The following is a 70,186-nucleotide window of genomic DNA, read 5'->3' on the forward strand; positions in this document are numbered from 1 at the left end:
GAAGAGTATACGAGATTTAAGAACGTCTGTTAGAAGAACTGTAAGTCTTTAAATGACGATCCCGGCCATGGTGGCTCAAAACCCATTACAGTCGTTCCTATGAAAGTTCACAGGCCAACCTGCGTATCTGTCTGTGGGAACTGTACACCCAATCATCACCAACACCACATGCATCGTACAGGAACTCGGCTGGGAGTTATTGCCACATCCCCCGTACAGTTCTGAGCTCACCACAAGAGATTTCCACATTAAAGGAGTTCCTGGGAGGCCAGCGTTTCAGACATAAATCAGACAGACAGTCTGATCATGCTGCTTATTCTTGTGGGCAAAAGTTTATTGGAAAGAAGAACCTGGAAAACAAACTGTAGAGGGAAGAGTGTGAAAGTTTGTACCAGTGGTTATGCTGTAGTCTACAGGTTGATTGATTCCAGTGTCTCCGTCTTGAGCTTTTATGTTGTCTGGCGTGATTGTTGTAAAGAGTCCAGCCTGAAAGCAGAGTTCAGAGTTTTTTTTTTGCAAACTTGATACAGAACACAAAGTAGTGCATCCAGACATCCTGTACTAATAAGAATTTAAATTAGTTTTTTTTTTAATCAGGTTTTCTTTAACAATCATTTTTTTTTGTCACATGACATCCTACGTATAAATGAAAAAATGTTTTGTCTGTACATTGGTCAGAACTAGCTCTTTTAATAAAATCTTTTCATTTGATACACTGGAGGACCCATAACCAGTCCCGAAAAAATTCTGTCTGTATGTCTGTATGTCTGTCCAGACAGATTTTGTCACAGCATCACGCAAAACTGACTGAACAGAATTTAATGAAACGTTTGCAGTCATTAGATATCTGCCCGAAGTTTAACCTGCGTCATACGTGACATCTAAATGTTGAGTAAAAGCGATGTTATGAACAGTTATGTGCCGGATTTAATAATCTACTTTAAAATAAGCTACTTGCTTAATGTGAACAAGCACCTGCACCAATAGATATTAATTGTTAAAGCTAAACTAAATATTTTCTAGTTTTTTTAAGACAAATTTCATCTTTATCCAATTTACTTTTTAAATTTTTCGCCTGTTTGATAAATTATGTTTCTATATTTTCTCATTTTTTCCAGTACCCAATTTTGATTCACCACTTTCTGTTTTGTATCAAACACATTTTGATGTTTTATTAACCCCTTCATGTTTATTTTCAAACAGAATGTGCAGCCCTGCCTCTGGAGTTTAGTAAATCACCGTCATACCAGATTCTCAGGAATGGATGCCTCATACAGTGCGTGATCGAAATACGGGTTCAGGTTGTCAATGTCTTCCACGTTGATGACAACATTGGTGGTGTCATACAGGTTCCCCGCATCCTACAGAGAACAGAAAGAGTCAGCTGTCCAAATCCAAACCTGTGTCATTTTTGTACTTAAAAGAACTCAAGAACTTAAGAGAAATCAATAAAAACAATATAATAAAAAGAGAAACACACAAAGGTCATGCCCAAGTAAAGATGGATTTGATTTGTAGATGGATTTGTCTATAATCTTGTCTAAAATAAAGACGGACAAATCATGTCTCAGGTAAAGAAAGATGAGTCTATAGGCATGTCTAAAATAAATTCAGATGAGTCCATGATCATGTCTCAAGAAAAGACAGATGAGTCCATGGTCATGTCTCAAGTAAAGACAGATGAGTCCATGGTCATGTCTCAAGTAAAGACAGATGAGTCCATGGTCATGTCTAATCTTAAGTAAAGTCAAAAGAGTCTATGGTCATGTCTAAAATAAATATAGATAAGTCTATGGTCATGTCTCAAGTAAAGACAGATGAGTCCATGATCGTGTCTTAAATAAATACAGGATGAGTCCATTGTCTTGTCTCACGTAAAGACAGATGAGCCCATCGTCTTGTCTTATGTAAAGACAGATGAGTTCATGGTCATGTCACAAGTAAAGACAGATGAGTCCATGTTCATGTCACAAGTAAAGACAAAAGATTCTATGGTCATGTCTTAAATAAATACGAATGAGTCTATGGTCATGTTTCAAGTAAAGACAGATAAATCTTTGGTCATGTCTCTCGTAAAGACAAATGAGTCCATGGTCATGTCTCAAGTAAAGACAGATGAGTCCATGGTCATGTGTCAAGTAAAGACAGATGAGTCCATGGTCATGTGTCAAGTAAAGACAGATGAGTCTATGGTCATGTCTTAAGTAAAGACAGATGAGTCCATGGTCATGTGTCAAGTAAAGACAGATGAGTCTATGGTCATGTCTCAAGTAAAGACAGATGAGTCCATGGTCATGTCTCAAGTAAAGAAAGATGAGTCCATGATCATGTCTCAAGTAAAGACAGATGAGTCCATGGTCATGTGTCAAGTAAAGACAGATGAGTCCATGGTCATGTGTCAAGTAAAGACAGATGAGTCCATGGTCATGTGTAAAGTAAAGACAGATGAGTCCATGGTCATGTGTCAAGTAAAGACAGATGAGTCTTTGGTCATGTCTCAAGTAAAGACAGATGAGTCTATGGTCATGTCTCAAGTAAAGACAGATGAGTCTATGGTCATGTCTCAAGTAAAGACAGATGAGTCTATGGTCATGTCTCAAGTAAAGACAGATGAGTCTATGGTCATGTCTCAAGTAAAGACAGATGAGTCTATGGTCATGTCTCAAGTAAAGACAGATGAGTCTATGGTCATGTCTCAAGTAAAGACAGATGAGTCCATGGTCATGTGTCAAGTAAAGACAGATGAGTCCATGGTCATGTGTAAAGTAAAGACAGATGAGTCCATGGTCATGTGTCAAGTAAAGACAGATGAGTCTTTGGTCATGTCTCAAGTAAAGACAGATGAGTCTATGGTCATGTCTCAAGTAAAGACGGATGAGTCTTTGGTCATGTCTCAAGTAAAGACAGATAAGTCTATGGTCATGTCTCAAGTAAAGACAGATGGGTCTATGGTCATGTCTCAAGTAAAGACAGATGAGTCTTCGGTCATGTCTCATCTTAAGTAAAGACAAAAGAGTTTATGGTCATGTCTAAAATAAATATGGATTATTGACTCATCTGTCTTTAATTATTATTTATTATTATTACTTAACTTTAGTGAAACATGTCAGGTTTTATTACTGAACCTCATGACAAACCATAGCTACAGTATACAGTACAATAATACGAGCGAACAATCCTGTGTTGCTTTGGGAATATTTTCATATAAACCTGTACACATGATTTGAATTGTTATCATGGGGTCATGGTGTACTTTATCTGACTTAAACCTTCCAGTCACAGCTACTGACAGACACTTTGTTTGTCATATGGCGTAGATAATAACGTTATATGGTTCACATGGTTAATATTTACCACTGCTTTCACAGTGAAGTTGTAGATGTTGGCAATGTTGTAGTTCAGTCGCCTGCGTATTCTGATTGTCCCATCGTTCCGGATCTCTAAATCGTCTGGCGCTGGTGGCTGGACAGAAGACCAACAACGCATAGTCCATATTTGATCACAGGAATGGTTGGTTTAATCAGGCTTTTTATAAGTAACAAATAAAGCACGACGAGGCCGTGTAATGCGTTATCCCAAAATTGATTATTTTTGTTTTGTTTTTTCCCCCAAATACAGTGACTGTATAAGCCTTTGACATTCATGGCATTACCGTTATCGGAACTCACCAGTATGGAATAAGTCACTATGCTGTTTTCTGGTGAGACATCAGCATCGACTGCTTGCACCGTCAACACCTGGAAATTCACTGGTTCCATCTAAACAGAAAAAAAAGTATTCCTTATATCTCTGACCATTAATCCAGTTTAATTAACAGTAAACAACACCTTGTTGAGATACAGTAGGAATGAAACGGTAACGATAAAACTATATCATCCGATATGTCACCTCAGACACATCAGTTGTGTAGAGTTGCTTTTCAAACACTGGTGCGTTGTCATTGATGTCCAAAACATCCAGGGTCCGAGTGTGCTTCACCTATAATAAAAAATAATAAGCCGTTTCAATACCACATTTTCTAAAACATCAATATTACTTGATAATTTTAATGTATATATACGTAATGAATGCACACTTACTGCTGTGTTGGTGCAGGCGACTGCATAGTACAGAGTTCCACCAGACTAGAGGGAGAAAAGAGCGTTTAAATCTCTCTGTGTTTGTACAGTGGACTGAGTAAAAGAAAGAGAAACTTAATAATAAATTGTCTAAAGTGGTCAATAAACAATCAATAAAAAAAAATCACGTGTCACAATTTGCCATTGCATTTAAAACTGTGTAATTTATTTTTTATTAATCATCAAAAAAAAGGTTTCTAGGCCAAACAATTTAATTGGTTGCTAAGCAACATAACCAGTATAGATTAGGCCCTGACCATGAACAGTACAACGGCTTAATAATTACAATCGCTGTTTTCAATATGATGAAATACAATGTTCAATAATTATTTAAGCCATATCACATGAAAGGGAGTTCTGATATTCAGCACTAAGCTGATGACTGTCAATTAGTGTAATTAACGAGAATAAAAGTAGATTTAGATTCATACTGGTTCTATGTAGCCAAAATGTGAACAGAATAAAACATGGATGAGATGGACAGTTCTGAAAAGGCTTACAAGATTTACTTTACTTCTTCCAAAATAGAATATCATCTCTGTTAACTTATGCATTCCAGGGTTGAATCCCCCCCCCCCCCCCCAAAAAAAAAAGTAGAAAGCTAGGGTGTACGATCCCTTGTTCCACACACCAAGTAGTGTCCTTGATCAGGGTTTAGATAGGGATTTGGGATTCAGCCTTGTGTTAAAAGCTATTTAGCTTATTTAGGTTCAGATACCAGAAACCGATACAGCCAGGTATAATAAAATTAAAAAGCATTACGGTTTGTTTATACAACAGAAGTAAATTAGTAGTTGGATCCAAGATGGCTGCGCGGCGGTAGCACGCAGCGGCCGCTCCGGAGCCAATACGGTGCTCGCACTGTCACTTTGTTGTTGCTCTTGTTTGCACATTTGCACGTGCACTTTATGATGTCTATAAAACCTGTGGTTATACTTAGCTAGTTAGTTTTTGTTAATTTATGTTGTAATTTATGTTAGGTCTCTCTGTCCTGTCTCTGCTAGCCAGCTAACTAGGCCTCTTGGTTAGCTAGTTTAGTGTTTTTGTTAATTTATGTTGTAAATGTATGTTGCATGTAGCACCTTGGTCCTGGAGGAACGTTATTTCGTTTCACTGTGTACTAACTGTATATGGTTGTAATGACAATAAAGCCAACTTGAACTTGAACTTGAACTAAATGGTGTGTGAGAGGAGACCTCGCTCAGAGCCTCAGCATCCAGAGTCTGCTTGGTTCTGACGGTAGCACTGGTTTCTCCGGGAATGTAGACCAGCTCCACAAAGTCCATGCTCGAGGGGAAGATGTACACCTCCAGCTGCAGTCGATCCCCAGAGCCGATGTTAGTCAGGATCTCCACATCTCCTGTGGGCCGAATCACACCGATCTCATATCAGAATATCGTACAGGCATATTTTCAAGCCTTCCTGCTGTTTCCACTTTCCACATGAGTGATGCCTTAAATTAGCATCATAGGCTATCAGCAGTTTCTTTTAACCTGCTTAAACATTATTATAAATTCAGTCCAAAGCTAGCTAGTTACTTAATTGCTTAAACCGAAGACACTAGGCCTGCTAACTACATGAAGCACATTTTCATAAAGATATATATATATATATATATATATATATTTTTTTTTTTTTTCTCTCTCAGTAGAACAGTATATATTATTCTTGCTAAGCTCTTAATTTAGGGGTCCAAGCACCAACATCGTGTGAACTTTTTTTTTTTTTTCCTCAGGCATTGTGTGGATCCAAATGATTGCTGTTTGAATTAAGTAAGATATAAATGAATGGACAAGGCAAACATTTACCAAGCTAGCTATGATGCAACAACCGATCAATGTATCGTTGGCTACAAATAGCCTGATTTCATCATTAAATTCTCTTCATTTGATAAGAAAACACAGTAAGGTCATTGACATTGCTAATTCCATCTTAGCAAATAAAATATGGGACATCTTCTTAAGTAAAAATTACCTTAGACCTACATACTGTACGTATTCAGAATTTTCTAATAATTTCTTAATGTGAGAATGCAAAAATGATTATTTACCATAGTTTTAGACGGATTATATTAATTGTTAAATGAACAATAAACAAACTAAAAATGTTCTAATGCCAAATTGTTTAGCTTTTTTTCTAAGACTAAATGGTTAAAATTAATTTATGTCTAAAAATAGCCTTTATTATTTTTAAATAAGAATACAGTATTGTAGATAAATCTGATGAGATTTAAGATATTTTCACTTGCTTAAATGTAATGTTTTTTTTTTTTTTTTGCAATCACAGAGCAGTATCAGGATTAAAATGGAATTGATGATGAAATATAGTCGTTATATCATAGACGTGTTCATTCAGTCGAGATGAAGCTAAACGCTGTGTGTTGATGTAACCAGGGAACGACTCAGTGTTCATGCTGTTAGTCTGATGAATTTATCGATGAGATTTGGATTTCATGCTGCCAAACAAGGGAAACCAAAGCGCTCTAAAGATACTTTGTGTTTATAAATTAATAAACAGACATATATTATTATTTTACCTTCATAGCCCTCTTGAGTAGAGCCCACTTTCTTGCTACTTCCAGATGCACAGTCGATCGCTGAAGAACCTGAGGGGGCACAGAGTCGACACATTATTCTCTGATCTCTATTATATTTACTGTACATTCATCTTCTGCTTCAAATAGGAAAGGCAGAGAGAGATAGAGAGAGAGAAGAAAATAGTTTACATTTCAGAATTTTAAAATCATTTATTATGAAAAAATTTACAATCTATTATGATGATTTACAACATTTCTATTGGTACTTATGCATTTTATACTGTAGCTCTTTCAACTTTTTGACAAAAGTGCGTCTGCAGAATTCCAGGTTTATAGTGTAACCCTTGTCCTAATACTTTATCTTTTCTGTTATAGCAACAAAATAAATATTTTTTTTCTGTAAGGAGATGTACATTTCGTATATTTTACACTGAAGCTCATTGATTGAGGTGTTGGACTATGATTCTGATGGTACCAGGTTTAAACCACATGACCACCAAGTTGTCCTTGTTGGGCCCATGAGCAAAACCCTCAGCTGCTTAGATGTATAATGAGATAAAAATGTATATCATTTCAGATAAGGGTGTCTGGCAATTGCCGAAAATATGTCTGCTCATTGGCACTGATAACACTAGGATGCTTGAAGGCTTGAAAGTTGTGAGCGCTTAATTACAGTCAGAATTTAAGCGGTGACTGGAAAGACGGTTTCCTTGGTTTCTGGTTTCACTGTTGGCGTGGTGCTATAGTGATTAGCATTGTCACCTCGCACCTCCAGGTTCTGGGTTCGATTCCCTACAGAGGTTCCTAGATGGATGGATGGATGGATGGAACATGTTTCGTGGATTAGATTAAATGTCTCTATTGATTGTATGAAATCTGTTCTTCAGTAAATAAGATTTGTATTTCTTGAAAAATTGCTGTGGTGTAAGAGGAACAAAACTCCTTTGTGTTTGAGTTTCCTCCCTTTCTCTTCCCTTGCTGCTGTGTGGTACTGCTATTGTTTTTGTATATTGAACTTGAACATTTTTTTTTAGAGCTCTAAAGGTAATGATGCAAAATGTAAAGTGGACCTATGATGCAAAATTCACATTTGAGTCATGTAAGAGAGACTCCCTGCTTTTTTTTTCACCCTTTTACCATTTTTGTATTGGTTGGTGTAAGTTTTCCCTATAATGTGACCTCAGATAAGAAAATCCCCGACATGTTAATTAACTTTGCTGTTTCGGGGATGGGCGTGGCTCAGAAGTATTTCATTTACATACAGTAGACACTGAAACCGCATATTTGGTAGAGGAGTGAAACAGAGGGAGATTGTGGTATAATAAAAAATCCAGTATCTGAGGACTATTTAACACACTTTTGGGAAACTCTGAGGCCTGTGTTAATTACGTAAAAAAATAGTAAAATATGGAATTGTTTAAAACACCCTACATACACCTTTTTATGTGTCTGAAAGTTATATATTGAGGGTAAATATCTGTTATCATTTTTTATATTTTCCAGCAGAACGGTTGCCTAGAAGCGTGTATTTCCGTATTTGTTCCTAGACGTTGTGTTGCTGTGGTGGAAGACGGATGTCGTCTGCGTCCGGATTGAAAATCCATCTCCTGGTTAAAAATCAAACCCAGTGACTGGTAGAGGTTAGCACGCTTTTCTCTGAGACTGTGTTTATTCTTCTACACAATCCCAGTCAATATGAATTGATCTTAAAGTCACAGACTCAGGTTTATGGTTTAATGTGAATAAAGAGAACTTTTTATAACCTCTTTACTTATTTAATTTAACTATTATTCATGAAATGTTACTCAATCAAATCCATATCTAATAAAACAACTTAACTATAGAAAGAATAATAATAACGTACACGGTATTTGATCAGGTTGTGTAGTAGCAGGATTCGCTTAATATTTTGGTAACTTACCGATAGCGGCCTGTGTGACGTGAACACACACACAGACCAGAGTGAGGACGGAGCAGAGTGCGTTCATATCGTCCCCCGGAGTGTCTCCTCTGTCTCAGGATGTGATAAGTGAACCTCACACGAGATGAGATGTGAAGAAAAGGGACAGAAAGAACTCACACACACACACACACACACATACACACACATACACCCCTCCCTCTGTATCTTTATCTATTTCTCTTAGTACACTGCTCGCCATAAACAGTAATGACTCTCCGTCAGGGTCAAAGGTCTGTAAAAACGACAACTTTACAGTAGGACCGAGGGTGCGTGTGTGATTTAGTGAATAGAAACGTATAGTCATGCTAGTAATAAACACTGGATTGGTTGTCAAAGATGATTGTTTCCCGGTGTTATTTGTGCTTTCTTATACCATTAAAATATTTTTAATGTAATGTAATATAATATAGCATTAAAAACAACAACAACAACAACAATAGAGCTGTTTTAAAGTAGTGAATGGAGAATTTAAACATCAGGATAACAGAGACAGGATGTGATCCTCGCCCTTACATCAGTGATAGGTGATTACACAGACGTGATCTCATTAGAGCTGATATTTTTAGCACACAAAAGCTACACCCAACACTGGTTGTGTATCTGTTAAATAGTTTTTGCTCGTCCTTGTGTTACTATGCGTTCTTCTACCCTAAGCTTCATCATAGTGCTATTTATAGATATTAGATTGGTCTGAGGTCTTCTGACTGGGCCCAGTCCCGAGTCTCACCACTTTATAGGGGTTTCCTTCCTGTTACTCATCAGTCTTTCATTTTGATAAAAAAAGAAAGAAAAAAAGTACGAGGTGGTATCAAAAAGTTTGGAGACTAGTTTTATAACACGCCACCAGACGGCAGCACAAGGCTGCACACACACACACACACACACACACACACACAGGACTGACCTTCATAAGTCAGTGTGCCAAAATACATCGCCATGTGTACATCCGGAGCTGTGCGACTGGTGCTGTTCTAATCATGTGTAATTTTGTTATGGAGAGAAAGTTAGAACAAAGAGTCAAAGAAATTCTGCATGAAACTGAGACTTTCGACATGATTTGGCGAGTCTGCGGCGATGGGTGACATGTTTTAAGAGTAAAAGAACATCACTGGACGATGACGGGGGATCAGGAAGAGTAGAAATCACTGAAAGAAAAGAACGAGGAGGGGGAAGTGAAGCAGGAGAATGTTGGGGAAAAGGGAGGAGGAGAAAGAAGGGAGGAAGAGTGAAGATAATGAAGTGAATGAGAGGTAGAGGAGGAAAAGAAGGAGAACTAGAGGAAAGAATTGGAGGAAAAAGTGGGGGAGCGAGGAGGACAAGGAAGAGAAAGAAATTTAAATTCTACTGGGGTGAAAAAACAAATCGTCTAAAGTAACAGAGAAAGTGAGAGAGGAAAAATATGGCAAGAAAGAGAGAGAGAGAGCGAAAGAAAGAAAGAAAGATGAACAGGGAAAAATAATAAATGATAAATATAAAGAAGAAAAAAGACAAATAATAGCTAGTGATAAAAAAGTGAAGGAGGAAAAATTCTGGAAAGAAAGAAAGAAAGAAAGAAAGATGAACAGGGAATGACCAAATAGATAGATATAAAGGAGAAAAAAATAAAAGATAAAGAAATAATAAAAAAAATAGTGTTAAAAGTAAAAGAAAAAGAAAGAAGGAAAGAACGAACAGAAAAATAAACAAAAAAATGAACAAACGGATAGATATAAATAAGAAAAAAAAGTAAAAAGAGAAGAAGAAATATTAAAGAAAAATGAATAGGGAAACAAATAGATAGATAGAAATAGGAAAAATTATAGTGTTAAAAGTAAAAGAGAAAAAATTATGGAAAGGAAAACAATAAGAAGAAGGAGAACAAGAGGAAAGAAGATGACTCACTCATCTTCTATACCGCTTTATTCTGTATTCAGGGTCACGGGGACCTGGAGCCTATCCCAGGAGACTTAGGGCACGAGGCGGGGTACACCCTGGACAGGGTGCCAATCCATTGCAAGGCACACACACATATACACTCACACACTACGGGCAATTTGGGAACGCCAAATTGATTAATAAACCTAACCTACATGTATTTGGACTGTGGGAGAAAACCAGAGTACCCAGAGGAAACCCACCGAGCACGAGGAGAACATGCCAAACTCCATCTCCATGCACACAGAGACTGGAATCGAGCCTGGCTGGGAATCAAACCCGGACCCTGGAGGTGCAAGGCGACAGTTGTAACCACTACACCACCGTGCCCGTCCATGGATTTTGATGCTGTATGAAAATTTTAATCTTGTGTAGTCCGATGATTACACACACTAGATCTGCACTAATGCTGATATTTGTATCACATCCTGTACATCCATGACATGTTACATAAAGCTTTAACACCTTTATGCCTGTGGTGCGTTGGGAAGGAACGAGGCGTGAAGCCATTAGAGCATTACTGATTACTGTAACGTACTGTAAAAATAATCATCAAAATAATAAAGCAAATGTATTTATCATATTTTATAGCTATGAGACTATAAAGGCTTTATAATTGATTATGGCCCAGTCGAGGTGTTACACACACTCTGAGAGATGTAATAGCTGAAGTGTTTATGATCATCTTAATACAGTGACGTTGTTTCTGACGCTATTACTTATTACTGCAACACATTTTTTCCTCTGATATTAAATTATCATCATAGTAGACCTTGGTCGTCCATAAAACACAGAAGGAAAGGTGTGTGCTGTCAGTGTGTGACTATTACACAAGAACAGGTTTTTAATGTAGCATGTATTTGTTTGTAATGTAGTTTATATTTATGATATGATCATGAAAGGACTGACTTTGAGCTGGAACAGAAAGAGATTTATTCTGTTTTCAGGTAAAAATGAATTTATTTAGTAAAAAGTAAAGTCATGCTACAAATCATTTAATGATGTAATAAAAACATTAGTATTCTGATGACGATGAGAGAGAGAGAGAGAGAGAGAGAGAGAAAGAGAGAGAGAGTAACAAAGTGATTCGGGAGATTCAGTCTCATGCGCATTTAATCATCTCTCATCAGGTTTATTACAGTTATATTGTTATAAGATTAACATGTGACAAATGATCTGCGTCAGGAGGCGGGGCACTGATAACAGGCAGGAGTGTGAATAAACAATTAACATATGAGGCAGGATTCATACAGTCGGTGGTTGTGTGAACTCAAATCATCATAATAATGAAAAGAAAGAAAGAAAGAAGAACAGGAAAAAGAAATAAATAGACATAAAGAAGAAAAAAGAAAAAGAAGAGAAAAGGGAAAAATAATAGAAAGAAAGAAAAAGAAAGAAAGGCAATATATATATATATATAAAGAAAATAAATCAGAAAATAAAAAGATGGATAGATACTGTATAAAGAAGAATAAAAAATACAAGATATAGATAAAACAAAGTTAAGGAGGAAAAATTATGGAAAGAATTAAAGAAAGAAATAAGAAAGCAAGGAATATTAAAGAAAAATAAACAGGTAAAAAGAAAAAAGATAGATATAAAAAAGAAAATAGAAAAATAAGAGACAGAGGTAAAAAACGGAGAACGTTAAAGAGGCAAATATAATGGAAGGAAAGAAAGAAAGATAGAAAGAAAGAGAAGAAAAATGCATATGAAACATTATAGATAGATTTAAGTAAAGAAAATCAAAATAAGAGCTAAAAATAAAAGATAAATAAGACAAAAATAATGGACAAGCAAAAACAGAGACAAAGAAAAAGAGTAAATAAATTTAAAGGAAGTATGAAGGGATGCAAAGAAGAAAAGGAAAAAGAAAAAAGGGAGATAAAGAGTTAGAAAAATACAAGAAAATAGCAGCAAATATAAAAACATTTTTTGAGGGAATATGAAAACAGAGGACAGAAAATGAAAAGAAAGAAGAGAGAAAAAGAAAAGAGGAGAAAAGGAGAAAGGTAAATAAATGGAGAAAAGGGAGATGAAGAGATGCAGTGGAGGAGAAGTGAAGAAAGAGAAGGAGGAGGAAAGAAGAAAAGGAACACGTGAAAGAGAAAAAGAAAGAAAGGGAGAATTTATAACAAGCGTCCAGCTTTAGGGGGCGTGTCCAATCACCACGCGGCGAACTATGACGTAACCACGCTCCGATCACCTGACCTTGCGGGAGAGTCACATGACTCTCCGGTGGGAAGCCAACATGGCGGACGCGGAGGCTGTGAAGGCGCTGAGCGGGTTACTGGGCGGAATCGCGCAGAGGGTTTATTACGGGAACTCGGAGATCACGGAGGAGCTGCTGAAGGATGAGCTGTACCCCGGTGTACCTCACGAGGAGTTCCGGGCTCTGTACGACAAAATGAAGGGGCTACTGAAGGTAGAAAGTCAGGGGGAAGCTAACGGGGTTAGCAGTGTGTGCTAAACTACAGAGGTCTGGGTTTGGAATGACGAGATGAACTGAAGCTAGTGAGGACCGTTAAAGACTAGTCCAACACCAAAACACTCCGCGCGCGCACGCGCGCACGCGCGCACGCACGCACAATAAATACATTTCCTCTGATTTAATGTATTTTTAATAACAAAAATGAAAAATAGAATATTAAAATAATTAAAGTGTAATTTACAAGATTCAGATGTAAAAAAGATACCCAATTAACTATCCACAGTTAACAGAACAAAGAATTAATATAAGATAAACAGTGTAAGCTAAGTAACAAGCAAAAATATGTAAATAAATAAATAACAATAGACAGAGTAAAACTAGCAAACAAATAAGTAATTTTTAAAAAAGGGGGAAAAATAAATAGCAGGGGGGGAAAAAATCAGTGTTCCATTTATTAAATCTGAATTTCGAGACAATAACAGAGAAGATTTGTGTTTTTTTCTAGTAGATTTAAAGAGTTTAAAAGGTTTTGTACTTCACAGAGAAATGGCGATATTTCAGAAAGTTATTTATTAAAATTTACATTTATAAATGTAGAACTTTTATTAAAATATAAAAGTTGGTAATGTATTCAAGTGACAAGTTACTATGGAAGAAAAAGATTATAAAATTGTCATTTAATGGGAAGTGATAAAATTCATGAATAATAAATAATTTTCATAATAAAATAATCTTTTACCTAAAAAAAAGATGAGAAATTAGATTTTTTGCTGGTTTCAGAATGTACATAGATGTCCACATATTTTGCAGTTATGGCATTAACAGGATAAATACAGTGTAATTCCTGTGATTGAATAATTTTCCCACCAGATGTTAAGAATGACGTCATTGACTCTCATTACATTTATTATTTCTTCCATCTTTGGTGAGCACCTTTTGCATGAACATATCCGGGGAACACTGGGAGCGAGGTGGGAATACACTCTGGATGAGTAGCAGGCAATTTTTCCACCTTCCTTACTGATGATGTTTTTGTGATGAGACGCAGTGAGAACATAGTAGTGAGAACGCAGTAACTCGAGTTCAGGGTTGAACCAGGAACCCTGCCTCTGCGGACATTGTCTTTCATGATTTTCCGGTAGAGCGCAGAATTCATTGTTCCATTAACTATAGCAAGTTATTATCTACTGTTTACGTACAGTTATAGCAGTGTATACACAAGTGAGTTTAAAAGAAAACACCATTAGCCTCTAGATGGCAGTGTTTATTCTTCTTTAATTCCTCTAGCGTCCCTGTGGCCTAAATTACAGTGCATTGGAAACGTATCTGCCCCCTCCTGATTAGGGCCCAAGCACTATCACAACAGCCCAATGACGTCATGGTGTGTCAAGGGCTCTCTTGTTTTCTCAAGGATGATACATTTTTTTTAAGCATCCAGTGGTTTTGGGGTCTTAAGATGCTCAATAATTCATGAAAATCATCAGACAGGTTGGAATCTGCTGCCATTAGGACGCCTGAGTGGCTGGGCTCTGGGCGTGGCACGGGGCCCTCACATGAGATTGTGCTGCATGGCTCATACAGACTTGCATGTATATGTTATAAACAGGTTTAATCTTTAGAGCTCATTGAGCTAAACAACTTTCGCAATGCGTGTCATGGGCTCAGCTCGACAGGAAGTCGGTTTTTAGGTATTGGGTCGTTAGCAAAATGCACCCGATGGAATTACATATGATCTCAAGACATTGAGGATGCAAAATTGCAGAGGGATTTTTAATATATTAATTCAATATATAGTTTAATTACTTCCTGTGTGACATCACATTGAGTGGCATCATGTTGAGTGACATCATAGTGTGATGCTTCTTTTTTTCCCCCTGCATCTAGGACTTTTTGGAGGTCTTAAAGTAAAAAAATATAAAGTCTCCCTTTATAAAATTGTCATAATATTATTGGTACAGTGGGGCAAAAAAGTATTTAGTCAGCCACCAATTGTGCAAGTTCTCCCACTTAAAAAGATGAGAGACGCCTGTAATTTTTATCATAGGTATACATTAATTATGAGAGACAAAATAAGAAATTAAACACATTCTTATTTGCAAAGTTAGAGTCATATATTGGAGTCATATTGGAGTCTGAACTTTTACTAGGCCACTCCAAAACTTTTATTATTTTTGTTAATTTATTTATTTTTTCAGGTTTTTGAGATACCCAGACACTAGTGTGTATTCTGTTGCAAAACCACTTCAATAAGTTTACTTGAGCTTCAGGTCACAAACTGATAGCTGGATATTCTCCTTCAAGATTTTTCTAGTAGAGCGCAGAATTTATGCCACACACCCACCACCGTGTTTGACTGTTAGTATGATGTTCTTTTTATGAAACACTGTATTAGTTTTATGCCAGATTTCATGGGACGCAGACCTTCCAAAAAGTTCCACTTTTTTGCCTGTAGACATATTTGAAGACCACATGGATTATTTTGTTTCAGTACTAGTCATGATGAAATAATATCTTATATTTTTTTATTCTTAATCTCTCTTATAAACCCCTCTCTCTTCGTCTTCTTCTTGGTCTTGTGCTCAGTCTGTAGCCGTGGCAGATATGGACCAGGCCCAGCTGGAGGCGTTTCTGACCGCTCAGACGCGTAAGCATGGTGGCGGCGGGATGACCTCGGAGCAGGCGGCGGCTTTGACGCGTTTCTGGAAGGGACACCGCGCTCGTGTGCGAGAGAGCCTGCTGGCACAGAGCCGCTGGGAGCCTGCGCTGAGGGGGTTGAGCTGGAGGGTGGACCTGCAGACTGCTACCAGCAGGGGGCAGACGTCCAACAGTCCCGTGGCTCTGGTAGAGCTTGAACTGGGACGAAATGGCCAGGTGAGAGTAGAAAAAAAATCGCCCCAACATGAGGCTGAGTTACTGCTGCCACATCAACGCTCGTGATTTGAGGGTCGTGACAACAAACCGACAAAATCGATAACTAAACATAGTTGGTCATGAGCGGTAGAACATAATTTGTCAAGTCATAAAAACACATTTAACTGAAATGGAGAAGCAGAGAGAAATCAGTCAGACCTTCTGCACAGTATGGGAACACTTTATTTCACACTACACTACTGGTCTTGTGACATACAGAAAGTTATTCCTTCATATGATTTCTCATTTGCTTGTGGAGGAGACACCCGCCGCGTTAACAAATTTCTCCTCTTTGTGTCCTCACTTCCTGATTTGGATGGTCAGTACGTCCTGTGGACTGACACAGCGGTTAGCAGTTTCACAATGATGACTAAGCTCTGTGGTGCAGCTAACATGCTCTGTTGTAAAATCTCAATAATGTATTCATTTCAGTATTTTAGCAAACCACATGTTTGGGTACGTTACCGTACTATGACGCGGTTTGTTACTTTAATGCAAATTGTTTTCGATGGACAGTGCAGCTGGATTGAAAATATTCATAGAAGCGCAACTGAGAGGACTCCATTGATGCATGGGAGTCACTGGAAAGTCAGTGTTAAGCAGTAAGGGGTACTGGCAGCCGCTGTGAGCCAGTTACTCCCAGCGAGATTTAGTTATAGTCATTGGGAGTCACTATATAGTCAGTGTTTCAGTGATGGTTACAGGGAGTCAGTTCGGGGGGGTCACTAGGAGTCGGTGACGCGGTTTTAATGGATGTCACTGGGAGTCCGTGGCAGGGTGGGTTTTTTTTTACTGGGAATCGGTGGCGGGGTTTGGGGGGTCACTGGGAGTCGGTGCCAGGGTGTTTTTTTTTTTTTTCTTTTACTGGGAATTGGTGGCTGGGTTTGGGGGGTAGCTGGGAGCCGGTGGCAGGGTGGGTTTTTTTTTTTTTTTTTTTTTTTACTGGGAATCGGTGGCAGGGTCTGAGGGGTCACTGGGAGTCGGTGGCGGGGTGTGGGGGGGAGTTCACTGGGAGCCAGTTGGAATCAGTTCGGGTCACTGCGGGAAACTGGGAGTCAGTGGGAGCGACAAGTGCTGCATGACCGGTTAAATTCGTGGACTGCTGATCTGCTTGCCCTCTTTCAAAAAGCACCAGCTGCCCCTGGCACTGCTATGAGAAATGTTTGCATGGGACTACATTTTTTAGATTGCTTAGGAAAACACATGCAGGAAGTTTACTCACGACTCAGACCACTACTGTTTCCTCTTGGCTGCTTTTGCATCACAACATTCACCTCAGAATGAGTACACTTCCTGTGCAAGATGGTCTAGCTTAATTTTCTGTTCCAGGGAGTAGGGTGGTAGAGAGAGTTGAATAAGACTTTTTTTTGACTTTTTCTTTTTTTTCTTACCTGCTGAGACCTCCCTGCCCCCCATTTCCTTCCAGCTGCTGTGGTTTAACTAGTCTAGTGAGCATTAACAAAGACTGATTTGATAATTTATTCTCTCACTTCCTCTTCTCTTCTGCTTAGGCATCATTTAGGATTTGCTTGTACTTGTGGAGTATATTTGTAAATAAAATAGAGCCTTGACCTTGACCCATGACCCTGTCGCTGGTTCAGCAATACCTGACCACTCCAGACTGAGAATAAACATCCCACAAGAGCTGCAGGTTTGGAGTTGCCCTGACCCAGTCGGCTAGCTGTTACAATTTGGCCCTTGCCACAGTAGGTACAGTTACGATATCTCATTACAGTGTCACCTGGAAGTGGGTGGGATATATATTAGACAGCAAGTGAACCCATTAATTTCTGAAGTTAATGTGTTGGAAACGGAGAAAATGGGCAAACGTAAGTATTTGTGCGACTTTGACCACGGCCAAACTGTAATGGCTAGACGACCGGGTCAGAGCAAGTCCAATACCGCAGCTCTTGTGGGACAGTCCTTAGGAAGGAAAACCCGGTGAATATAGAAGAGTATAATACAGTCGGTCTCATTTAGAGGTGTCCTTCTTATTTGTAGATATTATGGTAAAATCATTTAGTTCATTGGGAAATGCTAATGTACTTAACTTTTTCGGAAACTCAGTAAAGCAAAATCGTTAGTGGTCTGTACAGTTCCTCTTTTATTTTCACACATCTTGGTGCTCCTTCCGGTGTAGCAGGGCCTTTCTATTTAATATATATATACAGTGAAACCTCGGATTACGAGCTTAATTCGTTCAGGAAGTGGGCTCGTATTCCAAAACACTCGTATCAAATTTAATTTTCCCATAGGAAATAATGGAAACTTAAATTATTCGTTCTACAGCCCAAAAAAATAAATACATAAATATAATTAATACAAAATATAAAGTAAAAATAAAACAAATTAACCTGTACTTTACCTTAAAAAAATGTAAAATTAAACCCCGACAGATAAGGGTTTTCGTTTGTGCATGCAGAGTGTATGTGTGTAAAATGTGCGCGCGCACACACACACATTAACGGATAGACCGTTTTTAAAACCATTTAAAAATTAGCAAGGAACATTCCTAGTCACACTCACGTGAGCGCATACTAACAGGATCACTGCTGTAAGTAAAACAACAACAACAAAAAACAAATTAAACAGCTCCTCACCTTTGAAAACAATCGCGACAGAGAGAAGTTTGTGTGTTTATTTGGCAACCTGAGAGGAGGGGGGATGAAGGGGGGCTCGCTCGCGTTTACGGCCCCCCTTCTCTCAGGTTGCCAAACAAACACACAAACTCGCTGCCTTACACAGACACAAACGCGCACGCAAAAACCCTGCAGGCACTAAGACCCAGCAGGGGAGACGATAGGTCTCGGCTTTACAGCTCCCCTTCTCTCAGGTTGCCAAATAAACACACAAACTCTTCTCTGTCGCGGCTGTTTTCAAAGGTGAGGAGCTGTTTAATTTTTGTTGTTGTTCTTGTTGTTGTTGTTTTACTTACAGCAGTGATCCCGTTAGTATGCACTCACGCGAGTGTGACTAGCGCTGTTCCTTGCTAATTTTTAAACGGTTTTAAAAACGGTCTCTCCGTTAATGTGTGTGTGTGTGTGCGCGCACACGCACATCTCTCTCACACACACACACACACACACACAGCGCGTGTGTGTATTCACCCAGCAGGAGAGACGATTACCTACAATTCTGCTGCAAGAGAGAGAAAAACCGTTGGCTCACTTGTGATGACGTAACGCTCGTTGTTAAAACAAGAAGCGCATGCGTGAAACATGATACTCGGTGCTCGTTAACTAAGACAATGCTCGTTTTTCAAGTAAAAATTTATTAAAAATTGTTGCTTGTCTTGCAAAACACTCGTAAACCACGTTACTCGTAATCCGAGGTTCCACTGTATATATATATATATATATATATATATATATATATATATATAAAATTTTTTTACAATATGCTATAAATCCAATATGATATTAAATATAGACTGGCAAAGTCCACCAAGTATCTATGTATAGACTGAAATCTATAACCACTGATGTGAACTACCACAATATACTTACAGTTTAATGTTGAACATCTACAAGCTCATCTGATCATACGGTTTTTCTCTTTTTTTTTCTTCTCACTCTCTCGTTTAAAGTTTTAATAAGACAGTAATTTTACAGTGATATGAACAGCTTCAGTTTCACGAGGAAAACTGTGAAGACATTGTGTATGACTGTGTATCTGACAAATAAAATTTGAATTTGAATTTTGATAAAAGTTCCCAGCATTACAGCGATTCCTGGTAGAGCGAGTTACACACACACACACACACACACACACACACACAAAAAAAATGGCAAGAGATTTCTAGAATGGATTTTAAAATAACAGACACTCCCTGTAGTCTTAATGAGGCTTCAGTCCGATTCTGCTGAGTCACAGCCACAATTTTGATGATCATGCTGATGCTGTTTTGATCCCTTTGCAGCATTTTTCCTCCGTAATGCTGGAGGAGCCATTACAGGAAACTGGGATGCATTAGCAGCATTAGCGCCCATCAAGTATCCAAGTTTTGTTTCCATTTTTTCCTCCCCCCTCCTTATCTGCACATTTAGAATTCTTTTTTTTTTTTTATTATTATTATTATCATCATCGTGATGTCTGTGAGACAACAGACACAGAGCAAAGCTCAGATTGAGTCCTTTTATTTTTTTAAATTAATGAATAGTCTTGTTTCTAGATAGCAGCTTTAGTGCTAAAAAAGGGGATTTGAGTCTAATGCTTCAAAAATAGCTATTTTCTGTTTATAGGGAAAAAAACCCCTCCCTGTTTATAAAATTACTGATGTAACGTTTTAACACGTAATTCCTTACATGTAGATCTATTTAGAGTTGGGGAACACACCTGCTTAATTTTATTTTCTGAACTACAAAATACATGTCGGCCAAATCTGATTTTTAGGCCTGTGTGAACACACAAATGTTTATCAAATCAAATCAGATCTGTATCACTGTCGTACGTGATCCTAGATCATATACTGTGGGTGTATATATATATATATATATATATATATATATTTATATATATATATATATATATATATATATATATATATATATATCTCACACACACAGTATATGGGTCGCCACAGTGGAATACCCAGTCCGCACAACAACTTGGCACAGGTTTTACGCCGGTTGCCCTTCCTGACCCAACCCTCCCATTTATCCGGGCTTGGGACCGGCACTGCATCCAGTGGCTGGGGGGTTTGGGCACTGGCTGGGAATCGAACCTGGGCCTTCCGCATGGCAGGCGAAACACACACACACACACACACATATATGTGTATATATATTATATACAGTATATATAGTGGGGCAAAAAAGTATTTAGTCAGCCATAAAGATCTCGACCACATAGAAATTCTTTGGAGGGAGTTGAAAGTCTGTGTTGCCCAGCGACAGCCCAAAAACATCTACAAGAACGGGCCAAAATACCAGCAACAGTGTGTGAAAACCTTGTGAAGACTTACAGAAAACGTTTGACCTCCGTCATTGCCAACAAAGGGTTTATAACAAAGTATTAAGATGAAATTTTGTTATTGACCAAATACTTATTTTCCACCATAATTTGCAAATAAATTCTTTACAAATCCTACAATGGGATTTTCTGGATTTTTTTTCTTATTATTTTGTCTCTCATAGTTGAGGTATACCTATGAAGAAAATTACCGGCCTCTCTCATGTTTTTAAGTGGGAGAACTTGCACAATTGGTGGCTGACTAAATACTTTTTAGCCCCACTGTGTGTGAGTTTGTGTGTTCAGAATATAGCCTTCAGATCAGAATTTATGTGATCGATTGCCCCAGTTGCATGTGCAGAGTGCTGAAGTCTTCAGTCAGCACCGACAGCGCACAGATTTTATAGCAGTGCTAGCAACAGCTGCTAAAGCTTTCTTCCTTCTTTTTCGAACGCCATACAGCCGACTGACTGCCCGCGGTTCGCCAGAGCGAAATCCCAAGAGTGTTTTTGCAGCTGTTGTTTTAAAATAAACGAGTGATCGCACAAGTTTGACTTGTTTAATCCAGTGGATGTGAGCAAAGGGCGTATAGACGTTCACATACCTGCCACTTCACAGGACGGCCGTGTCAACGTCAGATAAAGTCAGATAAACATTTGTAGTTATGAATGTAAACCGTCATGACGTACAATACTGACAGGACAAAAAAAATTAATCTGAATTAAACAAAGTGGGTTGTAATGTGAACATAGCCAGCGGGTTTTAATTTATGTCTAAGCCTCTGCTTTTAGCCTGACACAAGGACTCCTTACCCTGAAGTCAGGGGTTCAAAAACAGGAAATGTCGACTGTCAAATGTAGGCATGAATTCAAAAGACAATTTGACAACAAAAATAGTGAAGACTTTTATATAGTTGAGAAGATGTGTGTATGTAATAGGAGATGTGCATGTTTTATTATGGCGCTTGATGGGTTTTTGCAAATGCAATTGACAACACCGTTCCTGGAGAAACTGTTCCAGAACACCCGAGCTTTTAGTCTTAAAATAACTACTGACTGCTGCTGTTGTTAAATAAAACCTAATACCGTACATGTTCTTTCATACTTAAAAAATAAATAAATAAATCAATGTTTCCAAATGTCCCAAAATGTTTGACTGGTCCTGTGTCTGTCTGTCTGTCTGTCTATGGATTTCTCTCTCTCTCACTCTCGATCTCTCTCTTAAATTCAGATTTAAAAAATGTTATTTGTCACATACACAGCCATATACAGTGTGATACACAGCGAAATGCTTACATGACTGTTTATGACCTTGAAAGTAAATGCTACAGGTATAGTAAATCTGGAGATGTGTGTGCAGTGACGTTGGTGATGCGGTTATTAATATTAAATTAATATAATGTACATTATACTATTTTTCTTTTCCTGAACTGTGGATACATTTTACTGTGTGTGTGTGTGTGTGTGGGGGGGGGGAGACAGAGAGAGAGAGAGAGAGAGAGATAGATAGATACAAAAGATCGGTCAAAAGTTTGGGATCACTTAGAAATTTTATTGTCTTCCATGGAGAAACACCTGAAATTAGTCTCAATAGAAAATATAGCAAAAGAACAAGGCATGCTGACGTTGTCAAGATTGTGATGAACGTGTTCTTCAAACTTTGCCTTCATCCAAAACAAATACAAAAACAAACACCACCTTTTGCAGCAATTACAGCCTGACAGAGCGCAGTCAATTTCAGCTGTCAATTCTTCAAGATAATCTGTTGATCTCACTCCGTGCTTCCTGGAGCATCTTCCCACAAGATGGATCGGCTTGATGGAGTCTTCCTCCGCACCACACGGTCACGCTGATCCCACAGCAGCTAAACAGGGTTCAGATCCGGAGAGTGTGCTGACCGCTCCATTACATTTAGATTTCACTCAGGAAAACTTTAGTTGTTAAAGTTGTTGTTGAAATTGTTTTTGAATTGCATGAATTTTTTTTTTCTTGGAAAACAAAGAAATTCGCAAGTAGTGGAGATGTATGTAAATATATAGATTAGTACTGTGGGCTAGAACCTTTAGGGTCGATGGTTTGATATGTTTATTTAGTATTCTTTTTATCTTATTATTTTTTAAGTAGACAGAAAAAAAAAAATCTGCTGCTTATTTGAATGTTCAATGGTGGGTAAATGGTTAAAGGAATTGATTAAAGATCTTCAAATGTCAAAAAACTCTCTTTTTCTCTCTGTCTTTCTAAGGACTCGGAGTTTGTTTGCGTGGAGTTTGATGAACTGAAGATTAACCACGTGCTAAAGAAGATGTCAGAAATTCAAGAAAGCATTGACAGCATTGTGCACCACAGCTAGAGCGAGAGGGAAAGTGCAAAATTAGAAACAAAAATCAGAAAATGCATTACTTTACATTGCTTATTTACATTCCATCATGGAGCTGTAAAGAACATTTGTAACGTGAGTAGCGCTTCCTCTGAGACGCTCTGCAGCGGACACCTCTGTTTCTCTTGGTAGCTCGTTCCATTAAGCGTCTCTCATATCTCCTTCAAAGTTCCCGTGTGTGTTTTTGGAGCTTAGATTCTTTTTCTGACATTTGGTTGAATCAAATTGGCATTTATATGAAAAAAAAATTATAATGCATGCAGTTGCTGTGATGTAAATATTTAATACCAGCGTGTGCCAAGAACAAACGAGCAAAAGGCTACAGCTTCCAAAAAACATAAACTCCATCAAATATTTACCAGCAGTGCTGCCTCAGTGAATAGACTGCCGGGCTCCAGTAACACACAGTAACTCTGTGTTCCTTAAGTATTTTGTCAGAAATGAACTGATAAAATAAAGAAAAAAAATGTATGAATAAACAGCGACCTTTACATGTTACTGTAAAAGTGAAAGGAATGTGATACACAATGTGTATGAAATAGTAAATAAAGTGTTAAATACATTTTGAAAATTGCATGTAATAAAGTAAATATATGTAAATATTTATTTTATTATTGCTAAAGGTGGACTGTTTAATTTAGTATTATTCTCCATAAACCATCAGGAGTAAAGGCTAGCTAGCAATGGCTAAGTGCTAAGTCAAAAAGTCATGAAAATAAAAAAAAATAATGAAATTTAAAAAAGTTGCTAACTTTTATTTACTGATGACTTTCTTGTTATAATGGCCTTTGTTTGGTTAAAAAAAGAATGTGATGCACAAGGTGTCCAATTTGAAAGACTTAAAAACTGTTAAATAATTGTTTAGAAATTCATATATGATGAAGTTTACTACTAAAATATAAGTAAAGTTACAAAACCAGGCATGAGCTTACACACCTGCTAACATCGTAGCTAGCTAGCAAACTGAAAGGAAAGAAACGTGATGCAAGTTACACTCCTTTAAAAAAAAAAAAGGCAGTTTGACAAAAACATGTTAAAATGTGTTGGCTCAAGCGGTTATGGCTGTGGGTTACTGATCAGAAGGTTGGGAGTTCAATGTGCCAATTTGCCACTGTTGAGCTCTTCAGGAAAGCTGTGTCCTGGCTGACCCCAGCTTCCTAACTGAGATTTGCAAAAAATTAAATTCACTGGGCTGTAAATTACAAATAATTAAGCTTTTTTTGTGAGAGCTAGTTAGCAAAGACAGACTCTAAGTTTAATGAGAAGCATGTGTATGAATCACGAAATTGCGAAATGAGAAATGAACTTACATGAACAAGTTATAGCTAATCAAAGCTTAACTTGTTAAATATTTGTTGCAAGAAATGGTGTTTAAGAGTATGAGTGTGTGTGTATGTGTGTGTGCCCTGCGATGGATTGCCACCCCCCCACTCTACACTCCTAACACTACTAGATTTGGCTTGCAATAGTATTGTTTTTTTTTACATATGTCTTGGGTAAGGTTATACAATATATCATATATATATATATATATATATATATATATCATATATATATATATATATATATATATATATATATATATATTGTATTTTAGTAACTTATTTTATTATATACCCATATATATATATCATAATTTACATATATCATATTATATAAACTACCATTCATTCTTTTTTTTTTGTGATTTATTTTCTACATTCTACAACAATACTGGGGATTTCAAAACTATAAAATAACACATATGGAATTAGGTAATTACGTAACAACAACAAAAACAACAGTTAGTTGTTATTTTAAGACACAGAGGTCAGCCTTTCTGTAATAGTTCTTGCAAGAACAGTATTGTGCAAAATCCGTCAAGCACCATAATAAAACTGGCTCTCATGAAGACCATCCCAGGAGGGCGAGACCAAAACCTACCTCTGCCACAGACGAGAAGTTCATTTAGAGTTATCAGCCTGAAAAATGACCAATTAACAGCACCTCAGATTAGAGGCGTTATGAAGTCTTTACAGAGCAGAAGTAGCAGAAACATCTCACCATTAACTGTTCAAAGGAGATTAATGCATTTTTTGGATGCCTTCAGCATTCCTTTACAATGTAGAAATAAATAAAAATCAGGAACCATCATGGAGTTAGAAAGTGACCCCAAACTTTTGAACGGTTTGGTACATTATATTATATAATATATCATCATATCATATTATGTTATATTTTGTATAGGTTCAATTCCTAGCCAGGTTCGAATCCCACTCTGTGTGCGTGGAGTTTGCATGTTCTCCCCGTGCATGGTGGGTTTCCTTTGGGTACTCCGGTTTCCTCCCACAAGTCCAAAGACATGCAGATTAGGCTATTATAGTATATCATATATCATTATATTATATCATATATCATTATATTATATTATAAATTACATTTTATCTTATTTTATACAAAATATTTGTGATATATTCCATATCATATTTCACAAATATCATATATATTATTTTACATTATAACATCTATCATATCATATCTATTATATAATATATTATATTATATATAAAATTGTATCTTATTTTATATATATACCATATCATATTTCACATATACACAGTATATATGATACTGTATATATACAGTATATATGTGTATATATTTCATTTTAACATTTATATATATTATATTATATTATATTATAAATAAATTTTATTTTTTATATACCATATCATATTTCACAAATATCATATATATTATTTTACATTATAACATCTATCATATCATATCTATTATATAATATATTATATTATATATTAAATTGTATCTTATCTTATATATATACCATATCATATTTCACATATACACAGTATATATGATACTGAATATATACAGTATATATGTGTATATATTTCATTTTAACATTTATATATATTATATTATATTATAAATAAAATTTATTTTTTATATACCATATTATATTTCACAAATATCATATATATGATACTGTATATATGATAGTGTATATACAGTATATATATATATATATATATATATATATATATATATATATATATACTGTGTATTATATTTCATTATAACATTTATCATATATCTATTCTATTATATTATATTATATTATATTATATTAGACTACTTTCAAATTCTCAGGTATGTCTAAATTGAGCCTTTTATCTGTTACTTCCGCCTACGCGGTGTGGGCGTGACCTAACCTCCCCTAAACCCCGCCCACCCCTGCGTGTAGTCTATTGTGCTGGACTCTACAGTTCGGTGCGGTAGTGCGCGGGGTGCAGGGCGCGTGACGGCTTTAACTCAAGCACGCGTTCATTTCTTAACAATGCGCGCGGTTAGGTTTCCCCGAGCGAACAGGTTCCCCTGGAGGAGAAGTGTGAGCTTTTAAAACCGACCCGCTAAACAGAATGAGGAGAATATTAACTCGGTAAAATAACAATAGTTAATAATGATTTATAGTAATAATAATAATAAATAATAATAATAATAAGAGAGAGAGTGATCCGGGGGAAGAACCCATGATGTTCTGAGGAAGGACGAGACTGGAGACTGGGAGGAGAAAAGAGAAAGGAAAGACTAAGGTGAGTAGGTGATGATTTCACCCTAAACACACTCCACCTGTAAACACACACACATGGGGAGGACATCAGGCTTTGATGGTGCAGCCTGGCGTCATGGCAACATTGTAACTCATGATGTAGAGAGAAAACACACCTGCGGTCCAGGTGAGAGGGAAATCCAGAGCTGATGCTTGTTAGATCTCAGAGCTCGTTAGAGAGAGAAAGAGAGAGAGAGAGTGAATGGAAATCCTCCTCTGTGGAGTATACACACATTCAGCGTCATAAGAGAGGAGTAACAGGTGCATTGTTTAACATCCTCACTCTCACTTATCGTCTATATCCTGTGTACAGTGTCGCGCGGGGGTGTTGCATCCTATCCCAGGAGACCTGGGGCACAAGACGGGGGGCGGGGGATGGGGGGGTGTTGCATCCTATCCCAGGAGACCTAGGGCACACCCTGGACGGGCTGTCAATTTGTCACAGGGTGCACACACACACACACACACGTGACGGGCTAATCTGCATGTCTTTGGACTGCCGGAGGAAATTCACCACGCACAGGCACAGAGGTGGGAATCGAACCTGGACCCTGGTGGCGCAAGGCGCTAAAACACAGCTAAGCCATCGTGCTGCCACTGTTTGACATCCTCTGTTTTCTTATTTCATAAGTGACGATCCCCTGGTCTGTACATTCACAACTGATTGATTGATCGATTGATTGATTGGGTGTCCCACATTTTTGTCCGAGTGCATCAATGCTTTTCATTAGATCTTCCGCATCCTGGGTCGTTAGTCGCTTGTCGGTCTAAGTCTCATGGGATTTTCGCTTTGCATCAGTCACAGAACGTCCTTCTATTTGATTTGTAATTATTATTATGGGCCAAGCATTATAATGTCAGCACGATGACGAGATGACTATAAATAATTAAAGAATTCTTTTGATTGTGTAAAGCTACCTTGTGACAATGACAATTGGTAAAAGAGCTATACAAATAAAATTAAATTGAAATTGAATTGATTTTAAATGGTTGAAGGTCTTAACATACCCAAAAGGCATGGTGCTTGGGCCCGATCATTGTGCTTGCAAATATATTTATTATATTTCCGGATGCACCAGAAAGAAACAGCCAGTTGTGACAAAGCCTTTAACGTGTGCCGTACTCAGTGACTTGCAACTATATTTATTATTTGATTAACCAAATAAAGTGCAGCTCAAAAAAGCATTTTGCAAATTAGTTAAGTTCAGCCTGTATTACACTTGCACATAACTGCACAGTGAAATTCTTTATCCTTTGCTTATCCCATCTTTTTGGTGTTAGAGTGCAGGATCAGTCGTTATACGGCGCCTCAGGAGCAGACAGGGCTAAGGGCCTTGTTCAAGAGCCCAACAGGGGCAACCCGGCGGAGCAGGGGCTCGAACCGCCAACCGTCTCATCAGCAACTCGGAGCCTTAACACACTGAGCCACCACTGTACCTTAAAAAAAAAAACATTTGGTTATTCATAAATGACAAAAAAAAAGAGCATAACTGTTCGTGTGTGTTTGTTCGGAGTCAGGGAGGGAAAGCCTAGCCTGGTCTTTTTTTTTTCAGTTTGTCCTGAGCATGTGACCATTGTCGCTTGCGAAGCGACACACTTGACATCTCCAGGGTCTGGGTTTGATTCTGTGTGCATGGATTTTGCATGTTCTCTACCTTCTTGGTGGGTTTCCTCCTGGTACTCCGGTTTCCTCCCTCATTCCAAAGATACGCAGGTTAGGCTGATTGTCAGTCCCAAATTGCCCGTAGAGTGTAAATGCACGTGTGAATGTTGAACAGAGGTCCTATCACAGTCGTAGAAATGGTGGTCATCATCACTGGCCTCCACGGTCTCTAGTTGGACTACAGAGGTTCCTCGATAGATGGATTGATGGATGGATGGAGCCCACAGTAGCGTCACGTTCCCAGTTCCTTCTTCTTGGTTTACAGGAATGAAACCCGGTGGGGTTCCCTAATGTTGTAGGTTCTCTGCCTTGAGGTTAGACATGTTGTGTCTCCTGAGCTGCTTTTATGCTCATCAGGGTTGAAAAGAACTTGTGATTGGATTTTTTTCTCTTGCTTTATTTGTAGACCTTTGTGTGTGAAAAACCAAAGGAGATCAGCAACAAACATTAAACGATCAAAGTCACTGAGATTGCTTTTCCATTCTTGACTGTTTTCGCATGGTTGCTCTGATGAGCCTTCATGAACTAATGGGAGATTTGCTAAAAGGAACACCTGAACATTTATTATTTTTTGAATTGGGGACATAATTGATTTATGAGTTGATTGTACGAAGGTTGATTTTTACACACCAGACCGTGCAGGATAATATGAGGACCAGCATGGAGGACCAGTTGTGAGCTTGTGGCACTGCAAATCCTATAGACCTGAAGATCCTTCTGTGTGTTTCTTAGGTAGCCTGGGAAAGTCGTGCATTAAGCCTACGTATGCTTTTTTGTATGAGATAACGTGGAGCTAGAACTGTTACCGACATTCAAGGACAATAAAAAGTCTTCCTGATGGGCCGTAAATAAATGGAGTGCAAAGTACAAAGATAAAGGGTTTATAACTGTTGGTATAAATGTACCAGTAAAGTTAAGGCCATCCTGTCTTTTATAGATTAAAAAAAAAAAAACTTTAGTGGAAGATTTAATTTTGGCATCGACATGGTTATTTGCTGTAAACCCCTGTTCAGCAGGGTGCAACAAAACCACCAGAAGTTACAGGATGTATGAAGCAGAAGCAGAACACGGTCTGATTACTTTCTTATCCAGTCTGCGGATTCATGCAGCCTGAGACAGACAGACAGTCATGTCTGGTGATCACAGCCAGGATTTGGTCTCCGTTTGCGCTGATATTTTGTGTGTCAGCATTAATCGAGAAGCCACATCTGAGGATCAAAATAACTTTTGCAGAACAAATGACACAAATGGGAAAGTGACCGACATGACGTTTATTGATAAGTGTTTGGTCTTCAGTGGGACTTACAAAAAGATCTAGAGGAACATGGCATTCCTCGACACTGTTGTTCCATGTCTGTACCATCGACTTTTGCCCCCATATCTAATATGAGCAAGGAGCTTCTTTATGCACTTAAAATATCCTGCACATTTCTGTCAAACACTGACATAAGTGAGACAGTCGCTGTTATTTCAGTCAGCATCACGAGTGTGTTATGTTAGGTCATGCCTGAATAGCGGGCGTCATTACTTGTTGAGCAACAGCAGAAAAAGGGAAATCATTTGCTTAGAAAATGTCTTCAAACCCACGAGCACAAGTGAATTATAAAAACACACACACCAGATATGCATGACTTTTTTTTTTTTTTTAACAGACACAGCCGTAATGTAATGTCGGACATGAACCAGTGAACCGTTTCCTCGTATCACTCCACGATGATCACCTTAGCTCCAATAATGATGATGTCATAAAATGCACATTCACAACAACTTACTGAAGATGGATGATTTTCTTTCTTCTTCTTGTAATCATTATTTTTTACATTTTATACTATAATTTAATAAATAAATAAATACTTTCAATTAAAGCTCAGTTAAAATATAAAGTATGACCGTCCTTTCTGCACTTGGGATTATAATCCCGTGGACGTTGGCTCAAAGCAGCTTTACAGAAATGTATACACTCAGGATGATCATTTTGAAAAGTAGGAAAAGATTTAAAAAGGAAGAAACGTTGACTGAAATGGAAACCCATCTATCTATGGGTGACGACAGAATGACGACAGCGTGACTCTTCAAAAAGTGTCAGACATGGTCAAAAGTGAAGTTGTATACCGGGAAATGTGTTTCAAGTAACATAAAGTTCTCTTTGTTGTTGAGGTTAACAATTATTAACTGATGGAAACTCACAGAACTGTTCATGTGATCATTTCGGCCCCAAAACTATCAGAGCATTGCAGTCTCGACCTGTCATAGTGAAACTATTTGTGGCTTGATGTGCGTACGTGCGTGTGTGTGTGTGTGTGTGCGCGCGCACGAATGCATATACTGTAGAAGGGGGACAATAATAAAATGTATACACATAATCAACTCTTGTTATTGATTGTTATTTATATTTTTAAAACGTGAATTGAATTTAAAGATGTCAGTAGTCGCACAATCGCGATCATGTGACCACCGGAAGAGAGGGGTTTATTTTCCATGTTGAAGTGTTTTCCATGAAACTTTTTGGGCCCCTCTGTCTGTGTGTCTGTCTGTGTGTCTGTCTGTCTGTGTGTCTGTCTGTCTGTCTGTCTGTCTGTCTGTGTGTCTGTCTGTCTGTTAGGGCTGTGCGATATGGACAAAAAAAACCTATCACGATTTTCTTGAACAATATTGTGATTTCGATTTTAATCTGTGTAATTCGACACACAGACATGTTTTACAGTGTAAATGTGAAACACTTTTCCAAAGGAAAACAAATAGATCTTCATCAAAGACCTGTAACATGTCTCTAAAACAGACATAAGGCAAAAAAAATCCCCTAGTAAAGCTGTAAAAAATGTCTCTAGAATAGACCTACGGCAAAAAGTGTGTGTGTGTTAGGGCTGTAGCTGACTTAAAGTATCAAAAAAACTAAAGGACTATTAGGAACACCATACTAATACGGTGTTTGACCCCCTTTCGCCTTCAGAACTGCCGTAATTCTACATGGCATTGATTTAACAAGGTGCTGAAAGCATTCTTTAGAAATGTTGGCCCATATTGATAGGATAGCATCTTGCAGTTGATGGAGATTTGTGGGATGCACATCCAGGGCACGAAGCTTCCGTTCCACCACATCCCAAAGATGCTCTATTGGGCTGAGATCTGGTGACTGTGGGGGCCGTTTTAGTACAGTGAACTCATTGTCATGTTCAAGAAACCAATTTGAAATGATTGGAGCTTTGTGACATGGTGCATTATCCTGCTGGAAGTAGCCATTAGAGGATGGGTACATGGTGGTCATAAAGGGATGGACATGGTCAGAAACAATGCTCAGGTTGCCCGTGGCATTTAAACGATGCCCAGTTGGCACTAAGGGGCCTAAAGTGTGCCAAGAAAACATCCCCCACACCATTACACCACCACCACCAGCCTGCACAGTGGTAACAAGGCATGATGGATCCATGTTCTCATTCTGTTTACGCCAAATTCTGACTCTACCATTTGAATGTCTCAACAGAAATCGAGACTCATCAGACCAGGCAACATTTTTCCAGTCTTCAACTGTGCAATTTTGGTGAGCTTGTGCAAATTGTAGCCTCTTTTTTCTATTTGTAGTGGAGATGAGTGGTACCCGGTGGGGTCTTCTGCTGTTGTAGCCCATCCGCCTCAAGGTTGTGCGTGTTGTGGCTTCACAAATGCTTTGCTGCATACCTCGGTTGTAACGAGTGGTTATTTCAGTCAAAGTTGCTCTTTTATCAGCTTGAATCATTTGGCCCATTCTTCTCTGACCTCTAGCATCAACAAGGCATTTTCGCCCACAGGACTGCCGCATACTGGATGTTTTTCCATTTTCACACCATTCTTTGTAAACCCTAGAAATAGTTGTGCGTGAAAATCCCAGTAACTGAGCAGATTGTGAAATACTCAGACCGGCCCGTCTGGCACCAACAACCATGCCACGATCAAGATGGCTTAAGTCACCTTTCTTTCCCATTCTGACATTCAGTTTGGAGTTCAGGAGTTTGGCTCGACCAGGACCACACCCCTAAATGCATTGAAGCAACTGCCATGTGATTGGTTGATTAGATAATTGCATTAATGGGAAATTAAACAGGTGTTCCTAATAATCCTTAAGTGAGTGTAAATTCATAGGTTTATGATTTACAAATTACATCAAACAAATTTGATTATAAAATAATCAATATAAAAAAGTCATGTTGTACAAGGTAAAAATATATAAACTATATATATTTTTATATACATGTATTTTTTTATATTGCTTGTTTTATAATAAAAATCGTTTTGTTATTTTCATCATAAACAATATTCATTTAGTGTAAACATCTTTGTATTACATGACAAACCCCTGCAAAATATATGTGAGAATTATTATTACATGTCTTTATTTTCTATTCATTAATTTTCTATTAATTTGTCACGTGCCTAGGGTTAATTATAATAGTATTAATATATTTGATGATAATAATTTCCAGTTTTCAACTCCTGGGATTTGCATAAAAATGGAAAAGAGCGAGTGTGACAAAGTTACCAGAAGAACTCATATTCTCCAGCAGGCTCAGTAAAACCTAACAGCTGTTTTTCTTATAAAACTGCACAAATCTGTGTCTAAAACTCCTGATTTAAAGCAACGAGTTTTCACTCCAAATATTGACTGTTTATTTTATTACTCTTTATAGAAGTTTCCTTTATGCAGAAATGTTTTTAAAAGCATCTTATGCTTATGACATATTTTTGTACGTGCCTAAGACTTTTACACAGAACTATAAGTAAAACAGTTGTTAGGTTTTACTGATCTTGCTGGAGAATGAGTTCTTCTGGTAACTTTGTCACACTCGCTCTTTTCTATTTTTATGCAAATCCCAGGAGCGTACGTTAGGTTTTTTGTTTCCATCTGAAAACTGGTCTGTCTTGTACTATCTTTTTTTCTTTGCAGCCATCCATATATTCTCATGTAATGTTATTTATTTATTTTTAACTAAATGATTTTGCACATAATTATGCAGACATGATAAACCTATATAACAAAATTGATACAGCATATAATATGGTGCCTAAGACTTTTGCACAGCATTGTGTATGTATATGTGTGTGTATATACAGTGTGTGTGTGTATGTATGTTTGTATATATATATATATATATATGTGTATATATGTGTGTGTGTGTTGAATGTGTACATATTTGTGTGTGCACACATGTATACATGATGTATGTGTGTGTGCACATATATAATGTAAGTGTGTATTAATATATACACACACATACATATGTTCCTGGATACGACCGCACCTCAGCCAGGGTCATTTCCTGACGTACCACTTTCTCGTACTTATAGCTAAATTTTCATTTTCATTCAACTTTCTTAAAACACTGTAAGGCCATGGAAACAACATTTCGCTGATATGTCTTGGCGTTATTTCACTCTTTGTCAAAGATAACAGATAACCTTATCTGATCGTTTTATAAGCTGTCCTTAAAGGTTACTCAGGAAATGAATGTAAAATGCGGTAACAGAAAATCTCGTATTTCAGTAATGTCATATTTAGTGATTAACGAAGACACAAAGTGTAAAAACACATCAGCAGAGGAGTCATTTCAGCATGTAGCCGATCTCAAGCTGTACCCTTGATGTTGATGAATATGTCCAGCCAGTTGTAAAGGGGGGACTAGAATACCCAATATCAAAAGTGAAAGGAAAGAAGGAGAAAATATGTTATAGGTCTGATTTAAACAGAATGAAAGACTTAAAAGGGAACTACAGGGAGCAAAGCACAAGACAAGAAAGATGCAGAGAATTTTTTTCTTTTCTTTTTATCTCTCAGCAAAAATAACAAACTGCAAAAACTTTACAAATGCAAAAGAGCAAGCAGTCATTCTTGATTTTGAAGTTACATTTATAGTTTGAACTTAATTAGCCTTTGACTGTAAACGCAGGACTTCTATATGGTGTAAGTGATTTATGTCAGTTGCAGTAATTAGAGATGAGCAAAGTACACAATTCCTGTACATGTAAACTTTTCTGATGTAAAGTCTGAACTTTCCCATGCTGCTATGCCCAAGCAAACATTTTTTCCACACATTCATTTTACAGCTTGACAGTGCAGTAACAAAGATTATAACTCGGGTTTAACCCTGTTGTGTAATCACATTTACACCGGAATGTAATTTCCAAGAATTTTTTTTTGTGGACTGAATTTGTAACCATCTGTTAGAGTGCAACCCTATGACCTTTATAAATGCTCTACAAAGTTGTCTGGTAATATTTAAGGAATCATTGGTCCTTTTAGCTTTGTTTGTCAGTATTTGAGAAAAATAATCTCTCTTTCTCTCTCTCTCTCTCTCTCTCTCTCTCTCTCTATATATATATATATATATATATATATATATATATATATATATATGTATGTATGTATGTATGTACGTATATATAGAAAAAGTGACATTCATATATTCCTATCAATTAATTTACCGATTTGAAATGTATACCAACACAGATTCTATTATATGTGGGTAATATATACAGTATATATAACCAACAATATAAATAACAAATTGTTGTTTACACTTCTTAACATATTCAACACATTCAATGTTTAAAATAGAAAAAAAAAAGAATAAATATGATAAGATTTACATAACACTAAAATTAATGGAAAATTGTAATGTTTAAAAAAAACATTATTTGAAAAGTAATGGAATTACAAATTTCCTTTTCATGCTGTTTTTAAAGCATATTTTTACTTTATATACACTTGGTTATACTATGTGACATTTTCAGGCACATTCAATGTTTAAAATAGTATAAATATAAGATTTACATCAAATCAGCATTAAGGGAGAATTTAATCAACTTCATGCATGTATTAAAATATAAAACATGTATTATATTATATTATATTAAAATTTAATTACTAATTTCCATTGCATCCTGTTCTTATTTAAAATTTTTGCAAAGTTCCAAATCATGATATTTTTAAGGCATATTTTTACTATTATATACTGTATATACCCTGTATCTACAATTAATATTATTATTTATTTATTTATTTATTTATTTACTTTTGCTCACCTAACCAACTCTTCTATCAACTGCAGAAACCATTTTTATATTATTTGCAACCGGTCACATCTATCTGTTCCTGTATTTTCTATCTCATGTAAAATATACAAAACTTTGTTTGATCAATAATTTAAAAAAATCCTGCCAGTATGATGTTAAAGTAAAGAAATGTTTCTGTATTATATAGTTAAGAATTTGGATTTCACATTGACACATACAAGGCAGTGCAGAGTACTTCTCTGTGGGTTGTGTGTGGCTAAAATGACCTTTATGCTTTTCTTTGTATCTGAGTCAGAGTTTGAGACACTGCATGCAAACCTGTAATTGGTATCATGAGGAAGCAAGAATCAAGGACGCATGACACCGCTCTGCTGTGAGATATAGGCAATGAGGCAGAGAGAGAGAGAGAGAGAGAGAGAGAGACAGGAAAGACGTAGCATGTCCGAGAGGAAGAAAGCCGGACGATAAACAAAATGTCAACACCAAGGCCGTGGGCAGAAGGGTGATTACATAGAAAATGCAAGTTAATGAGGTAATGGCACAATCGGTTTAAAGAGAAGAAGGAAGATCTGATATGCAGCCGGTCGTGCTGTTGCCGCTGTGGCCCGAGCTCAGACTCAAGTGGAGAATCTCCTGCCCGCCCATGGAGCTCAGTGTCGGGCCACCCTGCTCCCAATCCAGATGTGAGTAAGACCAGTCGTGGAAGGACTGAATCACTGATCATGTCCTCCATTCTGAGCTCTAATTGCATTTTCGTGGCCATGATAACCACAATAATCCCTTTTTTTTTAAACAAAGAATTTGGGATTTGGTATTATGGTGGTCTTTTGTAGAGACAGAAGTAAATCTAATTAATCTACTCAGCTGGTCAGAATTTATATCTTTACGTTTCATACATTGGAGGGCCAGTCTAGTTCTTGGTTGTCTGTCTGTATGTCTGTCCAGCCAGATTTTGTCACAGGATCACGCAAACCTGGCGTGACAAAATCTAAGGGAACTTTGCTAAGTCCTTGGGTATTTGTCTGAAGTTAATCCTGTGCAATAAATGAAAATAAAATGTTAAGTAAAGGTTATAAGCAGTTATGGGCCAGAAAAGGAACCACAAATTTTGTCGTGGTACTGTGGGCCTGTCTTAAATCGACCGCTGGACAGAATTTAATGAAACTTTTGCAGTGCTGAGATATACAGTATCTGCCTGACGTCTAAACTGCACCAGAAATAAAATCAAACGATCAAGACACATTAAAGCTGATCAGAGTATTTTTAACTCTTTTCCTGTAAATGACGGGTACTTCAGCTAGTGTATTCTGTATACAGTTATTTATATCTATATATAGTTTATTTTTTATCAATTTACAAATTACAAAATGAGTAAACAGAAGAAAAATCAAATCAATATTTGCTGTGACTACCTTTACTGTCTCCAAGCCAGCATCAGTTCTTTCACTTGCAGTAAATTAGGGATTTTGTAGGATCAGAATCACGTGCATGATTAACCCATCATATCAAGCAAGAGCGAACGATCATCAATTTTATATGTAAGCTGAAATACAATCATAAACTGAAACTGAAACGGGCTATAAACTGGGTAAACAGCCAAACTCTTATGAGGTGGTTTAAAAAAGTTTCGAGATTAGCGTGGCACAGATCCTGTTGCTTTCGCCGTATGTCGTTTCTCACACGCCTTAAAACGTGGCAATTAGAAAGTCCTGTTGACGGTTTGTGCCGGGCGGTTGAGTTCTTGAAGCACAATGCCACGAATGTTGAAAACGACAATAAGTATGCACTTGGTCAAGCTGTGGACCTGCCTCGGTGGTGGAAGGTGGAACTATAAGAAACAACATTTAATATTCATGTACAATTCAGGGTTTTCATTAGTATAGTATGGTTTAAACTTTGAAAAATGGATCTAGAAAACTCAGCAAGGGCCTTGGTGGCTCAGTGGTATGTTCACATCAAAAGGCCCGGGTTCGATTTCCACCCAATGCCCAAACCCCTGCCACTGGATGCAGTGCCGGTCCCAAGCCCAGTTAAATGGGAGGGTTGCTCCAGGAAGGGCATCCGGTGTAAAACCTGCTGTATGTGTATCAGCAGCGGAAGACCGACAAAATTCTAGAAAATCAGCAGCACTTATAATTGACACGATAAGCGTCAGCAGACACATTTTGCATTGTTTATCTGAGGCCATAAAAGAGTTGTAATGTAAATCTTATTAGAAATTGAGCTGTAAATTGTACAGACTCGAGGGACTGCACAGATACTGGGCTTATGCTGTCGGCAAGACATGAAAACTATCATTTAATCTAGAACGACTTACTGTAAGCAAGTGCATTGTCCAAGAAAAGCCTATTACAGTGTTACATTACAGCGTGAAAGCAGTGTGGCAAAACAGATGATACAAGATCTATTTTAGTGTGAAACTTGCCACCATACAAAAACGCCTTGGCACACCAACCAGTCCAGCAAAGTCATTACAAGCCTTTTTTTTTTTTGGTTCCCTGACGATTTTCTCCCTAATTTAGTGGTAGCTATTTCCCACCTGCACTCCCACATCAAGACTCCTACCACTAACCAGGGAGGGTGAAGACTAGCACAGAGCCACCTGAAGCCACCAACCACCGTTCGGGGTGACGTAAGACTCGGAAAAAACCCAGTGCTATCCGTTCCTTCTGCTCGCGGATTGATATGAAGGTGTGATGTGAAAATGCCTCTCATCCCTCCCCTCTGAAAGCTCTCTTCTTTTTAAATTTTTTTTTTATGTGGTGCCACCTCTTGGGGTGCCATCATGCCACTCGTGAAATCATAACCTGTACAAGATCAAACCACCTCCACTGTAGAAACACCTCTTCATGTGTTCTGGAACCTGATCTAAATCTCAGAAAGGGCTGATCTCAAGTCAGGGATGATGTTTCTTATAGCTCAGGTTATCTGAGAGAGAGACACGAGACACCTCCGAGTTTAAAGTACAGGTCCTTCTCAAAAAATTAGCATATTGTGATAAAGTTCATTATTTTCTGTAATGTACTAATAAACATTAGACTTTCATATATTTCAGATTCATTACACACAACTGAAGTAGTTTAAGCCTTTTAATTGTTTTAATATTGATGATTTTGGCATACAGCTCATGAAAACCCAAAATTCCTATTTAAAAAAATTAGCATATTTCATCCGACCAATAAAAGAAAAGTGTTTTTAATTCAAAAAAAGTCAACCTCCAAATAATTATGTTCAATTATGCACTCAATACTTGGTCGGGAATCCTTTTGCAGAAATGACTGCTTCAATGCGGCGTGGCATGGAGGCAATCAGCCTGTGGCACTGCTGAGGTGTTATGGAGGCCCAGGATGCTTCGATAGCGGCCTTAAGCTCATCCAGAGTGTTGGGTCTTGTGTCTCTCAACTTTCTCTTCACAATATCCCACAGATTCTCTATGGGGTTCAGGTCAGGAGAGTTGGCAGGCCAATTGAGCACAGTAATACCATGGTCAGTAAACCATTTATCAGTGGTTTTGGCACTGTGAGCAGGTGCCAGGACGGGCTGAAAAATGAAACCTTCATCTTCATAAACTTTTTTCAGCAGATAGAAGCATGAAGTGCTCCAAAATCTCCTGATAGCTAGCTGCATTGACCCTGCCCTTGATAAAACACAGTGGACCAACACCAGCAGCTGACATGGCACCCCAGACCATCACTGACTGTGGGTACTTGACACTGGACTTCAGGCATTTTGGCATTTCCCTCTCCCCAGTCTTTCTCCAGACTCTGGCACCTTGATTTACGAATGACATGCAAAATTTGCTTTCATCCAAAAAAAGTACTTTGGACCACTGAGCAACCGTCCAGTGCTGCTTCTCTGTGGCCCAGGTCAGACGCTTCTGTCGCTGTTTATGGTTCAAAAGTGGCTTGACCTGGGGAATGCAGCACCTGTAGCCCATTTCCTGCACACGACTGTACACGGTGGCTCTGGATGTTTCTACTCCAGACTCAGTCCACTGCTTCCGCAGGTCCCCCAAGGTCTGGAATCGGTCCTTCTTCACAATCTTCCCTCCCAATTTTCCTTCCCACAGACTTCCCACTGAGGTGCCTTGATACAGCACTCTGGGAACAGCCTATTAGTTCAGAAATTTCTTTCTGTGTCTTACCCTCTTGCTTGAGGGTGTCAATGATGGCCTTCTGGACAGCAGTCAGGTCGGCAGTCTTACCCATGATTGCGGTTTTGAGTAAGGAACCAGGCTGGGAGTTTTTAAAAGCCTCAGGAATCTTTTGCAGGTGTTTAGAGTTAATTAGTTGATTCAGATGATTAGGTTAATAGCTCGTTTAGAGAACCTTTTCATGATATGCAAATTTTTTGAGATAGGAATTTTGGGTTTTCATGAGCTGTATGCCAAAATCATCAATATTAAAATAATTAAAAGGCTTGAACTACTTGAGTTGTGTGTAATGAATCTAAAATATATGAAATTCTAATGTTTATCAGTACATTACAGAAAATAATGAACTTTATCACAATATGCTAATTTTTTAAGAAGGACCTGTATACCCTTCTTAATATCGAGTTACAACACAGCTGCGAGTGTGGGGGTCAGTTAATTGTGAGCCAGCAAACATATGTCGAAGCAAGCAAACCATTGTAGGGTGGTGCAATGCCTTGGTGGAGATTTTAAACTTTAAACAGAAGATCATTCAAGCCAAGTCGCTTTTTAAGTTCTGTCTAATTGGGTTTTGTATCAAAGAGCTGTGTAGTAATTGTATTTTGTTGTATCTGTGTTTGTTTCTAGGTGGAAAGCGAATACCCAGGATGATTTGCGGCTTGAATAAAACCAAGTTCATAGGCGTGATGATGATGGTCAACTTCCTGATTTACATCCTGGTGGAGATGACACGGAGTTATGGCAGCCTGGACCCCACGAAGCCCCGCATACCATCGAAGCTATTCTGGAAAAAGCCCCAAGTCAGCAAGGCCTTTTGGAACAGCAAGCAACAACATCTTGACTTTGTTTACAACCCGCTAATCGTTCCCACTACCGTTGGCACCGTCAGCGTGTCCCTTGGAGAAGTCACACAGCACTCCAATCAGATAAACTTTACAACCAAGATAGAACAGTGCAAACCAGACTTTACGGTAACCACACAGATTAAGGATTACAATTCCCTGCCTCAACGCTTCAAAGATTTCCTGCTTTATATGCAGTGTAGATCGTACCCGATGCTTATAGATGCACCAGGTGTGTGTTCTGAAACACCGTTCCTGCTGCTTGCTGTCAAGTCACTGACGCCTCATTTTGACCGGCGCCAGGCTATCCGGGAGTCCTGGGGACGTGCAGGGATCCTGGCCAACTACAGTGTGGCCACCGTCTTTCTCTTGGGCAACACAGAGGGAACCGATTACTTCCCGAATGTTTCGGATATGCTTCGTTACGAGGCCTCGCTGCATGGTGACCTGCTGCAGTGGGACTATCGTGACACGTTCTTCAATCTCACCCTGAAAGAAGTCCTGTTCCTTGAGTGGATGGCCGAGCGCTGCCCTTCAGCCCGGTACATCTTCAAGGGTGACGATGATGTCTTTGTGAACACCAGAAGCATCTTGAATTACCTCAGCGGACTCTCGGGGAACAAGGCGCGAGATTTATTTGTCGGAGACGTGATCAGTAAAGCCGGGCCCCACCGCGACAAGAAGCTGAAATACTACATCCCCGAAAATATCTTTGTCGGATCTTATCCACCGTACGCGGGCGGTGGAGGTTACTTGTACTCTGTTGACGTGGGAATCCGGTTGAGAAACATCTCTCAGCACGTCTCGCTTTTTCCCATCGATGACGTCTATACTGGCATGTGCCTGCAGAAACTTGGCTTGGTGCCGGAAAAGCACCAAGGATTTAGGACTTTCAACATAGAGGAAAAGTACAGAGAGAGTGCCTGCGCCTACCAAAGTTTAATGCTGGTCCATCCCAGGAGTCCACAGGAGATGATTAAAATCTGGGGCTGGATTAGCGACCCCGAGTTAAACTGCCAGTGATTGAGTGGGACTGTGGTTACAAGGTCATAAAATTGAGGGCCTAATTCTGGATCACCTGCTAGTCCGGATGCTGGTGTAGAAGACATCAGATTAGGTCTTCAGATAGTCCAGGCTGGATTCCACATGAATGGATTGTCCAACCTCTGACTTAACTTGATGAGCAAAGAATAAGATCGCTAATATCTCATCATCTGTCAGGTAATCTAAAGTGAAAGTTAATTGCCCGGTACCAGTGTCCCTCCAACAGCAGCCACCTCACACTTACTTCTCAACTTGTTCAGCAAATGTCTTTTCACTCATTTTGTAAAAAATATAATTTCTTTTCACTCATTTTGTGAAACTTCTTTTGTTAGATTTGACGCCGTCTTGGGTCTGAAATAAAAAGAAAATATGAAAGTTAATAACAGGCATAAATGCCAACAGACCCAGATTCTTGGCACACCTTTTTTTTTTTCTTGTTCCAACATTTGCAAAACTAGTATTTACAAATAAAAAAGGCATTATTTTTCTTTCCTTTATAACAGTTGCAAACTTACAGTTACAGTATTCTTTCAACCAAAAAAATATCATTTTCCTTTTTTTCAGTGTTCATTTTTGTTTATATACATTAAAATATTGTCAAACTAACGTAATAAAATCCTGCACGTTCTGATAGACATTCAGTATCATTAAAATGTCCTGCGATGTTGTGATGTATTGTATTGTTGTCATGTTGCTCACCTTTAGTTCTGGTCCAGATTGTCAGGTTTCAATAGCTTTCCAAGCCGTCCGTTTTAAATGACTGTATGTGCTTACCTTTTTCTACCTATTTTTATACACGGAATATTTCATTCTTTCAAAAACTGCTGTCTGCAAGTGATGTTACAACCAAAGAATGTCATTTGAATTCATTTATTTAAACATGGAGTGCATTTGATAGCTTAAGCTTAAAATAATTAATTACATGTATAAAAAGACTCAAGTGTTCCTGCGAAAGTTGATTTAACAGTGATCTAATTCTGTCATGAGGTCTAGTAGGCAAGTTGTGCTTTGGGGGGAATATGAGGTGGTATCAAAAAGTTTGGAGACTAGTTTTGTGATACACCACCAGATGGCAGCACAAGGCTCCACACGCAGTCACATGGAGCACTGACCTTCATAAGCCAGTGTGCTGAAAGACATCGTCCTGAGTACATCGTGAGCCATGCGTCTGGTGCTATTCTGACCACGTGCTAACCGTTAGCATGTCTGCGATTTCATCATCGACAGCAAGTTAGAACAAAGAGCGAACGTGAAAGTCTGTGTGAAACTGGGCAAATCTGCCAGAGAGACGTTTGCCGATGCTGTAATTCGAGTTGTTGGAGATGTTCCAAGTGGCATGCACGCTTTAAGAGCCCAAGAACGTAACTGTGAGACTAGAGAGATCAGGAAAACCTTCAACAAGCTCAACCCCCTGTTCGGCAACATGTACATGATGCTCATCACACAACAATCCACAACATCGCTGCCATTGCCGGTGTATCATATGCAACAGTCCAGGCGATCCTCACGTGTGATTTGAATATGCTGCCAAGTTCGTCCCCAGGAGCAGCGTGCTGTGGATCATCTGTCCTTCATGTCGAGGATCATTACCACTGACGAATCCTGGGTGTACGGGTACGACCCTGACATGGAGCATTGTGCATCGAGAATTCATCCCCAGACCGTCAATAGCGAATTCTAGCGCAAGGTTTTAGGGCATCTAAGAGAAGACAAACTGTGAAAAAATGAAGCTTGTAAACAGAGCTAATCTCAAAACCTTTTGATACCACCAGTATTTCCAACATGGCCACCTCCATAATATTGCTGTGTTCAACTACACTGTGAAGTTTTGTTCCTGCTTAAAGGGAACTGGAAGCTACACCCTTATCTGAATCCCATCTGCGATCTGTTTCACACTACTGAAGTACTGAATATGGGTTTTAAAAAGATTTGCAGATATGATTATATGCTTTTGTCAGCTTGGAACAGGAGCCATGTTAGCTTCATAGTTCCAGCGTAAAACTACAATAGAAAATAAAAAGAATAAGAATGAACGAATAATCATCTGAAATTGCATTATAATTTTGTTGACTTAAATGCGACTCTGGAGCAGAGATTACCTCGTCAATCTGTGGACCTGCTCCTGATACTTTGCACGTTTGACTTTCACAAGTGTGTGAATTACTGTACAAATAGTTTAAGTGTAAGTGTGATGTTTTAAACTCAGCTTGGCCTTAAAATAGACCTGGGTTTAGGTCGATCTGCACCCAAGTGCACTGTGGGTGCAAAAGCCATAACCTAATTGCCCTAAATAGTGTATTAACAAAATGTATGGAACCTAATAAAGTGTGGAACAAACTGTGGACTCTGTCCAAAAATAACTTTTATATTACTAGCCTTTTATAAGTTACTATTTAAAAATTCTAACTTTTTCAACATTATGTATTTTTATGAATTGTGTTCAGTTAAGCTTTAAATAAACTGCATTTCAGAATTTTTTTTTTTCATTAAAAGAAAAAAAACAACCACTCTATTTTTCTTTTTAATTTAATGTTTTAAACAAATAAACACTTATAGCTATAATAAATTAATCAGTAAAACAAGACAATTTCAAGCCTGAAATTATTATAAGAAAAATCACGGAATTGCTTTTTGGAATATTCCAATATTTGAGATGGAAAAAATATCACTAATCTTTCGTTTGGCGATTCATGTTTCGCCCCCTTTTTTTTTATTTTTTATTAATCTTTAATTTATATATGTTTGCATTTGAGATTGTGATACAACAGCGTTTTTCTATAATCCTACAGGTGGTGAGCTCTAAACTACTCACAATGGCAGGCAGCAAAGCATAATTTATTGTGAGTAACACACCAGAGATATGGGCTGCCTGGTACAAATATCGGTTTAGTTGAAGTAAATTTTGCGTTTTGTAGCCTGAAGCTTTTGAGTTATTGCTCAACTTTTTTTTCTTTTACAAGGTTCAAAGTTTTACAATTATAACAAAAATTCTGAGAAAAAAGAAATTCAATATCAAATTAGGATATTTATAAAAATGTGATGTTTACAGAATCTAAATACAAATCGAGTTGGCATCTACAATAGATCTCACGATAATATTGTATCAGGAGATCCCTAGTGGTTCCCATCTCCAATCCATACATATAATAAAGCTGTAAATGTCTGTACATTGACGATATTTGAAACAATAACTTGTAGAGACGTACTGTAAGATAGAACAGTAATAGAACATCAAAATTGTTCTGGGAATTTTTGTCGGTTTGTGTGTACACATCACGTAAAAACTACTGAATAAATCTGTGTTTGTATTTCGCCAAGCTTGAGGTAACGGAAAGAGTGGGTACACTAATTTAAAATTTTAATGAAAAATGCCCTTATCATAAAAAAATCATCTCAAAATTCAACAGATGTTGCTGTTCATTTTTTTAATATGATGTGTAATATTAATGTGACATTAAATTCAATGTGAACAAAGTCACGTGCACATTGAGTATTTATATAAATAGCAATTTTCATTCCAGTTTTGATTATTGCATTTGACTATAAGATATTTTCAATTGTAAGAGGCCATTTCTTTCTTTTTCTTTTTGCACTCCGTTGCTGTGAGAATAGTTATTCTGTTGTTTTTCTGTTTGTTATATGAACATTTCCTGTTTTTTACACCATGCAGTAGGGTGACAGTTCCAGCAGGAGATTAGACATCACTGTTTGATAGTTGCTTTGGTGCCTTATGTCATCTGTAACATTTATTTATTTTTTGGTTTTGCGCGCACACAAAAAACAATTAAAGAATTCCACAAGGTATCTGGGTCATTGTGTTAATATAGCTTTAAAATGTGAGGTAGCTTTAACTAACTTATTAGTTTAATCAGGTCTGCTTGGTGCTGAGAAAACCCTGTAATATACCGGACCAGGGATTAGACAGGGACCGGGCTGGGATCAACTGATTTAAGACACAAGAGTAAGCAGCATTCTGCAGTGTCAGTGTTTAATAAATAAAAAATTAAGTCTGTTTAAAAAGAAAAGAAACAGTAAAAACAATGACAGACTTTGGGTTTTCTCAGGGTTCTCTGGTTTCTTCCCTTCCCCAAAAATGCCAGTAGGTTGAATGGCTTTACAAAATTGATGTTTGTGTGTGTGTGTGTGTGTACAGAAAATACATTAAGTAGAAAACTCAATCTAGAAGCTATGTGTGTACATTTATTCCTGACTCCAAGCCCTCCAACATGCGAGGGTTGTTTCAGAAAGGGGATCTGGTGTACAGTAAACCTGTGCCAAGTTGTGTGTGGATCGGATGGGTGGAGCAGCCGAAACGCTTACGACAACAAAGGAACTCAACAATGTGATTAATACAATGGAACACTTTCACAAATACTTCCAAGGAAAACTTCTTTTTCCAAAAGTGTATACCTTCATGCCAAAAAAGGTTCCCCCACATAACGCCCCCCCCCTCCCACACACAGCCACCCATTAGAGTTGAAGTCTTCTCCTTTTTCACATCATTTTGAATGCTACATCATTGTGGCCAAACAACTCAATTTTTGTTTTATCTGACCATAAAACAGAAGACCAGTATTATGAGAAAGGTAAGAACAAGACTCCTGGTCTTCTGTTTTATGGTCAGATGGAATCATTTTTTTCCGGAATGCCTCTTGTACATCGTCTTATTATCATCTGGGAGACGCGTGTTATTTCTTATCAAGAAAAATCTTGCAGGTTGAATAGAAGTAACTTTAGGTCAACATTTGCCAGGGGTATAAATAATTTTGGACTTGACTGTATGGCAGTAGGCAGCCCAGTGGCTTAGTGGTTAGCACTGTGGTCTCGCACCTCCAGGGTCTGGTTTCGATTCCCGCCTTGGGGTCTGTGTGAGTGACGTTTGCATGTTCTCCCCGTGCTTGGTGGGTTTCCTCCAGGTACTCCGGTCTCCTCCCACAGTCCAAAGACGTACAGATTAGGCTAACTGGCGTTCCCAAATTGCCTGTAGTCTGTGAGTGTGTGTGCCCTGCAATGGATTGGCCCCCGCCTCGTACCCTAAGTGACGTGTGAGAGCGTGTTATATAGGTTAATGTTATTATGTTAAATCCCACACAGACTCTATATAAATATTTAAATGTTTTGTATAAACTCTTATGTATCTGTACTTTGGCCAGAACTCGCTCTTTCAGTGTCACCTTTACATTTCATACCTCAGAAAACCAAAAACCAGTCTCAAAAAAAAAATTTTTTCACGTACGTAGGCTTCAACCTGAAATAATAATATCACTGATTACATTAAATCTGATCAGCTTTAATCGTTTAACTATTTCTACAAACAAGTAGAAATAAGAAAGGCTCCTGGTCGAAACCTGGTCGCCGAAGGCTCGTCACGTGATCACCCTCATGCGGTCTCGCGGCGCCCTCTGCCGGTAGCAGCGCAGGCGCGGCGATGTGCGCATGCGCAGCGGACTAATTACCAATAAATGTGCAGGTGAGTTGAGCAGAGCGGCTCTGTGAAGCAGTTACAATGTATCGAGGCTGTTTACTGTACACACTCTATGTCTTATTAATCACGCGCACTGGCGCTGTGCTGAGAGACCGAACGGTAAACTGGTGTTTACACCTGTGGGATTTATACAGAGGTTATTTTATTACATCTCTAACAACTTTGTCTGTTTTTATTAAATAGATGAAGGACCATGATGTCCACATGTCTACAGGTAAAATGAGTTTATAGGCTTTATATCACTCTACACATGTCCTGTTTTAAACCTTTATCTCTAAATGCATTGTGATTTATTTGTATTTTATTATAAATTGGTTAGGATATACAAGAAGTATTTTCTTTTAACCACTGCATGAGAGAAATAATTGAAAACTTCCAAAAATGCTTACATTTTAAAGTGCAAATATTTATTCCCTTTGATCTTTAAAAAAGGAAACACAAAACCACCTTTTATTCGCTCCTTATTTATTTATTTATTTATTTATTTATACACTTAGCTTAAACACTGTATTGATGCTGATTTTGTTAATTTCTTTTATCTCCTACATATAATACAGAAAATGTGTGTGTGCCAAAGCTGCTACTTTTGAAGTTTCTGCAACATAGAAGTAACCAATTACTTGCTTCCCTAAAAATTTAAACTTGCTAATTTCTGCCGTTTTGGATTATGATATGATGGTAATGAGCCATCAAAAATGGTCACTTTTCAAACAGCAATCATTTAAAATGCAAACTGCATATTTCTTTGAGTATTAATACTAAAATTGGTTTAAGCTTCTAGAAGCGTATAATCTGTAAAATATTGTTGATTTTTATCTTTTTTTTTTGGTTAAAGCAAAAAAAAAAAAAATCAGTAGTGTCCGTAACCATATTAAATTCATGTTGCAGTATCTTAAACATTTTGCATTCTTAGAATAATGCACTTTTTTCAGGTTGATGTCTTTTCATGTGAAATCTAAATTGGCCAAGTTTCATCTGAATGAAAATTAAGTTCTTTAAAAGATTTAAATAAAAAAAAACTTAGAGACTTCAGACATAAAAGGGCAAATGCAAAAAAAAAAAAATGCAAATGTTTCTTTTTGTCAGTTAAAAATCTCCACGTGTATGCATGTTTACATACTGTAAAACGAAGCATTGATCATGACTGCTAAATAAAGAAGCTTACAACTGATAACTGACAGAATCCAGAAGCTGTTCAAAGGATTTAAAAGGAAAAAAAAAAACATTATTGTTAAATGGTAGGAAGGTGCAAACCTTTTTACTTTTATCGATTCAACATTTCCCCATAACATGTGATGCACTAATAAATTTTCTGGATTCAGCTTTGATTTGGGCGCACTAAGTGATTCCCAGTTCGTGTACATTCAGGTCATCAGCTGACTTCATTTTATTGCCCCATAACGTTGCTGAGTCTAGACCTGAGCGACTGGAGCAACCCCAGATCATAACAATGTCTTTAGAGGCTTGTACAGTGGACACTATGTATGACGGGTGCATCGCTTCATGAGCGTCCCTTCTTACCCTGACACGGCTGTCGCACTGGAATAGTGTGTTTATAAGACCATGTGACATTTCCCTTTTCTCCAAAGTCCAACCTTTATGCTTCCAAACTCTTTTGGCATTAGTCTTGCTAACATGTGGCTTTCTTATAGACGCTCAGATGTTTTGTCCCAATATTATAAATAATTAAATTTGTTTTTGTGTACTATTCGAGGGTGTACAAACATCTGCAATTAATGTTTAAACTGTGGAGAAAGTGATTAAGTGTCTAAAAGTGTCACCAGTCTTGCTCTTGTGCAGTATATTCCTGTTCTCCCTCATGTTTCCCCTTGTTCCATCTCTGTGGAAGGATCTCACCAGCGAAACGCCTTCTATGCTTTGCAAAGCTGCCACCAGATCCTTTATGGCGACAGTGGTGAATTCTTCTCGCCCGACTACCTGTGCTCCAATCCCGCACTCTGGTGCAACTGGACCATCCAGGTGCAACCTGGGAAACATGTACAGCTCTACCTAGAGGACCTGACCCCAGAGCATGTGTGCCACCTGAAGACGGATCAGATCCACCTGGATGAGGCTCCGGTCTCTGGTGGCGGGAGACGCATCTTGGAGCACTGCTGGAGAAGGAGCATGTATACGTCCGCCTCGAGCACAGTGCACGTGGTACAGCTTATCCGCCAAAACCCGAACCCACCACACCGCGGGTTTTATGGGGCGTACCAGGCCTTTGGAATTCCAAAAACTCCAGGTAACTCAAAAGTTATTGTTTGATGTAACTTTTATGCTGTTGGTTATGAGCAGTGGAATCCTTAATGACCATGATGATGAGCTGTTACATACTGTATGTCTATCATGAAAGCTATTTTACTTACATTAACTTTCTGAGAAAAGTTTGATTTGTGGATATTGACAGCATTGGTGTACATTGTGCATGTTTGTTGACTTCAGACTGGGGATAAATGGGTGAGGTGTTCTGTTCTGACTGAAGGTACTAATGACGGTTAGATCCAAATTGAATGTCCAAACCACTTACATGTACTTCTGTTTTTATTCTTGCAGATCAATTTGAGATGATGTCAGAGAAAGATCAAGTCCCGTTGAAGGAAACCGAAGACAAAGATGCAGTGAATCAGATCCCCATACATGAAAACATTTCAAATGATCTAGATGAGAATGCTGAAGATGTTCATACTGAGCATGTGGAAGCCAACCACAGCATTATCCCTCAGGTAAATAAGAGTTTCACAGTCAATGCAGGATCTTTCGGAGAGAGCCGGAAGATCAGAGGCCAAGAAGCGAATAACCAAGATGTACCCTTTAATGGTGAGTTGGCTGAGGAGGAGGAGGAGGAGGATGATGAGGAGCTGGTTAACTGGATAACTATGGAGCAATACACTCCTGTGTGGTTTGACGGACCACATGGCCCACATAACCCAGCTCCCACCCACACCACGCACACCATCTCCACGTCTGCTGATACCACACTGACGCGGTCCACCAAAAAGAGAGTGCGTAAAAGAAAGCCGGGTCTCGGACAGTCGTTTCCCACGAAAGCTACCATGAAGAAAAATGAGGTTGCGCGCTTGAACCAAGTGGCTTCTTCGAGTTCTGAAGATCCAGCAGAGGACACGATGGCAGAGCAGACAGTTTCCATAGACATATTAAAGTCTGATGATGATACAACTTTGCAAGAGCATGTTGGTCTTGACGAGAACAGAGAAATCAAAGGTACTGTATGTCTTTATTGTTTGCTTGAAGTGGTTACATTTTTATGAATAGGAAAATTCTAATGTCTTGATCCAAATGATCGTTTTCCTCTTTTCATGATTATGGATGTTTTTGTTTTGGGGAAATCGTATGCTTCTAAAGTAAGCTTTAGTATCACTTAGACACTATTTATTTACATGTGCAACACTTCAAAGATTCAGTACCATGGAGAGGGGGGTTATTATCAAATTTGCACTTGTCAATCTTTTTAACATTGTTTATCTGCACAGAGAAATCTCCTCCGGTCCAAACCTTCAGACTTGCAACAGAAACTCCGCATTTAACAGTGGGTGAGTGTTGCATCAAACTCCTTTTTATTTATATATTTTAGCTCCTATTTATTGTACGGCATGTGCAGGTTCGGTCATTTCCTTTTCTGCATGAAGTAGTCACTAAGAGTTTCCCAGATGTGCTCTTCAGAAGTTGCCAAACTATCCAGTCCCAGCTGTACAAATGATACCTTTTGTGATTTGTGGCGATGCACAAAAAGTTTCCCTTATGCAAATGTTGATGATGTGTTAAAGAAAAATCGAAACCCCATTCTTTACATTGCTGTCCTATGTAAACTCTACTTTGGTGTTTGGTGCCACTTCACATATCTTCTATGCTTATATGCTGTTCATCAGTTTTTTTCAACTCTGTGGCAGCCATGTTCCTTCTTCAGAAAGTACAGTGATCCGTGGTTACATAACCAAGTATGTCTTAAAAAATTGCAAAATAGTTAAACTTCATTAAAACAATTTTCATAATAGTACAATTGGAAAAAAAAGGTGCAGCCCAAATTTCAGCAGTTGGTTAAGCGTCCCTCACATCAGCCATCACTCTGGCTTGTATAAATCATCTTTACTGTATGTAGTGTTTAAAACAATGTTTGAGAGAACACATGTGGAGGGATCTTAGACCTCATTGAGGTTCTTGTGGTTTTTGTTATGAATCGCTCAGGCTGGAGACTGCAATAAAATGGTGGAACCATCCTTGCAATCTTTCCTTAGTTTTTTTTCTTTTCTTTTCTTCCCCTCCTCCTCTGATTGCAACCCACAACTTTTTAACTCCAGTGCTGCTTAGCAAAAACACTGGGATTTGTATCCTGGACAGAAGATTCGCTTCTTTTGTGGAACTTATCTAAAATCATCTGTTTACTGAGGGTGGCATCTCCTTGATTATTAAAATGATAAAAGTAAAATTTTTGCAGCATTTTTTTTTCTTACTCATTCTTAAAACATACATTTCTAGCGATCCCTTCCGCTGTCATTTTCTTCCCTGATGCGGTGTAATTGCCTGCTATATTAAACAAGTCGTTTTTTCTTTCCGTGTCCAGACTGCAGCAGGACTTCAGCCCCCACTCTCCTTTATGCTGTGTGTTTCCTGCTCTGCTTCCTTATCGCACTGCTGTTGGTAGTATTGGCGGTGATGTACCGTCGTTACCACCATGGGACATTCTTGCCCCGCTGCCGGCCCAGCAGTAGCAGCAACATCACGGGCAACGACATCAACAATAATCCTACCTCAGGACGTGGAGATGATTGCAGGGCCTCCAGATCCCACCCTCCTCCTCCTCCACCACCACCACCACCACTTCGTATGGCTGGTGGAGCCCGTGACCTTCCTCTGCTCCGGTTCAGCTCTCTGACTCCCCCTGGAGGATTTGAGGGCAAACTGCAGAAGGAGAATGACGCGCGTTGAACTGCGCGGAAATTATTTAGCAGCTGCAATTTAAGTTTTTTATTATTATTATTATTATTATTATTAATTTATTTTAATTATATTCTTTTTTTTTTTTTTTTTTTTTTTTTAGTTCTGCTGCGAAATGTTATTCAGTATTTGGTAAATTATTTGTTTGCATATATTTGCCTTTTTTACTTTTTGCAATTTATGTATTTGGGTTGTTTACAAAAATGACTAGAGCTGCCGTTGTTGTCCTGTGTTTCTTTTTAAAGTACGTTGGGTGTTCAAATCAAACCGGGACGGGGCAGATTATTAAATCTGAGAGTAAAAACTCCCTTTATTTCTCTATATAATTTCCAGATACACTAATGCACTTATCCCAATGTTTCACTAGTGCTTGGATTCCATCATGGTAGAAAGTTTTCTCAGTACGCCAAAGCCGTGATCAGACTGCCTGATTGATACCAGTTACGCACTTGCGCAAGACAGGTCTAAGGTAATAAAAGTCTTAAAACCGATTAGGCGCGATAAGCGGGCCCAAGCACCTGCACAATCGCATCTTGGATTAAAATATGGGGTATTTTATGTTAAGAATTTCAATAAGCTGAAGCATCACACAAAAGCATCACTGTTACTCAATGTGAGGTCATTCAATATAACGTCACACAAAATTATTAACCACTTTTTGGCATAAGTTTAAGGCATTGTCATAGCTGACCCATTTGAGAAATCAAAAATCCATCTACAATTTTGCGTCCTTGATCTATTGAGATCACATCGGCCCGGTTTGGTGACGATCGTAAAATCCACTATGAGGGGTATATCAAATTCCATCAGGTGTGTTTTGCAAATGACCTAAAATATCTGAGTTCCTGTTGAGCCCATACTGTACATGCAGAGCGAAAGTTGTTCAGCTCAATGAGCTCTAAATGTATACCCGGTTTCATATGTATACGTGCAAGTGTGTGCGAGCTATGCAGTAAAACCTTTAAATACGCCGAGGGCCAGGCCACTCAGACATCCTAATGGCAGCAGATTCCAACTTGTCAACCTTATAGTGCATGTTACATGTTAAGACCCCCAAAGAGCCCTGAGTGGTGGAAAAAAAAACTTCAAGGAGATAGAGGGCCATCGTGCACTATGATGTTTTGGGGTGTTGCATGGGCCCTAATTATTTAGACATACTGTAAGCTATTATGGAATTAAATGTTTTTTTTTTAATGAGTTAGGATGGCTTAGTGGTTAGCACTGTCGCCTTCAGCGTCTGGGTTTGATTCCCACCTTGGGGGGTGGGTGTGCATGGAGTGTGCATGTTCTATACGTGCTTGATGAGTTTCCTTCCACAGTCCAAAGACTTGTGGATTAGGCTATTGGTGCCCCCAAATTTGCCCAATAGTGTGTGAATGGGTGCGTGATAGGTGTCACCTTGTCCGGGGTGTATCCTGCCCCGGGCTCCTGCCCCCAGCAAGGTGAAAAAGTATTGGCCCCTTCATATGTTATACTGTATATACAGTGTCAAGAACAAGTACAGTAAACCTTTTGGAATTTCATGGTTTTCTGCATTAATTTGTAATAAAATTTGCCATGAGGGCAAGTTCCTGTGAATGAGTGTGTCTGCCAACTCATCAGTGGATTGTCTACCTGTCCAGGGGGTACCAAGCCTCATGCCATAAGGCTCCTGGGATAGGCTCCAGGCCCCCCTGACCCTATTTACTCATCAAAAAAAGAAACGTCCCTTTTTCAGGACTGTGTATTTCAACAATAATGTTGTAAAAATCCAAATAACTTTACAGATCTTCATTGTAAAGGGTTTAAACAATGTTTTTTCATGCATGTTCAATTAACCATAATCAATTAATTAACATGCACCTGTGGAATGGTCGTTAAGACCTTAACAGCTTACAGAAAGTAGGCATTTAAGGTCACAGTTCTAAAAACGCAGGACACTAAAGAGACTTGTCTACCGACTGTGAAAAACACCCAAAGAAAAATGCCCAGGGTCCCTGCTCATCTGCGTGAACGTGCATTAGGCATGCTGCAGGGAGGCATGAGGACTGCTGATGTGGCTAGGCCAATAAATTGCCATGTCCGCACCGTGAGACGCCTAAGACGGCGCTACAGGGAGACAGGAAGGACAGCTGATCATCCTCGCAGTGGAAGACCACGTGTAACAACACCTGCACAGGATCGGTACATCCGAATATCACACCTGCGTGACAGGTACAGGATGGCCACAACAACTGCCCGAGTCACACCAGGAACACACAATCCCTCCATCAGTGCTCAGACTGTCCCCGCAATAGGCAATCCATGAGGAGGAGATGCACTGCAGTACTTCAAGCAGCTGGTGGCCACACCAGATACTGACTGGTACTTTTGATTTTGAGCCTCCCTTCATTCAGGGACACATTGGGAAACATTTTTAGTTTATGTCTTATGGTGTTGACTCTTTTAGTGTTCATACAAATATTTACACATTAAGTTTACTGAGGGTAAAAACAGTTGAAAGTCAGAGGACGTTTCTTATTTTGCTGAGTTTGCATTGGTCGTTTTGGATTAGCTTAAAATAAATTTTATGTACATGAATATTGTAAATATAGTTTGCTATAGTTGGATACACACACTGCTCCAAAAATTTACACGGGAGTAAGACCTCAGAAAGATGGCGCCAAAACAGAGCATGAGTGAGGCCCTTAAACTGCTTAAAAGGACTCTCAACTGCTCAGATGTATAATGAGATAAAAATGCTTATTGCTCTAAATAGGGGCGTCTGCCAAATGTCATAATTTTTAAAAAAGTTAAACCATACAGTAGCGTGAGCTGGCTGACTGATTATTTACAATGTGTTGTTTATTTTCAGTATAAGAAAGCTTAGGTTCTGTATTAAATCCAAGATGTTAATCTATAGTGTCTATAAACAGAGAAATTAACCAGCTTGTTTGTGTTTTATGAGGATTTTGGTGGCTTGTAAGTGCATTGCCATTGCCACTGTATACACTATCGCCTTGAGTGGTGTGTATAGCCACGCCCACCTCGAAGGGATTTATATCATAATCATTTGCACTCATCGCTTTCTGTATACTGTTTACATACGCAATTATGGTAGTTATGTATATAATATATGTTATATATAAGTTTTTTTTCTGTCTGTGTCAGTCTGAGAATCAAATCCATAACCAGACAAACGTTTGCTTGTGCATCTACTCGGAAATCTTTATTATTTTGTTTAGTTAAAGAGAAAGACATCCTTTTCCCAGTGAAATGAATACAATATGTATGTATGTATGTATATTACATCTATTAAACATACATAAATCTCTGGTATTATAACAGAAGGGTTATTTAAAAATATATTAAAAATAATATTTCAGTTCTGGACATTCTTCACCACATCCACGCTTGTTGACCTGTTAACTTGTTAAAATTGGATCTGAAGAATAATCCAACAATAACTCATCCAAATCAGACAAGTCACATTCATTAAAGGTCGTATACAATCGATCTCCAGTCTACATTCATACAACTTGCAACCGGACACCCCCTATCCCCCCCCTTTAAAGTAGATGAGAGAAGCCCAGGATAGCTTAATTTCTGGCAAAGAAGTAATCTGAGTGTCTGATCAGGTGTACCATGACCTATTGATTAGGACACTCAGCAAGGTAGTCAGAGGGACTCAGGTCGGGGAAGGACTGCATGAATTTGTTGAACCTGCAAGACATAATGAGAGAAATAAGGATCAGAATAGAACCTGAGAGTTTTTCTCAAACACAAGACTGTCATGATTTATTATTATGGCACAATAATGTAACATGAGACCTGAAACTCGCTCTGCTTTTGCAGTTTTGGTCTGATTTGGTCTGGTTTGATTTAAGAACTCTTTACAGTTTCTATGATGCAGCTCAATCGGTATGGTGTACTGTTTTATAAAGAAAAAGAAATGCTTGAGTTGAAGAACTTTCTGTTGTGTGAGAAAACTGAAACATTCGAAAACATTCTGTTTTTTTTCCAAAAAAAATATAATTGTGTATGCATATTTACAAAAAAAAAAAAACTAAGCATGGATCATCAGATAAGAATGATTTAGTTTTATTTTTTTTAAAAAAGGTCTTTTTCACCTAGCCCAGACACTTTTTAGCACCAAAACGTAGCCATAAGTTAATTGAGGGCTCTTTTAATTATGCTTACATTTTATGGTTAAATTTGATTTCAGTTCAGGCCAAGTGGAATGACTGCTATACTGTATACTGTATGTGGTATGTTTTTTTTTTTTATGAAGAATAACACTATGTAAAACTACCTAGTTTACTCAGCTCGGCTTTTTAGTGTCATGATTTCACAGTTCACCTTGTAAACGAGCTCACATTTTACAACGATATAAACTGGAATATATTTCTTAAAAATATCTCTAGTGTTAAAAAAAATCTTTTCTGTACTTACAGATCCTCCATGATGTCGTTAGCACCTTCCTGTTCAGGTCCGGGGTTGGTGTTGGACCTTAAAAGAGAAGAAAAATCCTTATTGTTTTCTTTAAATGATACATAACAATCACTATTAGACATGGTCCGATTGCAGATTATGCTTCAATTTTATCACTAGTGTTCCTGATGACTGTTTACTCACGGTTTGGTTAAAATAGTCAACATGCAGTTGGTGGCTAAAGTGATGTCATCATTAAGCAGCGCTTTAAAGTAAACAAGATCAAACAGAGAATTTGTTACAATGTGATACAATCTGTTGCTCTAATTTGGACAACCAGCTAAATGTGTAATAGAAAAACACATTTATAGGATGCTAGTCCTCACCATTGCAGTTCGTGTTGCACACGTTGAAGGAGGATACATTGGGCGCGGTGCAGGCGACAGCATCAGGAATCAGGAACAGGCTGTAGAGCGTCCACTTCTGGGAGCCATTGGAAGGAGGAGACATATGTTCATCACTGTGTGAACTGTTGACTCCATGGAGACCAGGTGGAGTGGTGTGGTTGTTCATGGGCGCCATCTGGGTCATATTTTTGGGTTTAGAGCTCTGTGTAGTATTCGAAGGGGAGGCCAGGGCAGGTTTAGTGGTCACTTTAATAGGGGCCTTAGTCGTGGGTTTAGCGGCGGGTTTAGCGGCGGGTTTAGCGGCGGCTTTAGCAGCGGCTTTAGCAGAACTTTTCGGGGCACTTCTGACACTGCGGCTTTTCACAGTTTCAGTCGGTGGAGTGATCTGTATGGTGAAATTGGTGTTAAAGTTAGCAACCGTTTCTGCCTGGCGCACAACTGTAAAAGAAACAAAAAGGAAAAATATTAAAGTCTGTTTGGGGGTTTCCCAACAATAAGTAAATAAATGAATGAAATGCTTGGAATGTTGTGTTGATAATTTAAAAATCAATAAAATGATAAGAAACAAATACAATTTGAACACGAGCTATTACTACATTCAATGCTTTCTGCGTGTGTTTGTAAACAAAAAAAAACATATATATATGGCAGAAATTGTTTCCTACAAATCTTAAATGTTATGTATGAAATAAAATATTAAAATAACTTGTTGCCATTTAGTAATTTAGTAATTGTGGTTGGTTTGTTTATTCGAGGACTATTTTGGAATTACTGTATTACAGAATATATAAAGCACTCTAGTGAATCTTTTTTTCTGTTTTTTGCCATGAAATTATTCCTTACCTCCTTTTGGTAAATTTGCATTAGCATTTATTCTGTTATAATTATTATTTATCAGCTAAAAGCAATGTAAAAACTGTAGGTTTGTTAACAGACATATTTGCAAAAAAAAAAAACAGGAGAAAAATAGAAAAATCTGTTTGCAGTTAAAACCAATACATTTATACGTGCATAAATATTTGCAAATGTGCATTAATATATAATCAATATTATATAATGTGAATTTATTGTCAAGCCAAGGTTGCTACTTTTTAACTTGGAATATAAAGTTTGTTTTCCCCAAAACGCTTTTCATCTTCTATTTTTAGGTAGGCTGGATATTTTTTTATTCTATTATAATGTATGTATAATCATGTAATGGTTTGCATACCCAATATATAACCCAATATATAGATATTTAATCACGTACGAGGTTAAAGTAATAGGTTAGGGTTAGGGTTAACCATATTACTGTATCATAGCAAGGATAGCTTTAACAAATATAATCTTGAACTCACTTTTTGCAATCACGGCATCACGTTCCGGCATGGTTGGGGGTACAGCAGATTGTAGGTCCTTCACCAGCTGGCACTTTGTCAGCACCACCCCATCAATCACAACGGGGGTCAGGAAAAGCAGAACCGCCAACATCTCCAATTCGACACGGATCCCCATGCTGCACTCTGTGTTTGTCCACAGTCTGGCAGGTGGCTTGTGCCGCCTGCTATTTATTGTGTCCTGAGCGACTGGGCTTAACAAAGCCTCCCAGGTCATGTGAAATGCAAAAATGTGTAAAACAATGATCTCATGGCTACTTTGCACAAGCAAACTCTCCCTCTGAGAAAGAAGAGAAAAGAAAAGAAAAGAGAAGAGAAGTTCAGTGATTTTGAATGTCAGTCTTTGTGACCTAACTCTGCAAACAATGGGTTTTTCTTTGAATCTTTTTAAATTATAAATATCTTAAAAAAGAAAAAGAGAAAAAATGAAAAATGAAGTCATAGTTTTTTATTATTTGAAGTAAAACAACTGCCTTTTTTTGTGGAGGGCACAACCCTAATGTCTTTTATTTAATACATCAGCTTCCACTTTTTTGCTTAGTCACAGCAAAATGCTTAAAAAAAAAATTTCCCCAGGGAAGCTAGCCAAGGACTTACCCACTAAATGCACTACACCATATGGCTAAAGGTATGTGGACACCTGACAGCTTACAACCATATGATAAAGATCTTACCTCAGTCCAAGTGACCCATCATCATCAAACCGTCCACTATCTAGAAATTTAGTGCAACATCGGAAATAAACAAGCTTTCACTTAACACTAAACATACTTTAATTCTAACCCATAATCCCAACCATAACCCATATTCTATTAATAACTCTAACCCATATTTTTAATCCTAACTCACTTTCTAATCATACTGTAACCTTAACCCATATTCTAACCCTAACCCATAATCCCAACCATAAACTAACCCATAGTTTAACCCTAACCCTAACCTCTTATACTAACTCTAACCTCTAACCTTCCCCCTAAATTTGGTTTTCTTATTGCGTCTTCTGATGATCCCCAGGACCCCGCCAGAGATAACCCCACTTCAGTTTTATAACATGCTCCACTCTTTTGGGGCAGTGACGTCAGACATTGATGTTGGTTATATTTTCTATGTTTGTAGTGCTTCTGGTTTTATCGTGAACCAGTAAAGACATACAGTTGGACATACACTCTGGACAGGGTGCCAATCCACGCAGGGCACGCACACACACATACATACACACACTATGGGCAATTTTGGCAACACCAGTTAGTCTCATCTGCATGTCTTTGGACTGTGGGAGGAAACCAGAGTACCCGGAGGAAACCCACCAAGCACGAGGAGAACATGTACACAGAAGCGGGAAGCAAACCTGGCCGGGATTCGAACCCGGACCCTGGAGGTGCAAGGCGATCAAGTAGCTAACCACTACCCCACTGTGTCACTTCATATAGGACTTAATAGAAGAAAGGAAGGAAGAAAAAGCTTTCCTTTACATCTAACCAAAGTTTATTCTGTTTTGTTAGTGTTCACCTATTTTTAATTCAATTCACTTTCATTTATATAACACTTTAAACAATGGTCAATGTCACAAAGCAGCTTCACAGAATCAAAAATACATGAATAAATAAACAAATACAATATGTATGAATCATAGCGATGAATCATCCCTGAGGAGCAAGCCGAGGGTGAGGGCACAACAGAGAGGAACCTTTAGAGGAACCAGACTCATCAGGGTGATCACCAACCAGAGAAGGAAAAACTGTTTGCATCAGCCGAGTCTAAGACCATCACTCTGGTCGGATGAAACCATTCCTAGTCACTGCACACTCTTTAAGCAGACCACACGCTGCCAGAAGCCTCATGAGATGAGAACTCCAACCAGAAGCAGGGCACCACTTTAGATGGATGGTTTTGGATCATATTCAGATGGAGATTCTTGCCTGGAACCCCATTTAATTTCTAGATACAATTTGTTTATTTATCCATCCTTATTTTTTGGTTGTTGGTGCAGACGAAACACTCATTTCTTGTATGTGAAAACCTACATGGCGATTCTGGTTCAGATTGAATACAACCTGGCTGCTTTACCCTCATACAGTATAGGAGGATAAAATAAGCACAAAGGCGCACACTAAGGGAGAGTCTGTGGTGCAAAGTGAATGCAAATGTTTAAACAATGTGCAAATGTTCAAAGCAGGGTGTCATGTGGCTCTCCGTAAACAAGACCTGGGCACGAAACTGGAACATGGTCTGAGGAAATGGAGAAATGTAAATCAAATATGCAAAGAAATTGTATCCTAAATCTTGGCTGTCTTCAATTTGCTGTAGATAAAAATGAAAAAAATCATTAAAACACAACATTTGTTTAAAGTTTAATACTGAGATGTACCGTATGTGTGTGTGTCAAAAGTTTGGACACACATTCTAATTCAATGTTTTTTGCTTTGTGACTTATTTTTTACATAACTACATCAAAACTGTGAAATTACACATACTGTATGACTTTAGGTAATTCGGTAACAACAATAACAGTCAGTTGTTATTTTAATACACGAAGGTCAGCTGTTCTGGAAGAGTTCTTGTACTCTTGTTTTGAGTGCATTTGCAAACACCATCAAGCACCATGATGAAAACTGTCTCTCATGAAGACCTCCCCAGGGAAACAAGACCAAAACGTACCTCTGCTGTGGAGAAGAAGTTCATTAAGAGCCTCAGAAATCACCAATTAACAACCAGCACCTCAGATTAGAGCCGTTATAAAGGATTTACAGAGCAGAAGTAGCAGAAACATCTCAATATCAACTGTTCAAAGGAGATTATTGTGTATTTTGGATAAACGCCTTCATCAGCATTGTGTTAAAGTAGAGTTTTGGAGCAGTTGGCTGAATTAAGGCAGAAAGTAAAGCTCTATACACTTCAGACTTCAATCTGCAACTTCTATCAACAGTCACATCATCAATAACCATCGTCGCCATAGTTCTACTCGCACTTGCTATTATGGCCTCAACGACTTGCTTGTAAACCTCCATGTTGTCTGTGAGCGGCTGGAGAAACAGGCTAAGAAACCGGCCACAGTTGACTATCGAACTGTTCAGCAGTCAGTTAATTGGTAGCCTGTGAAAATGGAGGGTCTTTGTAATAAGTAAATCCTTTTGTTGTTGTTGTTGTTGTTGTTGTTGTTTTACCTACTAAAATAAAGTTGAAAGTCTATAGTTCAGTTCTATTTTGATTTCTTATTTCATCTAGCGCATCATTTTTTTATCATAAGCATAAATTACTGACATACAGCTGGTTATCCACATGATTGAAAAAAGTGATTCATTAATATTTCTCAATGGTAAACATACTGTATTAAAACCTTTTTCCAGATGGCAGGAGTGTGAAGTGTGTGTGTGAGAGGGGTGTCTCCGATCAGCCACAATGCTGGTGGCTTTGCGGATGCAGCGTGTGGTGTAGATGTCTGGGATAGAGAGGAGAGAGACCCTGATGATCTTCTCCACTGTCCTCACTATCCGCTGTAGGGTCTTGCGCTCCGAGATGCCACAATTCCCAAACCAGACAGTGATGCAGCCGCTCAGGATGCTCTCGATAGTCCCTCTATAGAAGGTGGTCAGGATCGGTGGTGGAAGCTGGGCCTTCCTCAGTCTTCTCAGGAAGAAGAGACGCTGCTGGGCTTTCTTGTGCAGGGGGCTGGTGTTGAGGGACCAGGTGAGGTTCTTCTCTAGGTGGACACCCAGGACAGGAGTTGGTGCTGTTGATGAAGAACAGTCTCTTTTTGTCTTCCTAAAGTCAACAAAAAAAAGTCAACAAAAAGTGGCTAATAACTTCATATGACATCATGGTGATATCACGCAATATGATGTCAGAAGTGATGCTCTCCCATCATGCATGGCTTTTTAAAGGTCTTAACATGGTCACGCAGTAACGATGGCACGGGTGCTTCGGCTCGCTCATTATTGCTTTACAACTATATATCGACTTGTCATTTTTAAATAGCATATGGCGTGTAACACTTGCAGGTTCAAGAAGCTAAAGGATGGAAAAAGAAGAACTATTGCAAGTTGTGTCGCCATTTATAAAACGAAGCTACTAAATAACCTTAGTATTGAGTCGCAGATAGAAAGCATCGCATGGTGCCTGCTGGGTTTACTGGCTCCTCAGTGACGGGGGGTCTTCATGATGGACCAGCAGTTGTGGATTAATGCACAGACTCACCAAGGCTGCAGTCTCGGGCCCCACTATTTAATTATTTAAATGATTTTCAGGAAAACAGCTTCCTTGTCCCTAGAACTGATTCTATTTTATACTATATATAAAAGTATATAACTCCTAAGCGTAACACTCATACATACCGTACAGTAAGCACATGCAGTATGTAAAACAGGCGTCCTTGATTTTATTTGTAAAATGGACATGGTAAATAAGATAACTAAGTCTACTGGGAGGAATTTAGATGGTCCTGACCTGAGACTGAAACTCTACACAGGGGAATTTTTAGCAGGTGCAGGATGGTCAGTCCTGGCTGATAAACAGGAGCACCTCGCTACGAGTGGTTTCACAGTGGGAGATAAAGTTCTCGCTTCATTACCCATGTCGAGCTCTAACCTACAGTACAATACAAATGGTAAAGATTCTTTGAGCTCACATGGCTGACATTTAATGGCTATGGTACAATCATGCAAGCTTTTTGTCTGTCATGTTCCACTATACCCAAAGGATCTATTATCTATTATCCTATAGTGGAACATGACAGATCAAAAGCTTGCATGATTGTATAAGTCAGGTGGTTGTGTGACAAAGGACAAAACTGTACAAACGATTTTAACATGACGTGACTCCTGAGCGTATACGGGTCAACAGGGAACAAAAAACAATACCAGTCACAAACTAGGTCATGGCATGAAAAAGTGAAATCTTTGATTTGAAAGTTATTTCTAGACTGAATTAAGTTGTGAACTTATCATATACTATCTGTCTCCGGATTTGCTGGACTTTTAGAAGCTGCTTTTGATGTTTATTCTGTGAAATTAATCTTGGTCTTGTCTCGAATGACGCACTTCATTATGATCCCTGTTTGCTTAGTGTTGACATTTGCTAAGGGTTTTATCATTCAGGGCTATTTGGTGTCCACATTACTAAAGGCCATTAGAATATGTGAGTAAACACTGAAACCACCCCAAACACTGGATGTGCTGGAACCGGAAATAAAACGCAGTCATACATTATGCACTTTTCGAGATCCAAAGTGATACACACTCAAAAAAAAAAAAAACTAAGTGCAGATTTTAATTCGTATTTTTATATATTATAAAAATATTTTATTATATATTTTTTGTCCTTCAAAAACTAATTATGTTCCTTAAAATATTTTGAAAGGTTCTCTACTGTATATCCAGGTTAAAGATTTATATTAGATACAATAAGGAAGGTACTTTAAGTACTAAATATACAGTATAGTGGCAAAAAATGGTATAAACCTTTGGGAATTTCATGGTTTTCTGTATTAATTAGTCAGAAAATGTGATCTGATCTGCATAAGTAAAAGAAAGTGAACTCCTGGAATTAATAACTGGTTGACCCCGCCCCATTGGCTGTAATAACCCCAACCAGGCCCTTCCTGTAGCTGTGGGTCAGACCTGCACATCGTTCATGAGGAATTTTACCCCATTCTTTATGGCAGAACTTTATCTTCGTCATATTCTTTGGACATCTTATGTGTATGACTTTCTTCAAGTCATTCTATAGCATCTCTATTAGGTTGAGGTCTGGGCTCTGAGTTGGCCACTGAGTTGGATTTTGTTTTTCTGAAGTTATGATGTTATGGACTTGTCCTGTTGGTGTAATGCATTACAAAGTAACACGTTAGATTACTTCTTACAAAAAAGTAATCTTTGTGCTCTAACGTGTTACTTTGTAACGCATTACACTCAACAAGTCGTCCTACAAGCCCCCTCTGTTATTCCTGCTGTTAAACCCCTATCTCACCTATGCAGTTTGACTATGTGAAGACCGACGCACGGAAAGATGGAAACCTAATCACAGCACCAAAATGGTGGATCATGATGAACCAAACTTATGGCCGTAGGTGAGATAGGGGTGTTGGTAGCTAACAGATTATGGGCCGAACTTCGCTGAGTCCCATTAATTAACAGCCATGGGTTCCTCTAACCAGTTGCCCAGAACTCTAAAGCGCCCACAAAGCAGGAGAAGGCTATAAGAAGATAGCAAAGTGTTTCCAGGTACTGATTTGCTCTGCTCATAGGTTTGCTAGAAAAGCAAGTCAAAACGCATGTTTGACTTGTTACGTCCCAGGACGTAATTATTCTTATTTCTTTTGGTGTTATATTTGTGAATTATTTGATGGTGTTTTTGGTGTTGTGTTTCTCTCTCTCTTTCTCTCTCCTCCCTCTACTAATGACGGTCAGCTGATCCCAATTGCAATCATGTACTGGCTTGCGCTGATTGGCTGTTGGAGGGGGAGCTGGTGGATAAAGCTGGAAACTCTGTGTGGAGACGCAGCTCTTTTTGTTTTTCCCTCCTGTTCCAGACGTTAGCTTGTGTGCTAGCCGTTGTTTGTGTGCAACACGGACAAAAGTTGTTGTTTCACTTTCATTAGGTAAATTCTCAACCTGAGAAGGGAGCTTCATAATTGTAATTTTGGGAGCAGTAGGGAGGTGGATGCCTTTTTTTTTTTTTTTTTTTTTTCATGGTCCATGTCCAAAAGGAATATTTATCAGACTCTGGGGTTGTGGTCCACTGTCCAACTATTCAGCGACACCTGCACAAATATCAGAAGCAAACGACCCTCACAGCCTCCTGACATAAACTCCATTAAAAATAGACCTTAAAAACGCAGTGTGTCCAAGACGGCCCAGGAATCTCACAGACCTGGAGGACTGCTGTAAAGAGGAACGAGCGAAAATCAAGAATTGAAAGATAGAGGCCGGCTACAGAAAGCATTTACAAGCTGTGATACTTGCCAAAGGGGGTGCTCCTGGCTATTAACTATGTAAAGTGCTTAAACTTTTGCTGCTTTTTTTCTGTTATTTTAAAAAACGATTTTGTTTAAAAGAGATGGAAAGGTGTCATCTGTAACCTTACGCCTTTTCTAGATCATTTCATCTTACACTTTTTTTAACCGGTTACAATAACAGAAACTTCGACCAGGGGTGCCCAAACTTTTGCATGCCACTAATACAATTTTTATTTGCTTTAGCGATTTTCTAGCATTAGTATTTTCCCACAAAATTAAATACTACAGACAGATGTGTGCCTGCTGCAAAGAAAGCAGCACATTACAGTATGTAATGTATAAGAGACTCTTCTTCAGCCCGAAACGAAACGAAACATGCTGAGTTTTGCATGCAGAAAAAAAGAAGCAGGTGAAAGTCTGCAGACGAACTGTGGCTGTTTCTGCCTGACGCTCTGTACTGTACGACGTAGCCGCTACAACACCGTGCAAAAGTCTCAGACACGTGCAAATACCAGTTGTAGAGCAAAGATGCTTTCAAAAATTATGAAATTTAATGTTTCCTGTATTTTAAATAGATTTTTATAAAAAACAGTAATCAGGACAACAGTTAATACTGAGTGTGATGGCCTGTTGCTTAAAAATAGTCTCGGTTACAATTTGTATTCAAATCTTTCTCATAAAATGATCTAAGATTATTGAGCATCCTGCAGAACCCGAAGGCGCAGTTCTTCCGGGGACTTTGACTGTCACACCTACTTCATGTTTTGCATGCAAAACCAAGTGGCTTTGTTTTTTCTGGTCTCTTACATAACACACTGCACTTACATAATTGACTTCTTTAGACAATATCATCTCCTACTGTATGTAAACATTTACAGCTTTTTTTTTCTGCACTCACTGATCATAATGACGTCTCTTACTCTAAATGATCTCTTGATTTTGAAAATCAGAGGCAGAGAATCTCTGTAATACTGTATATTCTCAGTGATGCCTTCAGGAGACTAAAAACCCACATAAGCTAGGTAGAAATAAATTTGGTTTTGCTAATGGTTTATTTACACCAAGCTATAGCGCAGTGGTGTCCAGAAGTATTCGAACAACATACAGTATGCCGTATACAGTAAGTTTTGTACTGTAGTTCTCCATGTGCACAAAAACAGGTGATGTCACTATTTATGTCTAGGCTATAAGGCTAAACAGTGAAAAACGGGCTATGTGAGAATCTTATTGAGTTCCTGGGGGCTTGGCCTGATTTATCTCTACTGTATAACTTAACCCAATAGAAAACTGTTGGAAAATGGAGTGAAAGGCAGGGGCAGTGGTGGCTCAGAGGGCTAAGGCACTTAATTACTGATTGAAAGGTTTGGCGTTTCGAGTCCCAGCTCCACCAGGTTGCCACTGTTGGCCCTTAACCCTGACGCTATACTGTACCCAGCCAGATTTTAAAGAATAAAAGACTTCATACTAATAAATGATTGCTGTCCAGCAATTTAATTGCATAAAATACCAAATTATTGCAATAATTATTGTCATTAAAAGATTGGATTTCACTTTTTGTTTTTGTTGCAGTACTTTCGAACACCACCGTAGGCTGCAGATGCTGGCTGTAACATGTGCTCCTTGTCTCTTTAGCCGCTCTGATGCATGCACCATATTGGACGATGTCGTTGTCTAGCTATATGTGGAGGGTCAGGTTAAAGTTTAGGTTTAAATTTAAACCAATGTGATGTCATTGTGTTCACATACCCTCTGGCCCGTATCAGAATTTTCTTGGTATGGAAATCCGCCGCTCCTCCTTCTGCTCCTGCTGTCTGGCTCAAGGATGTTACAATATGTTTTTTTTTCTAAAACTAATGTCCACAGAATACAGTATAAGCTTTAATTTGCATAAGTAAACATTTTTAGCGTGCATGAAAACGTTTAGAAAAACATTCGAATATTAAAACACGACATTTATTACAAATACTTATAAATGTACATTCTAACCTCAGTGTACGATAGTTCACTAGGAGAGTTAAATTGGTTTTAAATTAGGCCTTGTGGTTTTTTATTTTTTATTATACATTTTTATTTGAGAATCAAACATAATGCACAAACAGCGGTTTTATCTGGTGTTAATGTACATCAGAACATTTTTAGTACACAGCCTTAGATTTTAAAATAAAAAAAAAAAACATGTTTTTTATGGCAAAAAATACAGTTACGCCAATCAATTAAGCACTGCAATTCCATTTTTTTTTTAGATCGTTTTCCTAGGCATTATTTTTATTTTTTCATTCCTCAGAGCCCAATAAGTGTATCATCATTTCCTGTTCGGACCGCTGCTTTGTTTAGAGAGTGTTCCACTGTTTACATTTAATAAGTGCGACTCTCGGGTTACACGTAACGCCCGCTCGATTTGAGTTCAGGACATAGTTTGGCCTCGAGATCTTCCATCTTTATAGATTCCACATCTTTGCCGCTGGTGAGACTGGCAGCGCGGGTTATCTTGGTCAGGGTTTCTTCATAGGGTGGTGAAAGATAGACCATCAGGAACACACCTTCGGATGTGTCAGAGCTGGTGCTGTTCAGACGCTCAGCATTGGCTGTGAGTGAAGCAAGAACCTCAGCGCTGCTGTCTACGTCGTGAAGGCCCAGAGCGATGATATTAGACAAACTAAGCTTCCTGCGTGAGCATCTCCGGAAGATCAAGAAGGCTGTCAGGCAGAAGATGAAGAGCAACACGAATGGAAGGATAACGTACAAGACAATCTCGGTGTTGGCATCCTGGTCAGTTGAAAGCTCATCCCAGTAGTAACCCTGCAGACATGAATAAAAAGTAGTTTTGTTAATCATCAAAACAAGATATTCTTTCTTCTTCTCCAGTCGAAGGGTCGCCACAGCAGACCATCTAATCCACACATCTTAGCACAGGTTTTACACCAGATGCCCTTCCCAATACAACACTATCATGTGTAAAATTGTGGAGGGCTTGAGCTCATTGAGCACGGCACAACCACACACACACACACGTACACCCCCAATCATACACTATAGGCAACAGAAATGGCAATCAGCCCACACTACATGTTTTTGGACTGTGGGAGGACATACTGTAGGCATTGTTATTTCTAGTATTCAATTAGCTCTAATATTTAACTTATTAAGAAGCTGCCATTTAATATTGGCCAATTTTGTTAGTTATATAATTTAATACCTTTAATAAACCCAGTTAAACATCCATATGCATTGCATATCTAATACTTTTAAAATCAGAAACTTGCAAAGTCCTATAATCAAGGCATATTTCATGCAACAATTCCTCGTTCTCCTCGAGGATCAATCAGAGTGTATATCACTCTACTCTGACTTTAATCATATAATGCTGCATTTCGACTAGATTAGAATTTAATCCTCTTTGGTCTCAGTCCCAGTCTCATCAGATGACCTTTCTTAATTTTTTTTTTATCCAAACAAGCATATAAAATAGGAAAATTAGTTAATAATTGATGTGTGCATTAGTACAAGAGAAAGAAAACTATATAGCAGGATCACATAAAAATAAATTATTGAATCAGCGAATCATAAATGGGATAGGAAATAAATGTAATAAAAAGTAAATATCTGAGAAACACATCATTGGAGTTGAGGATCTGACTTTACAGTGACACTCTGGCACAACCTTCTGGTCAAAAGACCAAAAATACAACTGAGCGAGTTTCTCCAGGAGTTAGTCATAGAAAATTAATAAACATACACCATTCATTATAGGCAATTCTGTCCATACTGTATGTGATGTCTTCTAAAAGTTTTTAATGAAATGAAGCCTTTGGCACCAACACTGCAAAACGACATCTTTATAAGTGAAATATTACAAAATCTTAAATCTAGGCAAACCTACTTACTCACAAGAAACCACTTAGAAAATTATCCAGCATAAATTAACTTCTTACAACAAATAAATCCTCAAAAACAACCGATAGAATGAGAAATTGTTTGCTTGAACTTTTGACTAGAAATAGGCTTGATAAATTAATTTTAAGTAGTTATAGGTATAGATGCCCCCCTGTGACCCTACACAGGTTAAACATTAATGGATGTTAAGTGTGTAGAATAGATCAACCCATATTTCCAGAAATTGTATTAGCAAAAAGATCTGCAATTTTATATTTGGAGTGTTGGAGTAGTGGGAGATGAGGCACTGTCCGCGGTGCTGAACTCTGAACTCTCTGAATGCTCAAGTCAAGTGGGCTTTATTGTCAATTCTTCCATATACATTTCAGTACACAGTAAAACAAAGCAACATTCTATGATTAATTAAAACCATAAGGGTTTATTATTAAGGAATAAGAATTCTCCAGTACAATTGGTATTCACACAATCAGTGTCACCATTAATTATAAAGTGTATTTAATAAAGTAGAATAATATTTGCTCATTTATTGCACTGCAAAAAAGAAGCCATTTAAGCATTTGAATTTTTTTATTGAGCCTATTTACTATCTATCTATCTATCTATCTATCTATCTATCTATCTATCTATCTATCTATCTATCTATCTATCTATCTATCCATCTATCTATCTATCTTACCAAATGCCTTAATGTAAATGCAACTGTAACTCCCACTAAACATTTGCAGAATATGCAAATCACACACCAGAGGTGAGAATGAAACCTCCAAACATGGAGTGGTGAGGTGACACAACTGTTACCCAATAAAAGTAAATGCCTAATCTGACAATGTTACCCTTATAAAGGGACATAAATAATGGAACAGATACTTTCCCTTTGGGACTAGTGGCTGGCCTGCAGCCCGAGCATCACTGCAGTTCGGGGGCAATTGTGACAGGTTGCATCAGGATGGGAATTTGGCCTACAACCATTACCATCAGGGTACTCTAAAGACATGTAGATTAGGCTAACTGGTGTTCCCAAATTGTGTGTGAATGTGTGTGTGTGTGAATATTGACAGGAGGTCCTACCACGGTCATACAAAGTGGGAATAAATACAGTGATAGTCATCATTGGTGTCAACAGTCCCTGATTTAGGGGTAGGCAGGTACGTTCCTAGAGAGCCGCAATCCTTC

The 70,186-nt window shown here is 38.3% G+C and overlaps 5 protein-coding genes across 6 annotated transcripts in view; 3 read left to right on the forward strand and 2 right to left on the reverse strand.

The window, feature by feature from the left end:
* Positions 1–8,722, reverse strand: part of LOC128506253 (cadherin-23) — a 21,241-nt gene extending 12,519 nt beyond the window's left edge. The window contains exons 1-9 of the mRNA XM_053476613.1: positions 8,576–8,722; positions 6,655–6,723; positions 5,315–5,478; positions 4,080–4,124; positions 3,889–3,978; positions 3,669–3,758; positions 3,355–3,462; positions 1,248–1,361; positions 393–486 (exon numbers count right to left, since the gene is read on the reverse strand). Of these exons, the coding sequence (XP_053332588.1) occupies positions 393–486; positions 1,248–1,361; positions 3,355–3,462; positions 3,669–3,758; positions 3,889–3,978; positions 4,080–4,124; positions 5,315–5,478; positions 6,655–6,723; positions 8,576–8,642 (841 nt within the window). The 5' untranslated portion in view covers positions 8,643–8,722. The remainder of the gene's footprint in view (positions 1–392; positions 487–1,247; positions 1,362–3,354; positions 3,463–3,668; positions 3,759–3,888; positions 3,979–4,079; positions 4,125–5,314; positions 5,479–6,654; positions 6,724–8,575) is intronic.
* Positions 8,723–12,758: 4,036 nt separating this feature from the next.
* On the forward strand, positions 12,759–23,769 carry commd1 (copper metabolism (Murr1) domain containing 1). The gene is made up of 3 exons (XM_053477749.1): positions 12,759–12,956; positions 15,546–15,833; positions 23,064–23,769. The coding sequence occupies exons 1-3, from the start codon at positions 12,759–12,761 to the stop codon at positions 23,169–23,171; spliced, it is 594 nt and encodes a 197-aa protein (XP_053333724.1). The 3' UTR covers positions 23,172–23,769.
* A 2,703-nt stretch (positions 23,770–26,472) lies between these two features.
* b3gnt2a (UDP-GlcNAc:betaGal beta-1,3-N-acetylglucosaminyltransferase 2a) lies at positions 26,473–43,103 on the forward strand. Of its 2 annotated transcripts, none has more exons than XM_053477527.1 (2): positions 26,473–26,791; positions 40,296–43,103. In XM_053477527.1, exon 2 carries the CDS (start codon positions 40,316–40,318, stop codon positions 41,531–41,533), a length of 1,218 nt encoding a protein of 405 aa, XP_053333502.1. In that variant the 5' UTR covers positions 26,473–26,791; positions 40,296–40,315; the 3' UTR covers positions 41,534–43,103. The 2 variants fall into 2 exon arrangements, with proteins under 2 accessions (XP_053333502.1, XP_053333501.1); XM_053477526.1 differs by lacking the exon at positions 26,473–26,791 and adding an exon at positions 35,971–36,198.
* A 3,949-nt stretch (positions 43,104–47,052) lies between these two features.
* On the forward strand, positions 47,053–53,461 carry zgc:66455 (uncharacterized protein LOC393502 homolog). The gene is made up of 6 exons (XM_053477372.1): positions 47,053–47,138; positions 47,223–47,253; positions 48,889–49,284; positions 49,596–50,264; positions 50,534–50,593; positions 51,622–53,461. Exons 1-6 carry the CDS (start codon positions 47,061–47,063, stop codon positions 51,984–51,986), a joined length of 1,599 nt encoding a protein of 532 aa, XP_053333347.1. The 5' UTR covers positions 47,053–47,060; the 3' UTR covers positions 51,987–53,461.
* A 1,700-nt stretch (positions 53,462–55,161) lies between these two features.
* Positions 55,162–58,308, reverse strand: LOC128506880 (uncharacterized). Its single transcript, XM_053477489.1, has 5 exons — positions 58,129–58,308; positions 56,771–57,229; positions 56,589–56,649; positions 56,406–56,462; positions 55,162–55,676 (listed from the first exon to the last, which is right to left on the reverse strand). The coding sequence occupies exons 1-5, from the start codon at positions 58,283–58,285 to the stop codon at positions 55,604–55,606; spliced, it is 807 nt and encodes a 268-aa protein (XP_053333464.1). The 5' UTR covers positions 58,286–58,308; the 3' UTR covers positions 55,162–55,603.
* Positions 58,309–70,186: the final 11,878 nt, after the last annotated feature.

This window comes from Clarias gariepinus, chromosome 18 (genome assembly GCF_024256425.1).
Source record: "Clarias gariepinus isolate MV-2021 ecotype Netherlands chromosome 18, CGAR_prim_01v2, whole genome shotgun sequence".
NCBI classification, from domain to species: Eukaryota; Metazoa; Chordata; class Actinopteri; order Siluriformes; family Clariidae; genus Clarias; species Clarias gariepinus.

Bases quoted from the DNA above. Each gene is read 5' to 3' on its own strand.
- commd1 (XM_053477749.1), top strand. From the start codon at position 12,759: ATGACTCTCCGGTGGGAAGCCAACATGGCGGACGCGGAGGCTGTGAAG. The intron at 12,957-15,545 runs GTAGAAAGTCAG...TCTTGTGCTCAG, and splicing joins AAATGAAGGGGCTACTGAAG to TCTGTAGCCGTGGCAGATAT. The intron at 15,834-23,063 runs GTGAGAGTAGAA...TGTCTTTCTAAG, and splicing joins AACTGGGACGAAATGGCCAG to GACTCGGAGTTTGTTTGCGT.
- b3gnt2a (XM_053477526.1), top strand. From the start codon at position 36,090: ATGCAGCCGGTCGTGCTGTTGCCGCTGTGGCCCGAGCTCAGACTCAAG. The intron at 36,199-40,295 runs GTGAGTAAGACC...GTTTGTTTCTAG, and splicing joins ACCCTGCTCCCAATCCAGAT to GTGGAAAGCGAATACCCAGG.
- LOC128506880 (XM_053477489.1), bottom strand. From the start codon at position 58,285: ATGGGGATCCGTGTCGAATTGGAGATGTTGGCGGTTCTGCTTTTCCTG. The intron at 56,463-56,588 runs GTGAGTAAACAG...TTCTCTTTTAAG, and splicing joins TTGACTATTTTAACCAAACC to GTCCAACACCAACCCCGGAC. The intron at 55,677-56,405 runs GTAAGTACAGAA...TATGTCTTGCAG, and splicing joins AACGACATCATGGAGGATCT to GTTCAACAAATTCATGCAGT.
- zgc:66455 (XM_053477372.1), top strand. From the start codon at position 47,061: ATGTATCGAGGCTGTTTACTGTACACACTCTATGTCTTATTAATCACG. The intron at 50,265-50,533 runs GTACTGTATGTC...TTATCTGCACAG, and splicing joins CGAGAACAGAGAAATCAAAG to AGAAATCTCCTCCGGTCCAA. The intron at 50,594-51,621 runs GTGAGTGTTGCA...TTCCGTGTCCAG, and splicing joins AACTCCGCATTTAACAGTGG to ACTGCAGCAGGACTTCAGCC.